The 72,089-nt window shown below is 40.0% G+C and overlaps 1 protein-coding gene across 4 annotated transcripts; it reads right to left on the bottom strand.

Moving 5' to 3' along the window:
* Positions 1-215: 215 nt before the first annotated feature.
* Positions 216-25,754, bottom strand: NEMP2 (nuclear envelope integral membrane protein 2). 4 transcript variants are annotated; one of them, XM_063111847.1, is made up of 9 exons: positions 25,656-25,754; positions 17,202-17,317; positions 12,610-12,841; positions 12,396-12,468; positions 9,205-9,298; positions 8,271-8,385; positions 6,611-6,833; positions 2,627-2,803; positions 216-1,885 (listed from the first exon to the last, which is right to left on the bottom strand). In XM_063111847.1, the coding sequence occupies exons 1-9, from the start codon at positions 25,735-25,737 to the stop codon at positions 1,762-1,764; spliced, it is 1,236 nt and encodes a 411-aa protein (XP_062967917.1). In that variant the 5' UTR covers positions 25,738-25,754; the 3' UTR covers positions 216-1,761. The 4 variants fall into 4 exon arrangements, with proteins under 4 accessions (XP_062967917.1, XP_062967908.1, XP_062967926.1 ...); XM_063111838.1 differs by having other exon boundaries at positions 6,608-6,833; XM_063111856.1 differs by lacking the exon at positions 25,656-25,754 and adding an exon at positions 21,940-22,088 and having other exon boundaries at positions 6,608-6,833.
* Between the last annotated feature and the right edge of the window lie 46,335 nt (positions 25,755-72,089).

Below are 72,089 nucleotides of genomic sequence, written 5' to 3' on the forward strand. Positions count from 1 at the left end.
ATACATTTATAATAACATATCACCAATAAATATAATTTAAAAAAAACAGATTAAACAATAACAGAAGTGATTTAGAACTTCTGTTTACACCTGTAAAATAGTCATCATCTTAAACCTCAATGGAAGATACATTCTTTGATTTTTTATATCAAAGTCTATGTAAAGACACATTAAATTTGGTGAATTTTACAAAAAAAAAAAAAAGCAAAGCTCCTAATATTAAAAGTTGTCTGGCAAAAACAGACTTGTAAACACTGACATACTGCTCCAAAGAGGAAACAGTACTTAAAAATCAATCTAGAAAGTTCCAAATGCATAGCCATGCTCTTATTTAATAGTTTAGAAAAACTCTACTAAACTTGGCTCAGGAGAGCATCAGTGCCCAAATTCCCTGTATGTCCCTCCCACATAACCTTTCTTGTAAAAGGGGATTCCTCATTCTTTATGATCCCATTACAGCAAAAATGCCTGAGTTTGATTCTCAAGGAGAATCAATTTAGCAATATCTTAATGCTTAGGTGGTTTTGCCATGTTCAAATCTTTTCTCAGATCTATGTTTTGGCCTCCTTTCTTCAGGGTCAAAGCTCACAGTCCCTTATTTTGCTCCAGAGTTTAACATCATGGATCAAGAAAAAAAGATTTGCTTTCTGTAAAAGGATCACAAACCTATTTTGTACAAAACTGTTACAAACATATATAGCTAAACAATTTTTTAAATGGATCAGTCAACTCAAAATGTCATGAGGTTAAATGCCTTCAATTTCAACATACAAAAAGTAATTCTAATTTCTAATCCTTACATATGTATATAAAAATCATATCAAAACTTTAAAATGTAATCTTAAAAAATGTTTCCTTTAACACAATTATTAAATAGTTACTTGGCCATTACTTTTTAAAAAGTCACCAACACTCTGAGACCCAAGGCTGTAGGGAGATGGCATTGTGTCTGTAGATTTCTTCTACCCAAGTCATAGGACACATGAGGCTGGAGTTCTACCAGTGCTGCCTCTAAACAGCTTTGTGCTCTTGGACAAGCTATTTAACCTCCCCAAAGTTCAATTCCACCATCATTAGTACTCTCCAAACATATGTTCCAAGGAATATTAATCTCATGAAAAAGGGTTCTATGGTCAAATTAAGTCAGAAACTGCTGCACACAATTTCTCCCCATTAGGAGATTCACAATGTGCATTAGCGTTATTAAAGGCTCTGAGAAGTCCTGCAATATATTTGTTTAACACTGTATCCATCTTAGTTGACCTCAGAATCCCTTTACTGACTGACACTTAATATCCTGTGAACTATACTTTGAAAAAAAATGGTCCAGCATATATCAGATCTCTTCTAGCACTGACATTGATGAACGGTAATGCAGCAATGTTGGAAAAGTAATGTAGAGTCTTCTGACACAGGCTCGGGGGAATAAGGGAAGATTTAGTGACCCTTGTGTTGACAAGGCACTTGTTCATGCTCACTGGCCCCGTGAAGAACAACATGAGTCCCTTGTTCCTTACGAAAGTCTACATTCAAAGAAAGTGGTAATAATTCTGTCACAGAATCTTGGTGCCCACCTACAATACAATAAGAAGCAAAACTCACCAAGAATAACGTTATCTTCAATACAGGTTAGTTTTCCTTTCCAGTATGACACATTTTTCTCCATACCAATGCTTTTGCCACTTTCCGCTCAACTTTAATAGAATCCCTGCCCTTTACCCACTTCCTTGTCCAGAATGAAGTCAACTCACAGGCAGACTGTCAGGCAGTCTTCAGGTTAAAGAGCTGCTCTTCCAAGAAGGCACCCCCAAGGCCATATTGTTCTTCATGCAGACTAATTTCCTCAGGTGACAAATGGCTTGCTCCAAGAATAAAGTCTGCAAATCTAATAAATTTTTTTTGTTTTAAATAAAGTTCATGTTATCACAGAAAGGTTTGTTTGGGAGATTACACATTTGCTTGCTACTTACCCCTTTAATTAAATTTGACTTTGTGTCAATTGAGGATGGCATTTACACAGTGGGTATAAAAATGGAAATGGCTTATGCAATGTGATCTCTAGAGACAGATATTCACAGAAAGGGTAGAGAAGTAGGCAAACTTATAAGCACCAAGTACAGCCAAATGTACCCACTCCTGTTTTCTCATTCCTTCTCTTCTCTATTTTTTAACTTAGATTTATATTCAATATTTTAGTGTCAAATAATTTCCCCTCTCAATCTTTAATTTAAGGGCATTGTTATTTGAATAACGCTATGAAGAAGAGAAAGCAATAAGGGAAGGTGTTGGGGCAGACATGTCTTTCTCCGTGAACTTTAAACTGATTTTCCACACCAGCAGAACAAGAAGCAGGCCACGTATTCCATTCCACCCTTCTCCTTCCCTTCTGGAAGCTATCTTTATGGCCTTCCCTACGAAACAGCAGATCAATGTTTATTCTGACAGTAGCAGTCCTAACTGTGCAAAGTCAGAGGACTGAAGAAAAAGAGCCTCTGACAACCTCCACATCATCTGTTATCCAGGGAAGGGGTCTGCTTCTAAGCTGAAGTGCCTGTACCAAACCATCATATTATTTTCAAAGTGATTCTAACCCAAGCTACGGTCCAAGCAGCTGAGGAGGGCTTACTTTTTCGGAGCCTGGAGTCTGGAGACGACCAGCCACGAGGGGAAGTCGGGTCTGCGGCAGGCCTGGCGCAGTTCTTCCAGCGCACTGCTCGTCTCGGCCTCGGCTTGTTCTCTGTATTCGTCTTCAGTGAGATGCTTCACCACCAGCTTTTCTGATGTAAGCCATTGCTTCACTTTCCTAAAACACATGAAATGTGGTTGCTAGATTTCTTCCTAATTCAATCCTTAAGATTTACAAAAATGCATTTCTTAGACAGTAAGAGCAATACTTAACTTCCTTTACATCATACATATACATGTTTATTGTTGTGATCATGACTGAAGTATAGAGAACAAATAGTTTGGGCCTAACTGTACATTTCCCTGCTTTCTGAACTATCAAAAATAATGTTCTAAGGCATTTGGGAATCATTTCTGATAGAGATGTTAATTGTATTTTTCTTCCTGGGTGATTTTTAATCACACAATTAGACAATTACAAGCCTGGCTTCCTCAAGCTTGGCCTGCTGCTTTTCTTGGGCACTAACAAAGCAAGCCTTTGAGATGTCCTTTTATGGAGACCCAGAAGAACACTCTCCACCTACTCTCTAGACCAAGAAGCTAGTAGGATTTGTGGGATATCACTTCCACCTAGTGGTAGTGATTCTGACTAATTCTAGAGAGAGAAAGTAAATATTGTACAAAGGTCTTTTATGTACAATAATTTATAATTCTTCCTTCACTACATGCTGAGGAGCCCATGATTGGTATTTTCTTTTTCCAACCAATAAAGTCCCAAATCTCATAAAATGTAGGAATCTAAACATTTAGGACTCTAAGAATCTCAAAAATAGTAATTGTGACAAGGTTTTAAAAAGATTTATATTTATCAATGAGTTTTTAAAAATGTTTTGGGATGGTTTTAAATTTAATTTAACCAGAGATCTCAAATTTGAATGAGCATTAGAATTACCAGGTTTTTAAAACATATAGTTATGTGTCACTTACAACAGAGATATGTTCTGAGAAATACATCCTTAGGTGATTTCGTCGTTGTGTAAACATCACAGAGTACACTTACACAAAACTAGATGGCATAGTCTACTACTCTCCTAAGCTACATGGTATAGCCTATGGTTCCTAGGCTACATACCTGTACAGCATGTCACTACTGAAAACTGTAGGCAACTATAACACAATGGCTAGTATTTGTGTATCCAAACATATCTAAACATAGAGAAGGTAATGCATTGATGCTATGATATCACTAGGTGATAAGAACTTTTCAGGTACATTATAATCCTATGGGACCACTGTTGTACATGCAGTCTGTCACTGACTGAAACATCATTAATATGGCACTTGACTATATATATTTTCTTGGGGGTTGGGGCCTCAAAAAATCTATCTTTTAAAGATCATTTAATGATTGATGAGCTGGATTAAGAAACCACTGACATTATTTCCTTCTCCTTTTCTGAATACCCAGCTGCGGTTTCCCTAGAGGAAAAATCCCGTACTGTGAGCCAGAAGACTGGGATACAGTCCTGGCTTTGAGATAAACTCATTTGTGAACTTGGGCAATTCCTTAGCAGTTCTGAGTCTCCACTTTGCTCATATGAAAAAATGAATGCAATAATATTTACCTATGAGGTCACTGTACAGATGAAATGAGATATTTTGTGTAAAGTGCTTGGCACAGTGAGTGGCCTATAAGTGTTCAATAAGGATAATCAAAAAGTAGCTACCACTATTATTAAAATATATGTAAACAGCTCTTTGCAAACTAGACAGTATGATACAAAATCAAGGTATTTTTTTCACTGGTTTATTATTTAATCTATAAGTTCCTATTTTATTCCCTCATCGTTCATATAATTATTCACTAGCAAAATTTAAAGTTGAGGAAGTTACAGTACATTTTGATTATTATGGAACACACAGCAAGGGCATAAAAGAACCATCGTGCAGCTGACAGGATACACTTTGTGGCAGGGCAGGTGGATGGTTAAAGGGAAGAAGAGGGAATGCAATCCTGGGTTCTTCAGGCCACAAGCCTGGCAAAGGGCAGGGGCCTGGAGGGTATGAAATGGCCGGCCTCCCCCTGAAAGAAACCTTTGGCAATCCTGGTCACTGTGTGCCTCAGGCAGATGGGGCAGAGAGAACCGGTCAGCGTGGCCCCCTCTGACCCTGTCCTCCTGCCTTTTAGCCTCGCCAGTGTCCTCTGTGTAGGCACCCTATCTTCCCACTGGTACATTTTTAACGCTGTGATAATGCCACATGCAGTCACCAGATCCAGAAACTACCAGTCACCACAAAGTCTCCTTCCTCACAGCCAATTTCACCTCTTAAACACTTATTAAACTCCTCTTCCAGCCTTGGTCTTGCTGCCCCATTCCAGGCTCTCATCACCTCTTGCCTAGACAACTGTGATGTCTAATAACTGGTCTCCTGCCACAGGGGCCGCCCCCTTGTGTCTGCCCTCTGTGCCAGAAGACAGATGGGTCCCATCCTACAGGCCAATGAGTGTTCATGGTCTCTGGTTGGATTTTCGTTTGTTGAATGTATTTTTTTTTTTTTTTTTTGTCTTTTTGTGAGCGGTAAGGGGATCACAACCCTTGGCTTGGTGTCGCCCGCACTGCGCTCAGCCAGTGAGCGCACCGGCCACTCCTATGTAGGATCCGAACCCGCAGCGGAAGCGCCGCTGCGCTCCCGAGTGCGCCACGGGGCCAGCCCGTGTTGAATGTATTTTTATTATTAGATTAGATGCCAACATCTAAAACTCGTAAGAATTCACATTCTAATCCTCCCTAATCCCCATTTCTAGCTGTTTCAGAAAACCAGAAGATCTGGCAACGCAGGACCCATATTCCCACATGGCAGTTGTCAATGCAAGCTGAGTAGTAACTGTCCCTTGTTCGATGAGGCTGCACTGAAGAACTTCCCCCAGTCTTCATGGTCACCCCACTGCCATACACCAGCTCAGCATCACTCACCATAATACCTGCCCAGGGCCCAGGCATTTGGATTTAAAACTCCTGTCTAGGCAGTAGTCAGAGAGAGCTTATTTGTTATGGTTAACTGTGTTCAGGATCAGACTAGATTCCTTGGCAAGGCCTGCGGTGCCTCGACCTGGCCCTGCCCACCTCTCTTGTTGCACCGACAGCACTGCCTGCCTTGTGATGGCACCAAAAGGGCAGCAAGTCTTCCACATTTACTCCCCTGGCTATTTTGATTATTCTTTAAGATTCAGCCTAGTAACTTCTCCTCCAAGAAAGGTTTCCTGAACTTTCTCTGTATCTCCCTAGTCTTTAGGTAAGCCTCCACTTTAACACTGAGAGGATGTAGAAATGTATGCCTATGTCTCAGCAAGCATCCCTCGAGGCAGGGACCATCTCCATCTGCACATCTGACATGAAAACAGGTGCTCAGGCTCAAGACAGGAGAGACATAACAAAGCTGTGACAGCAGAAGCTGCCTCATCTTTCTTTCTGTACTTTCAAAGGGCTTGAGCCTAAACTTAAAACCGAAGAGAAAAGAAAGCCCTAAATATAAATAACACTAAATAACCCTAAATATAAATAACAATCATTTATGATTCATTTCTGTTTCCTAACTCTTAATTTCATAAACACAATAAATACCACTAAAGAAGTCTTTGGCTCTAATGAAAGGAGAGGTCTAATAAAAGAAATTTTAGGTAGCCTAGAGCCCAAGTAATTTTGCCACTGATTTTAATAAATTCTGGGTGAGCTACAATTACCTACTGGTGTACCTCACAGAGGTACCTCGGTGGTGTACCTCTAAAAGATTCATAAAGACTAGAAACGGAGATGGGATCAGATGCTTGGAGCTTTCTTTCCTCCCCTCTCTGAGTGAAATCTCCAGATTAAATGTATCTAATTATGAGATTAAATATGATGTGTCCAAAAAATCCCCCAAAACAATAAGTAAAACTAAATGCCAAAATGTCAAACTTACTAGGAAAAAAAAAGATACACACCACCTCATGTAAGTTAATGCTTTCAGTGGGTAGTGCAGACTCCAGGAGCACACGAGGAGGATCATAGCTGCATAGGCGAACTGAGGCACTGCCACACCAGCGTAGACTAGAACCAGGGAGAGGAACCGCAGCGTCCACATCAGAAGACGTCTGCTCCAGATGTCAACAAGGGGCCCATGTTTGTAACAGACAGCAAAGCTCAAAGATCCAGCTATCAAGACATAGCCTAGAAAAACAGAAGATGGTAAAACAATGTAAATCCGCACTTGAAAAATTATGTGAAAAACCTGGCAGGGCCTTGACTCAAAGGTAAGAATGTATCAGAAAACCTTAATTTTTGTTTTCTTTTCCCAATGAAGTAAGATTGAAAAATGCATACAGGGTTAGCTATTCTTTCCACATCAGATACTATGCTGACTTTTGAAATAATTTGGGATATATAATAATTATTATGATATACAAACATGTCTGTCTTTTAGTCTAGTGTCCTAGATAGACAAATGTCATCATGATTGCTTTGGTCAGGAATAAGTCACAGTGTATGTCACAGTCTGCTACAAACCTTATTTTTTATTTTTACCTTCTAGTTACAAAAAGAAAATGTAATTTGACAGTGGAGGGATGAGGTGCCCTGTCACTATCCTAATCCAGTGTCAGTCTCATCATTACTTATGGTGGAACTATCAGACATTGTACGTCTCCTGTTGTGATCCAATGTGAAATACACATCACCTCTTATGTATTCAGGAAATGTTACAATTAAAAGAGATTTACAGGACTTAGCAGATAACAAAATGTGCTTCTGGACTATATCCTAGTTTATACAAACCAGCCATCAAAGACAACTGGGAAATTTTAACATGGCCTGGATAACATGATTTTATGTAATTATCGATTTTTTTAGATTTATTAGTTACTTGATTATACAGGAAAAGCCTCTTGTTTCTGAGATGAACAGTGAAGTATTCAGAAGAGCATACCATGACATCTGTAATTTACTTTTAAAATACTTTAGCGTAAAAAGAAAAATGAGCCAAAAACAAAATTTTCAAGTAAAACAAACATTAATTGTTTTTGTTTGAAGTGGGATGAACTTGAAGAAATCTGATGTTATGGGTTAGAAGAAAATCGATTCTCTCATTTCCATTATTTCTTAACTAAAACAAACAATAAAAAGTTCTTTTTTTGTTGGTAACACAAAACAGGGAAAGAGAACGGCTTCTTAGCCTGTTTCTGAAAAGTCAAGTTTTCATTAGTCATTTATATCTAGGATTTCTCACCTTTCATATTGGATACATTAAGAAAAGGAAATAAAGAGCCACATTTTACATTATAATTTTATATTAAAAGTTAGATGTGGTTAAGGCTTAACTACAATTCAGAAGCATGTGCAGTCAAAAGGGACACATACTTTTTTTGCTCTTTTGATCACCAGTATTGAAAACTAAGAAAGATATAATAGAGAAATAGTCTAAACTGAGATCTAAATAAACTGAAATCACCAAGTATGGGAATAAAATAAACAAAATATTATTTTTAATGGCCGCTCTCCTTAGTTCAAAACGAAAATTTAGATGCTGGAGAGAAACATACAGCCGGAGAAGGCCTCTAGTTGTACTTTTCAGTTTTATCAGTAATGGAATTTTTTTTTATGTTTACCTACCTAATATACATATTCTGTTTTCATACCACAGCCACTTGAGATCTTCCATCAATTGGCATACAACATAAACTGAAGCAAACCAACAACCAACCATTAGAGCCCAAAAGGTGCTATACTGTGTGTGGAAGAAAATAAATGACATTTTTTGGTTCATTCACTCTTATAAAAATAGAAGCAAACAAATGAACTCTTCGTTTTAGAAACTTCAATATCAAACTCTGAGGTCAATTTAAGATACTCTAGAAAGTCTCACTGTTCAAGGTATGGTCCACATGATCAGCATCATGTGGGAGCTTGTTGGAATGGCAGGTGCTCAGGCCCTGGCTGCAGACTGCTGAATCAGAATCTGCATTTTAGCAAGATCCCCAGGTGGTTTGCAGGTACATTAAAGTTGGAGAAGCATGGTTATAAAGAGTAAATTATCTTAAAATAATGCTGGTGTTGCGAGCCTTAATCAGAGTAACTGCCACATTACCATCATGAATTAATATTTATTTATCCTCAGCTGAATTCAGGGCATTACTTTATTGAAGGTGTATTGAGGAACTTATAATAGTGAAGAAATCAGCAGATGCACCAATACTGTTATTCAAGGTTGAGCATCATCAGATTCCTAAGTTCTGTCAAGAGAAATCTTCACTCAAAATAGAATCAGCTTCCTGTCATTCATTAAAAAACAACAAAAACACCACCACCTAGAAAATAAAAGGGTCTCAAAAACGTATCACCAAATCTTAATACTTAGTTAAGCCCTACATACAGTAATAAATAAAAATGGAATCTCCAGAATAAGATACATTTTAAAGCCAGTTTACATAATGAAGGAACATAGCTTGAATTAGGAACTACCATAACATGAATTAATTTCTATAAGTTTTTCATGTCTATGAGATCATGGTTTTCACTTTTTATTCATTTGCAGAAGTATGCCTACCTTTGGAATGTACCTTTTCACCAACAGCAGGACAAAGACTAATGTCATTAGAACACCTAGTGCGGTCCCAGAAGAGTAATAGAATATAGGGCTTCTGTCAAGACAAGTAGATAAAAGCCATTTAAATGCCAAGTAGCACTTTCAGCATGAAAAACATGTTTAACCTGGTGACAGTAGCCATAAAGAATACTAAGAAAGAAAAACTCAGATGTATACTCTGAAAAGATGAAATCAGTACTTGAAATTTATAGTAAATAGCTTGCTAACTCAAAAGAAAATGTCTCAGTTATCTTCTATAGTCAGAATCTGATCTGACAATAATTACTGAGCACCTAGAATGTACCAGGCATTTGCCTGAGAGCTTTACTTGCATTCACAATGGCCTGTGAAGCAGCTATCCATGTCTAAGTTGTATAGAAGAGGAAACTAAGGCACCAAGAAGTTAAAAGACCTTCCCCAAATCAGTATCAGAAGTTAAAAGACCTTCCCCAAATCAGTATCTGCTAACAGGAAGATTCAGGATTGCAGCCCAGCTCCTCTGAGTGCATGCTTTACTCTTCCTGCTATGTACACATCGTCCGGTTCACAAAGCTCATGCATGACATTAAACACATTTGATTATACTATAAGGAAAAGCTCAAAAATGAGCAATGTTAAGAACAGTTGACAAATGCTGGGTACTAACTAGCATGAGCAAGCTAATAAGTAAAATATTGGAAAGAGTTTCCTTTTTCACAAGAGAAATTACAAGAAACAAAATATCAGAATAATACGTTTATCCAAAAGTTGGATATTTGTTAAATTCAACCTTCTGTATCAGAGCCACAAGTCTAGGAGGCAGCTCTAATGTAATGGAGAGAGGATGGCATCAGAAAACCTGAGTATAAATATCAACATAAACATTTTATGTCAATGTAATCTTGCTGAAAGAAAGTCAATTTACTAAAATGTCACTCCGAAAAAACTGAATCCAGAAAGTCAAGAATTAGTTGTGTGATGATCTATGTTGGTTTTCGCATCATAAAATGTGTACAGTAATACAGAGCTCACAGTCATTATGAGGATCTAATAAATAAAATGTTAATACATAAAATAATGTATGTGAAAGCATTTTGTAACATACATATTATGATATAAAAATAACTGTTTTTAAAGATCTTTCAAGCACTGTCTTCAGACCTATTGTTTGCAAAACCTAAGGCAAGAACTACAAATGCCCAGTAGTAAAATATTGGAAACAGGTTCTTTTTTCACGAGAAAAATTACAAGAAACAAAATATCATATTAAAAGGGGCAAAAAATAAAAATTTTTGTTTTTATTTTCCATAAAGATGGAAATGTTTAGCAGGGTCAAAAACGACCTCTACAGTCAAGATGGCAGAACAGACGGTCCCCAGCATCACTCTCTCCCATAAATCAACCTATTTACAACTTCAAAAAAGCAACAACAGCCAAGCTGGGGCTGCTAGAGCTCAGAGAAAGAGGAGGAGAGACCTACAGAATGCATGAAGGCAGGAAATGCCTCGATGACAGAAAGAAAAAACTGCTCTGACTGTTTTGAATCCCAGCTGCTTCCAGGCTGGAGCTGCTGAGCACATGGAGGAGCTAGCAAAAGCCACAGCTGTGCCCTTTAGATGAAGTTGCTTGGAGGCAGCAGGGGAGAGGAGGGCTTTGGTGGCCCCCACAACAGCGAGACCACTACTAGGGTTCCTGTGGGCCTACGTAAGAGATAGGAGCCACAACAACTGAAAAGAAGGAGCCACTCAGAGGCCAGTGAGTCATCGCAAGGAACCAAAAAGCACGGCCCATCCCATGGAAAGTGTTTGGAACACAGGTGGTGGTGGAGATGGGCCCACTGGGGGAACACTGGGGCACAGCAAAGGCAGCTGATCTGCCCCCCAGTCTGCACAGGACCACTCAGAGGAGACTGGTCAGGAATATAGAATTGCATGGGATGCAGTTTGATGTAAAGACTCAGGCCCAGATCAGAGATTCTACACAACACAGATCCACCAGGTCTCTGGAGAGCTGGAAGTACCTATAAGGTCAACCATTAAAACCTGTGCTGCACAAAAAGCCTTCCCCGGGGAATCAGCAGCAAAGCAGTAACTTAGCTCAACCACAGGGCTCAAGTGCTGGTCCCCACAGGACGTTCCCCCATTTTAGAAGTAAGCAAAGGACAACAAATTAGTTCCAGCACAGAGTTTAAGTGGAGGGAACAGCAAATAATCCAACACAGAACTGAAAGAAAAAACAAAGTACCCACAACCAGAGACAAAGTTTGATATTAACTAGTAAAGGTCTCATTTCACCAAAGAACACCTATAACACCCAGAAGGACTGGAAGTCCCCTGGGCTATCAAGCCAGAAAGGGGAGAGGACCAGGGGCCTCAGCCATGCCTCCCAACACCTGCAACCAGTCCCAAGGGTGGGGAACGAGGGCCTCAGCCACACATCCCCAACACAAGCAACCAACCAGTGATGACCACTGAGCCACTGCAGGAAGCGCCCCGGGCTCTCCTGAGCTGGGGTGATGAAGGGCTGAGGGCCTTGGCCACACTCTCACGATACCTGCAACCAGTCCAACGACAACCACTAATCTATCACAGGAAGTACCTCATGCTCTCCCGAACCGGGGCATTGGAGGGCCGAGGGCCTCGGCCATGCCCCCTGACATGTGCAACCAGCCCACCACTGACCACCAAGCCACTGCAGGAAGCACCCTTGGCTCTCCCAAGCCAAGGCAGTGAGGGGCCGAGGGCCTCAGCCACACACACACCCCCACCATGTGCAACCAGCCCAGCAACCACCAAGTCATAGCAAGAAGGGCCCCATGTTCCCGAACTGGCATGGTGGGGGACGAGGGCTTTATCCACACCCCCCTGACTCTGCGCCCAGCCCAGCAATGACCAAGCCACTGCTGGAGCCCCCTGGTCTCCCTGTGGGAATGAGGAGAGTGCCACAGGCCTCAATCCCACCCCTCCTCCTTCCTCCTCCTTCCATCCCATTTCCTTCCCCTTTCCCCTCTCCCCCTCCCTCCCAACTGCTCTGCAACATCATAGAATGTAAAAAATAATAATATTAATAAAAAAAAAGGCAAACTAGTTTATGTAGAGCTAAAACAAAACAAAACAAAAATGACCTTTACCCCTTTGATTCATAAAGTTAAGAATGTAAAAATGAATACTTACTGACTCAAGGTCTTTGCATAAAAGAAAAGGAAAATGCCTGCCACAAACACCAGGAACAGTTTAAAATCCACAACTGGAGTAAAAAAGACACAGAAACACAACAAACATTTTGTGTCAATGTAGTGTTTAGGAAAGAAGAGAACAGTCAATTTATTGAAAAGTCACTTCAGAAAAACTGAATCCAGAAAGTCAAGTGTAATAAAAACAGACTTACCGTTTCGATTCACTCTTACTGTATACATAAATACCTTCCTCACAGGCTTCACAGAGAAGCACACAGTCTCCCCGTATGGATTGATGATTATGGATACTTCATTAGACTCCTTTGGTGTCCAAAAGTTATGAATCACACATTTGATTAAAGATAGAATGGTTTCTGGATACTGGCAATTATGTCTTTCTGTAATATATACAATACTGAGCAGGCCTGGACTGGTAATTTTCACCTACAAAACATGAATAAATAAATCCATAAACAAAGAAGCAGGAACTTCTTATAAGCTTTTTAAAAACATGAGCAGAGGAGTAAAGAGAACCCAAGACTGGCTGAGTAAAGAACACCCAGATGCTCACGGTCAGGTTCGGATCCCAGGGTGGACCCGACAGATCTGTGTTTAGTCCACACACACACTGCACCACAGACACTTTTGAAAGTGGATGTTTCTTCCCAAGTTATTGTGGCCAAAAGACACATAAGAAAGGATGAGATAGAAAGTAATAGGTGGCAAACTACATGGTTATAAACGTAACGAGAATAGGGTTTGTATCTCCACTGATTTCTACTGTGATTAAGAAAAGGCACTTCCTTCCTCTGGATCAGCTGAGCACATGCAATTCAGGCTTCCCTCACCATGCCTGGTTCTGAAGGACCAGAACCCAGTCTCACAAGTCACACAACCAAGCACTAGAAACAAGGCCAAGCAGATGGTAACAACTAAGTGGTCACTAAATGACAATTCCACTGCTGCCTTTGTCTGTCCCTCTCTCTACTCCTCTCCTTTATCCAAGAGTAGGGCGAGCCTGGAAAAGCGAGTGAGAGCACCAGCACCCACTGTCTATCCACCAACCCCCTCGTTTCTCTCTGACTTTGGCTCCTGGGGTTCACTGTTGCTCTCTCTCCAATACTACTGCCTTTCATTCTTCTTGGGGATTTCAATATACACAATACAGTCACCAAAATGCCTTCCAGGACCCTACGCTCAGCTTCTGGAACTCCTCCTATGTTCTCATCCTCCACCCCACCTCAGCCAATCACTCCCACGGCCACAGCCTGGACCTCATCAGTAAACTGCAGTCCCTCCATAACTGTCTTTCACCACCTCCTTTCTTTCCAGTGTGCTTCCTCTAACACCTGACCCCATCAAGGATCTGAACACCTTTCTCCCAAGCCTCACCCCCTTGATGTCCTCAGTCCCTTCTTACCCAGCTAAATTCCATGTTCAGTCATTACATACCATCCCCTTGCACATACCCTTGACTCCTTTGCAGCCCTATTGCTTTGTCAGCCTCACCTGCAAAATCCAACTCTCCATCTATTCCACTTTTATATTTGCACCACCAACTGTGCTAGAGAATTGCATGGTGGTCTCACTTCAAATTCATGACTGTGAACCTGAAGTGGGACCTAAAAGCGGTAGTCATTCATACCACATACTCCTATTCATTCATTCTTCCAGTCTCTCCAGCAAGTGATTTCACACTTCTTCCTCAACACTCCACACCTCCTCCCCATCCTCATTCTCAGCTGATGATCCTTCTTACTTTGCTGAAAATGGAAGAAATCAGAAGCAACTGTCAACAGGCTCCTATCCCCCCATCCACCCACCCATAAGCATCTGCAGGCACATGCTCTGCTTCCTGCCTGTGGGGAGGAAATGTACACACTCCATTGAAGGCAATACCCGATTTGTGCACTGGATCCTACCCAGCTTTGCCTACTCAAGGACATGCCACCAGCACTTCTTGCCTCTCTACTAGATCATTCCTATCAGCATACAACATGCTGATAATTTTTCCCATTTAAAAAAGAAAAAACAACTTTTTACAGACTCCCCTGTCCCCTTCAGCTATCCCCCATGTTTTTGCTTCTCACTGCAATAAAATTCCTTTTAGAAGTTGCCTATGCCTGTAGTCTCTAGTTGCTCTCCTGTCACTCTCTCTTTAACCCACTTCAATCACTTTCACCCCAAACAGGCTGCCCCAACACAGTCACCAGTGTTTCCATGATGCTAAATCAAATGGACAATTACTTCTCTGTCATCCTATTGGACCTACCAACAGCACTTGGCACTGCTGATCACTCCCTTCTCCTTGTTACACTTTCTTTCCAGGGCTTCCAGGACATCTCCTTCTTCACTTGCTGTTCCTTCCTTCTCCCACATCTCTTAATATAAGACTTCCCAGGCTCAGTCATTGGTTCTCTGTGGGGTACTGAATAAGCAAGCTGACAAAGTCCTTGCTATTCTAGGGAAGCCAGCAAGGCTTGCATCCCTTTTGCCTACTTCCCCCTTCTCCCTCCCCTTGAGGTCTGACCTTTGATTGAACCCAGGACACTGGAAGCTTTGTAAATAAGAAACTTATGTTCTTATTTTGTTGATAAGTAATTAGCTGTGAATCTTCAATCTCTTTTAGCTGCCATGGCAGCTGAAAATATTCTATAGATAACTTGGTACCAGACATAACAGATTTAATCAATACGATTTGTTATTTTCACTGGCTTATAAAAAGAAACCTAATATAAACTAGGATGCCTTACAGGTCAGCAGCCTGAAAGGTCCTCCTGATCCCATACGTGCCTCTCTACATTTCCCACCGTCTCCCCTCAGGATACTGGTTGGCGACAGTCCTCTTCTCCATTTAAACTCATTCCTTAGTCTACTGGCTTTAAGTGCCATCTACATAAATATGCATTGCTGATTATTTTTGATAAAAGGAACACAGGAAAGATATACCAGAAACTAGTAAGACTGATTGTCTACAAGGGTTGGAGTGGAATGAATAGAAAGAATGGAGGAGTGACACTTCTCTGAAAATACCTTTGTGGAAAGTTTTGACTTCTAAGCCACATTAATGTTGTATGTATTTAAAAATAATAATGATAAAATCAGCCAGGATGGGGAAAAACCCTGAAATGGAAACAAATAAAACAAACTATACCCCAAATGGACAATATAGCCATACTGAAGGTATGAATATACTGAAAGTATGGATAATATAGCCACACTGAAGGTATGAATATACTGAAGGTATGAATGATATAACCATACTGAAGGGAGGGGTGGGAAGGAATAACCCCAAGTAACTTTTGAGCACAGTATTAAGACTACATACCCTCGAACTAAGTATAAAAAACACTGTAAACAAATATCGAACTCTTGTTACTATGTTTGTTTCTTGCAATAGCATGACTTAGCAATTCTGAAACATTCAGTATATTCTAGGTTTAGGCAAATAAATTAATGTACTGAGGATAATGGGAACCAGGTTTCTTACTATCAGAGAAGAGAGTCATAAAAATGGAAAGAGTAGAAGACTAGAATGAACCCTGTGGTATTGGAGATACAAGAACTCATGCTTTTTAATAGAGAGGTATATAGAAACATACATGTGCAAGTGTATGGGTATGTATGTGTGTGTTTGTACACATAACAACAATATCCCAGTAGCAATGAACATATCTAAAGCTGAATGCTCCTTGGAAAAATGTATGATTCCAGAGCTAAATCTAGGAAATTACACGATGAGCCTGAAATATTTTGTTAGACAGAAGTGCTCAAAAATCTAGGACAATTCGAGTATCAAAATAAATGAGAGTAATGGATTATAGTCCATTGAATAAACTGGCAATTCATGAGACTACGTATATATAAATAGATAGGAGGAAGGAAATCTCTTCCTTATAGTAAAATGCCAATGAATATAAAAGGAATAAGGGAATTAGAAAATCACTACTTCATAAACATCATGTTGATAACTGATTCAGGCAAGCATCATCAATAGATGATAAAACTATGGAGCGAAAGTTTGATGAGGAATAGGATAGTCTCAAATTATCTCCTCAAAATACTCATTCATTAAAGAGTTTGGGAAAACAGTAACTTTACAGTGGAAGAACCTGACAGAAACCACCTTAACCAAGTGACCAAAGTGGCGTATCTTATCAATAAAGGCACCAATCAGTATCATGTGCCTCCTGATACAATGTTCCAACTATTCCCTCAGTTCTTTCCCCAGATACCCTCTTGGGTAAGTCATTCACTTCACTGAAATCTTTATCAAATGTTACTTCTCAACAAGAACTATCCTGACCACTCTTTTTAATGCTGCAACTTGCCCCCGACTCCCCTTATCCTGCTTATCTTACTCTATATTTTCTTTTTTCACAGTATTTACTAGCTTTATCGTTTTCTTCTCTGTTACACTTATCGCTTACTATCCCACACTCCTGATAATGTAAATATTCACAGTGGCAAGGATCTGTTTTTGTTCTTGATGAATCCTAAGAGCCTAGAAATAGCTCCTGGCACTTAATAGGTGCGCAATAAATATTTGTTATATGTTGAATGAAGGAGAGTACTAGGCTATTGAGAGCTACTGCTATCTTGGCCATACCTGGATGAGACATAACTCCAAAATTTCTATATGGAGGGGCTTGGGATAGTAACCCCTTGAACCACTGTGTGTGATCCCCAAGTCAGCTTTCATACTAATACACAGATCTATGTCACACAAAAGGTATCTTCTATTCTCAAAATGGTACATTTTAATTCCCTGTCCCTAAGACACTATTTAAAAGTAGACCCTTACCTGCAGGGTTGACCACATGTATTTCCACTCCATTTGGGGATTTTGATAGTAGCAGTAACAATCTGAATCAGAAGTTTTAATTAAATCCATTTCCTTCAAAGCTTTACACCCTGAAACTGAGAGATGGAAAAGGAAATACATTTCCTAAATATTTAATTGCCCAGAATCTTTTTTTTTTTTTTTAATTCACAGGGAGAAAATAGTCACAGTGTTAACATCCTGTGACCAATAAATTCTTCTACATGTTAACTACTGTACAGTCCTTCAGTCTTTCCAACCTAGCAGGAGACAGACAGAAAATATTACAGTCCAGTGTCAACTCTTAAGACATATGGAGGGCACCATAAGAGCACAGAGAACAAGCACTTCTTCAATCCTGAAGTAGAGGATGAGAGTTAAGGGAAGCTTCCTAGAAAATGTGAAATATGAGTGGAAGACTAAAGGATAAGTCGGAGGCAACAAGACAGAAGTCGGGGGGTGAGGAGGGTAGCAAGTGTGTACAAAATCATGGAGATGGGAGAAATCATGGAAGTCATTCAGTTTAGGGGTATCTGATTGTTATATTGGGGAGGAAACAAGGATGGAGCATAGGGATACACAAAGACATTTCAACACCTGCAGCTGGAGAGGTAAGCAGTGGTTACTACTGCACTAGGGAATGTGGACTTCATGCCGGAAGCAGAACGCTGAAGGATCTTGGGTAAGTATCAGAGTCTCGGCAGGAAACTGTTGACACTCGAAAGGGTTAAGTAAAGACATAGGCAGGGTTAAGGTATTAACAAGGTACTGTGAAGTTCCCAGGCACCAGCAATAACCGGACGCTTTTAACCCCCCTAGGCCTGACATGGCAAGGGAAGGATCCATGTTACTGGACCTATTGGAGTCAAAGGACAGTAGTCTAGTGGAATGACATTACTGCCAGAACTTCAGTGGAACGGTGGGTGAGGATACAGGTACCTCAACTTCTCTCCTGCTCTCCCATCAGTTGGGCCAAACCCAACAAGAAGACGGGGGGCAAAGAAGCCCAGATGATGCAGTCCACAGAGGCTGTCTTCCAGGTACTGAGAAGGGGAGAGAAGGGCTGAGGATGGATCTGCAGAAACAACCAGGGAATAAGCAGCTCAATAAGGAAGAAAAGGAACATACTTGTGTTTTAGAAAGCAGTGCGGAATACCAGAGGGGAAGAGGACTGAAAGCAGAACCACTGGGAGGCTACTGAAGCAATCTAAACAAGAAACGAACTAAGTGAGGAGGGAGAAAGGACAGGTTAAAGAGCACTTAGGAGGTGAAATCACCAGGCTTTGGAGATTCACTTGATGAAGGGGAACAAGAAGATGATGTCAAGGTTTCTGGTGAGTAGAGAAACAGTTAAGCCTTTCACTCAGATAAAAAAATACTGGAGAAGAAGGAATTTTGTGCATGAAGAGGGGGATAGTTCAATTTGGGACATACTGAATTTTCATCAGTGGGTCAAAGTGAAGATGGACAGGTGTGAAGCCCAGGAAAAACCTGGCTGGAGACAAATGTAGATACATAAATATATATGTGTGTGGTATATAATATATAAATAATCATATATATATAATAGTATAACACAATACAACAGAAAAAGAGATAGGTACTACATTACAGAGGGTTAATATGGTAAATGCCACAGGAAACTTAGAAAGTAAGGGGGTTCATTTTCTTCTGTGGCCACTGCTATATTTGGATTTGAAATGATGTGGGTGAGAGCCATAAGTTCATCTAAAAGCAAGAGAGGGTGTCACCACCAAATCTGTCAAATAAGAAACAGGAACAGGGAACACTTATGGGTACACACAGAAATGGGCCTTACGCCCAAACCCTGACTCCTCTAAGGAAAGTGTGGTCAGTTTCTCCAGAATAACCTGAAATAAAGCCAGGACAACCTGCTACACTAAAGTTAAGGAAGGATTGGGTAACCAGTTATAACTAGTCAACAATTATATCCATTTAGGAAATATTATTGAATAAGTTCAGACAGGTCCCTGTCCTGGCTTGAAATATCTTTAGCATTAAGTTAGAGAAAAATGAAGACGGACTTCAAGGAAGGATCCTGAGAATGCCCACCTCTTGCTGAAATACAACTGCATAAAAGTCAGGGTTCTTAGGGGGCTACACAAAGCAGGAAAGTTACATGAGAACTCAGTATATTCCACTGTGACAGTCAAATCATTTAATCTTTACTCCTAACATTGTGATAAAGTATATATATATATTTTAGATATATCAACAAATTTAGAGTTTGAGAGTCTGAGATGCAAACACAAGAATCCAGGTTAAGAGCCAGGTTTCAAAAAGGCATGAGAAAGAAGCTCTAGAGACTCTCTCTTAAATACAGGACACGAAAAATTGAAAATGTGTTCCTTCATGTACTGTCTACACACAAGAGCCAAAAGGACGATGCAGAACCAGCTCCAGCAACACACAAAGCAACCAATGCCAAGGCCATTTTTGGGTATATCTAAGATGCAAACTACTCCTGGCAGAGGGCACTACAAGGGAAACGACAGTCCGAGGACGTCAAAGGGCTGGCAACAGCTGGAGAAAGATGAATGTCAAGGAAGGCAGCGCAGAACCTGGAAAAGCCTGAGCAACTGCAGTGAGAACACAAAAGCCCTCAGCTAGTGAGCAACAGAGGCAGGAACGGGTCTCTGGACTCACCGGCCCTTACCACATGTTCTGCCTCTGCACAGCCTCCTGTGGGGTCTCTAAGCAGGAACCAGGGCTAAATCGGGTGGTAAGAGCTGAGGACTTTATACTGGGAGTCCTCAATGAGAGACAGACATTCTCACCTACTGTTGGAAAGGCAGTGCATTCCAGTGGGCAGGTGAAGAGCATGAGGCCTCAGGTCCACAGCCCCAGCAGCCCCAGACCATTATAAGAATGTTTACTTCCAGACAGTTCTTTCTTCACCACAAGTGCTAGGGGGCCTTTTCTTGTGGGTGCCTCCAGGGTCCCTCCCTGCAACTCCTCTCCTACTGAGTTCCCCTACTTCTAGGGCTGGTCAGCTCCCACAGAACAGTTAGTTTCCTTTTGTTCGTGGTCTGAGGAAATACCCTCTTTGCAGGGCCTGAGCTTTGCAAACAAATGCTACCTTTAAATGAGGTTTTTTTCCATTTGGTTCTAAGACTGTCTCCTGAATCATTTAATGCCTGCGGCTCTTAAGTGAAGAGCAAGGTGATGCAATTTAAATATAGTGCAGTAGTTTGAATTTAGGAGTAAATGCTTCTCTGTTACCCAAGCCACGTTCATCTTGCACTTGGATTACTGTAATAGCCTTCTAGCTGGTCTCCCTGCTTTAAGAATTGCCCCCACGATTCCCCCCACAACCTATTCTCCAATCAGCATACCAACCTTTTTAAAAGTATCAATCGGAGCACATCATTTACTGCTCAAAACCTTCCAGTGACTTCCTATAGCACCATAATAAAATCCACCCTCCCTTCCAAGGACATGAGAACCTCTCTGACCTTCTCTCCTCCACCTTGCCTCCCACACGGCTGCTCCGGCCACACTAACTCTCCTGTCCTCCTCAAGATGTCTCAAGTTTCCTCAGCATGCAACCTTCTTCCCCCAGATCTTGACAGAGCTTGTGTCTTGCGATAACTGATGTGTTTACTCAAATGTTGCCTTCTCAGGAAGGCCTCCTCTGACCCCACTGTCTAAACTAGCATATCCCAACCACTTCCACCTGCTTCCTTCTTATTCTGCTTTATTCTGTCTTTGTATTACATATATTTTTATGAGCTTAGGCTCTGTCTCCCCATGAAGTTAGGGACACTGCTTGTTCATTTCCATATCCCCAGCATTTAAATATTTTTTTGTGTATGTGCTGCAGTTTGAGAGGATTAGTGGGTGGTTTGGGCATGTGTAGCTTAGCCAGTGAAAGCCTCACCAATCTCTGTAAGAGCCTGGCTAGTGCCAGTCAGCACCATAAAAGGTGTACTCTGGCCCTCCCCTTGAAACCACCTGATGGAATAGGACTCTCCAGCCTGTGCCACTGCCATCCCACCTACAGAATCTACACAGCATGAGGGCTATTCTGGAAGCCACAGGCTGCACCTGCCTCTTACCCTACCCCATCATCATGTACCCTTAACTAGAGGGTTGAGTGCTGGAATCCTTAATATCCTCTGGGCTGGGGAACATCTTCTTGCTCCTCATTGGATAGAGGAAGTGAGGGGGAAGCAAGAGGTGACAACAAGGTTGTTTTTGTTTTACTCATATACGGTACTACACTGCATTCTGTGTAAGGGACCTCCTGGATAGAAGAAGAGAACTGGCTCTGAATTTCTCCACAGTCTCCAACCAAATTAAGGGAAGTACAGATGGAGACAGGTTTCCCTAACTATTGACACTATTGATAACTATTGATACCTACAGACACACTACTAAAAGCATGTTGCAAACAGCGTCTCCTCTGGAATTCTCCAGAGTGGCCTCTGGCTTTTGAGGTGAAGCTGATATGGAATTTATATAATATATGAAACATTCTAGACAAGGTGTCAGCACTTCATGGCATCCTCTGGCTGCCCTCCTCCGTTCTTATCGCTTCTCTCCTCAGGTGACTGCATTTCAATCAACCTGCACAAGAATTGCTAAATAGCTAAGGTACCAGAAACTCAGTAAGCCACAGAGGCCACAAGCCTAGCCCCAAGTGAGTTCACGTGAATCTTAAGCCATAGGCTAGTTGGACTAGGCCTAAGATACTGACTTGTGACAATCAAGATTGTTATCCCGGCTGGACTACTGCCTTCCCGGAGAGACCAAATCTTGTAATTTTAGATTGATTATAAGGGTTACGTCTTTCCTAGGCCTCTCCTCCCGTCAGCAATCTTCTTCGAGAGACATTTCTCTGTTCAGTTTCTACATCCTCAATGTGCACCTGAAGGTGGAAATAGAAAATGTAGCCAGTTTGACTGCTTATTTGAATTCTTATCACCGAGCAAGTCCTGACACTAGAGGCTATGAAGCTGCCTGCATCTCTGCAGGTTTCATTTATTCATGCGGCCCCAGTCTTTGCTGGTTTACTTCTGCTAGGATGGAACCTCCTGGTGGCAGATGTAGGCAAACCCAAATATATCACAATAACAACCCCCTTACAATGTGATCCAGAAAAAGAAACAGAATTTCTGGAAACTTATAAAAATGTAATAATAATCATTCATTTGGTCAGAAAGGCACAATACCTGCCTAGGGAGAGCTACTGATTCCACTTGAGACTGAACTATGTTCCAACCGTGAAGGGTGCTCCATAACCTAGGTATTTGCTTCCTTGAACCTGATTCACATCAGGAGAAACATCTGGAATTGTGAGCTATCCCAGCTGTGCCACATCTCCCAAGCACATAGGATTATCTGTGGGACCAACCCTGGATGCCATCCTTACTATGGCAAGGCTAGTCTCTGCTAGTCATGCCCTGGAATGAGCATGGCCTTTCTTAACTCCCCGCAGTCCTCAGCAGGCCTTCTTAATCCTTTCAATAAGCCTGACTTCTGGAGAACAGCATATTTCTGGACTGCTGTGCCCAAACCTCTGAGACAAGTACATAAGGCATTAATTACTTACATTTCCAAAAGATTCAAGTCAATACATTAACCAATGAGACAGATCCCTTAGTCCACTTTAAATACCACTCAATTTATAAATATTCAATTAATCTAACGTAAGGACAGCATATCATATCGAAAAGGGACAGTTGCATATCACCTACTTTAACTAATAAGTTCAATTTAAAATTTCTCTTTTTAGTACTTTTATCACTTCTCAATTTCCCTAAATGTATAAGTATATATTTAATTTAAACAGTTTAGTCGTACATATGGTAAAAATATTCAGTCAAAACTTCAGAAAACAGGAGGTAGTACTTAAACTTACTTATAGAATATGCTAAAAAGAAGCACAAACACTTCCCAAATCTTAGAAGATCTTAACCTCCAACATAAAAATATTCCACCAATGTTCCTCCTGAAAACATAAACTTACATGGCCCTCATATGGGAAAAACTATCTTCAGATGAAACTAGAACACATAAATAATATAAGCACTTACTAAATTATATTGCCATTTTCTCCACTTGACCTATAACTAATTTCCTTTTGGGACAAGAAAGGGAAGGAAGAAGAGTAAAAAAAACAAAAAGCAAAAAAACAACAAACTTTAACTTGGGAGAGTTCAAATGGAGTTAGAATTTTTCTTGCTTTTTTTAAAATAAACTCACATTTTCAAAGGAGTTAGCATATAGCACAAAGTTACAAAGGTAACTATTCTATTAACCCTAGTTTTTTAAACCCAAATATAAATCTTGAATTTTATTTCCCTAAGAACATGAAAATGAAACTGGAATTATGCTAATATACATTCAGGTCTGTTTTTAACTTCAAATGCAAATTTTTCTTCTCCACAGACAGATGTGAAAGCTGTGGTTTCAAATGGCCTATTGTTATAGTTTAAGCCTGGGAAGCCATTTCCGTGGCCTGAACCTCATCCCAGACAACACATGGTTTCTAGGGACCTCACCCACTGGTTGCAAATTATGGGTGACTCTTGGCTTGAAGTTTCTCTTCCTCTCAGCCAGACAACTACCTGCTCCTCCTGTGTCAACTGCCTCTGATTTTCCTCCAAATAGACTGACAGAAAGCTGGCCTCAGTCTGGATGTTCTCCATTCCATGGAAGGGTGTGTATTCAGGACAGAATTTTAGAACAGGAAGGGATCTTACATATCTAATCTAAGCCTCTCCTTAAAGAAGGACCCTATTTTATGAAAGGAAGTACCAGCTGTTCCACCTCTCAGTTCCTCACAAGACCTCAGGCTTTTAGAGCAGCAATGGTTCTTAGACCTAGTCCAATCCAGAGGTCCTGGCATGATGTCATCGGGATGCTACTGTATCCTGGATGCTTCACAGTCCACATTGTAAAAAGCCTATTTGGAATGGCAAGAGTCACTAAAAGGCTACAAACCTTGCCATTTTTCTTAGCTGTGGACTAAAATTTTATCAACTAAGTGGGCATCCTGCATGTCTCAGGCAGAGCAGAAGCTCTGATAAGCATTTGTGTCCTTGATTAACAAAACAGAGAAATGAGCTGTTACCACTAAACGTGGTAACACAAAAACTTGAAAAACATCGAGTTCACTGAGGCAAATAAAAGGTGGGAAAAAAATCGAAACTATTCAGCAATAAAACATCTTCATTTTACCGATGAGAAAACTATGGCCCATAAAACCATCCTCCTCAGATAGATCTGTATTTTATTTTTTCACCAGTATATACTTGTTATATTTCTTACTAATAAGCTTTTGTTTCCTCATCTGCAAAATGGGTATATAAATGGTACCTACCCCCATAGGGCTTCTATGAGTAATAAACACGATAAATACTGCAGTTAAAGCAGAGTAACACTGCCTAGCACATAGTAAACACTCAACAAATGTCTGTTCAATGAAAACTGGTATAGAACAGTTCCCCAAGATATCTGCAAGATTCCCGTGGGTTAGCAGCTGTGGCAGAATCTGATAACTGCCTACTCAACATCCATTCTCTCCTTCTTCCTTGAACACGAAACCCTAATTTTATTGGAGGGAGGCCCGTGCCCAGCTAAAAGACCACACTTGGAAGCCTCCCTTGCAACCAGGGGTGACCACTGTAATGAAGAGAAGTTGGTGAAGAGTGCATCCAGGAAATCTCTGAAAGGGTTTTACGGTGAAAAAGTGAAACAGAGATGTTATGCTCATAGCAAATCAGTAGCAATTCTGGAGTCATAACTCGCGTTTTCTGAGTTCCCCAGGTTTCATCTCCAGATCCTTCCCCATTGTGCCAGGCCGTGAGAGCACTCCATGGCCAGCCCGTAACAACTCTGTGGGCAGCTATCATTGCTTGTTTCCCAGGTACCACGAATTATGCACACGTTAAACATCACAATAATCCTGTAGGGCATCGTTATCCGCATCTTACATGTGACCAGTTATGTGACTCGCTCCCAAGAGCCAGTGGGGACAGGGAATTCTAAGGCTGAAGCTCTTGCTTTCCCTACTCGGGCCCAGAGGAATAGCTAGATAAATAACGAAGGTTTCAACATAAGTTGTGTACTGTACAAAAGGCCCAGTATTGAAAGTCTGGAGACTAGGGTTAGCTGTGCCAGTGACTAGCTCGCGACCTTGGACAAACCAAAACATCCCTGAGTTCGGTTGCTTCTGTAAAACGAGGGAACTGGGCCATTGCTTCTAGTCCTAAAGACACTAACTGTGCAAACAGCAGCAGAGACGAGGGATGTCCAGGACGGCGGGAAGGGCGGGCGTGGCCTGCCGTGCCCCGCGGGCGGCCCTGAAGCGTGGACGGGGAGCGCCCCACCCGGCTCCCGGGCCGACCGCGCCGCACGGGGCAGGGAGCGGAGGAGCGAGGGCACGCCCGCGCCGGGTGCCCGGGTTACCTGACAACGCCGCCGCCTCCTCCCCGCGCACCAGCGGCGGCAGCCAGACCAGCAGCCACCACGGCCCCGGAGGTGGCCGCATCCCGCCCGGGGCTCAGCTCCGCGCGGCCCGCGCCCTTGGGGGCCGGCTCGGCTGAAAGCGGCAGAAATGGCGCCCGGCCTCGGGGAGGCGGAGGGCGGCGAAATGCGCGCGCTGCTAAGGCGGAGGCCCCGCCTCCCGGGGCGGAGGAGGAGTCGGCCCTACGCGCGCCTCTGCCTGCGGCCTCGGGGCACGGCGGGCCGGGCCTGGCGGGGCTCCGGGGAGCGCTCCCCGGCCCCTTCCGGGCCTGCCGGGCCTCGTCTTCTCCTGGAGGCTGCCGGGCACTGTCCACCCGTTGTCGGCGCCAGGGGCCGGGGTTGGGGAGTGCAGGGGACCACTCTCCAGTGAGTTTTCCTCAAACTCGCCTGACCCGTGACCTGCGGGCTTTAGGGCTGAGTTCTCAGAGCTCCTGAGTGACAGCCCATGAACGGGAAGGCTCTCTGCAAACCCTTTTTTAATAAATAAAAGCCAGTTTCTTTATTTTACCTTTCTGTTTTCATTTTTCCTTTTTTTTTTTTTTTTGTAATAGGCAATAACAAATTGGAAATTTGGCTGCTTAAATAATATTGACTTGTTTATCTAAGCTCATAAACACACGACATTTTAGATTACAAAGGGGCTGAAAATGTTCCTTCACCAATATAACAACTAGATATCCCTTCAAATTAGCTCTGTTAAAAAAATATATATATATATATATTCTGAGTGGTCTTAATATTGATAATTAGGAAAGGTGTGTGACTGTGTGTGTTATTTATTTATTTATTTTTTAAATTTAAGAACAGACCCTCCTCAGGCCCTGGAAACCGTGTGATTCAATATTCCACACTTAACACTTAGCTAGGACCAAAAGTCATTTCCTCTTCAATTCTGTCTTCTGCTGAGATATCTTAGAGAACCCAATGTGGCAAAAATCATCCTCTTAAAAATAGTTAAGCCTCATTTTTCCTAAAGATTTGAGTAGGATGTACTGGGCTTTCCCTGGCCTCAAAGTGGGATTTAACCAACTGCCCTTAACCCCTTGGCACCATGTGTACACCATATATGGCTTTTTAAAAGCTCAGAAGTTTCCTTGTAAGGGACTCTTCAAGAGAATGATTTTTAAAAATAAACCATCATTACTCAAACTCCCACCATGTGTGACCCCTGCAGACTGTCTCCAGGGAAACAGCAGACTGTTATCCAATTCTTCCCAATGTGAGGTGTGCACTTGCCTCTTGGAAGACAGTTTCTTGACCTAACCATGTTCATTTTGATTTGATTTAATTTTGGATGGCCCTAAGGAAAGTGTCTAAAAGAAACATGTGGATTGTTCGATGACCAATGTTTTTTCTTGCAGATGCATCTGGCAAGGAAATAAAAGAGCAGGCAGCAAGGTACTAAATATTTAAAGTGCTATTCATGTACTGAATCCTTAGTAAGTATCTGTATAGAAGCTATATTGAAACACCACATTCCTCTCTACAGGATAGCACTACGTATCTTACCAGAGGTGACAAAAATTTTAGGAAATGATATTGGGGAGAATCATGAAACCCCACGTAACTTCCCCAAACCTTTTTTATATAAAAATCTTAGCCATTGGAGGAAGAGCAGGAAACACTACCACTCTATCCTGAACTGATGCAAAGTAGAGGTTGTCTGCTCTCTCACTCAAGACACACCACAGATATAAAGAAGGATTTGGCTGCAATGGAGAAGAGGCAAAAATACTGAGAAAGCCTCATGTCTAAGGTTGAGGTGCACAGGGCCCACCTAAGATCAAGGCTGGACCAGGAATATTGAGTATAGAGAACCCCTTACCCCACCATGAGGAAAGAAAGCATCAGTAACAAACAGCACCAGTTGCTTTAGGTTAAATGTGTTCCCCAAAAGTTCATGTATTGAAAACTGGACCCAATCTAATTATGGTATTTGAAAGATGGGTCCTGTAATAGGTGATTAGACTGTGGGGATTGTGCCCTTGTGAACAGATCGATCCATTCATGGAGTAATGGGTGTGGTTCTAATGGCTTTAAAAGGAGAAAAAGTGAGAAGGTTAGCGCTCTTGTTCAGACCATTCTTGCTATGTAACAGTCTGCATTGCTGTGGAGAGTCACCACCAAAAAAGAAGGCCGTCACCAGATGCACCCTGTGGACCACAGATTTTCCAGCCTCCAAAACTGTAAGAAATAAATTTTGTTTCTTTGTAAATTGGCCAGTTTCAGGTATTCTGTTATAAGCAACAGAAATGGACTAATATACCAGTCTACTAGTAAGGAGGAAAAAGAGTGTGGAGGAGGACCTCTGTGTAACACAGGCATTCAAGGACTACTTAAAGAGGAAGGACACTGAGAAAAACTCCCCAGCACTCCAGGCCCCACACTAAGACAAGGTAAGAGCAACCCCCTGCTAGAGGAATTTGAACAAATTGTGGTATATGGAAGATAGTGATAATAACAATAAAGTCCAGCTCAGCTCAATTCCTGACTAAATTGACTCAACTGCTCACACTGTTGACGTGACAGAAGAAGAGGCATGTCCATTTCTGGGCATAAATATTATTTACCTCAGTCTTTACTGCTTTCCTACATATGATAGCCATCATTCAATCATAAATCACAAGACACCCCAAAAAATCAGAAAAAACAAACGAACAATCCATTTTCAAGAGATAAAACAGAACCAAATTCAGATATGATCCATATGTTGGGCTATGATTAATATGTTAAAGGATCTAGTAGAAAAGGTAAACAATATGCATAAACACACAGGGAACTTCAGCAAAGAGATGAAACTTATTTAAAAAGTGAAGTGAAAATACTAGAAATTAAAAACACATTATCAGAGATGAAGAATTCCTTCAATGGTCTTATCAGTAGACTGGACATAGCTGAGGAAAGAACTATTAAACTTGAATATAGGAGAATAGAAATTATCCAAACTGGTTGGTTAGAGCATGGTGCTGATAACACCAAAGTCCAATGTTCAATCCCTGTACTGGCCAGCCACCAGAAAAAAAAGAAAAAGGAAGGAAGGAAGGAAGGAAGGGAGGGAGGAAGGAAGGAAGGAAGGAGTTACACACTGAAACATAAAAAAATAAAAATTAAAAAACACAGTGCATCTAAGAGCCTTAAGAAATATTAAGTAGTTTAACAAACATATCATAGGAATCCCAGAAGGAGGGGAGAAGAAGAATGAGGTAAGGGGAAATATTTGAAGATATAAAGTTGAGAACTTCACCAAATTAATGAAAACAAAAGATAAGGAGATAATCTTGAAGGAGGTCAGAGAAAGTAGTATGTTGCATATAGAAAGACAGAGATAAAAATTTACAACAGACTTCTTGTCAGAAGCCAAATAAGCCAAAGAGAATGTAGATATATTTTTGAAGTAGTGGAAGAAAAGAATTCTGTCAATCCACAATTCTATACCTGGCTACAATATCTTTCAAAAATGCTGACAAATGTGGCTTTGTTTTTTTTTCCAGTGGACTTTCACTACAAGAAATGTTAAACGAAGTTCTTCGCTCACAAGGAATATGATAACAGATGGAAATTTGGATCTACACACAGACATAAATAGCTCTAGACATGATACAAATGAAAATATATATAACCTTTTGATCATATTAAAAGATAATCATCTAAAGTACAAATAGTTGCAATGGATTATGAGGCTTACATTACCTTTAGAGTTATAATGCATGACAATACTACAAAGGATAAGAGGAAAGAAATGGAAGTATACTATCATATGGTTCTTATATCATACATGAAGTGATTTAATAGTACTTGAAGTTATACTGTGATAAGTTAAAGATATGTATTATAAACCTTAATGCAACCACTAAAATCTTTTTAAAACAGGTATAACAAACTAATAGTGGGGATAAAATGAAAAAATAATCTGAAAGAAGGCCAGATTATAGGGAAAAAAGGATAAAGAGCATATTTATGAATACAAAACTCAAAGATAGTAGATTTAAATCCACCCGTATCAATAATTACATTAAATACAAATGGCTTCAACACCCTAATTAAATGGCAGACATTTTCAGATGATTTGCATGTTGTCTACTAGAAACCCACTTTAAATATAAAGATATAGATAGGTTAAAAAGAAAAGGGTGTAAAAAGATATGCCATATAAATACCAATCAAAAGAAAGGTGAGTGGCTATGTTAACACCAAAGTAGACTCCGTAATAAGAAATATTACCAGTAATTACTGGATCAGGGTGGTGTCTGAGATTCTGTGTTTCTGACAAACTTCCTGATCCAAGGATCACACCTTGAGCAGGAAGTCCTTAGAACAGTAAGCACATACATAAATTGGCAGAAGAAAAGCAGATGGAAGGATTCCAAGATTACATAGTTTGGAAAGACAGCTTACTATATTATCCCCCTTAGATGTTCACAATGACAAATAGCATATTAAATACTTAACAATTCCTTCAGTAAAGAAACTTGTAATAGACAGCTTCTAAGATGACCCTCAGTAATCCCGTCTGTCTCCTAGTACTCATGCCCTTGTACAATCCCCTCCCCTTGAGTGGAAATATCGACTCATTTCTAATGAATAGTATATGGCAGAAATGATTAGATGTCACTTCCAAGATTAGGTTATAAAAAGCCTGTGGCTTCCAAGTTGGGCTCTCTCTTTCACTCTTTCTCGATCACTCGCCCTGGGGAAAGCCAACTACCATGTTGTGAGGCATCCCTGTGGAGAAACCCATGGCAGTGAGTGGAGGTTTCCCAATAGAGCCTTGACACGATTGTAGCCCTGGCTGACACTTTGAGTGCAGCATTGTGAGAGATCCTGAGCCTAGTTAAAAACTAACTAGTTAAGCTGCTTCTAGATTCTTAACCCTCAAAAACTGCGAAACAGTAAATGTTTTTATTTCCACCTGCTAAGATTTAGAATAATGTGTTATTCAGCAAAAGATAGGTAATACACAACTAGTTTAACCTTCCCTACCCAATGTTAGACCCAAGGATTGGCTAGTTTCACCCTACTGATGTGTGCTGTTTCCATACTAATTCTAGCATGGAGGAAGTATGGGTGAAATACTTGGTTTATGCTTGTACTACACCAAAAGTTAAGCCTGATCATTATTTTTTCCCAAATAAAATCTAACATCCCATGCACACAGTTTAGAAAACACTACACTTAATCTTTAGTAAAGTCTTATTTATTTCGAAGTCAAATTTCAGCTGTATCAAGAGCCTTATAATACTTAGGCCAGAGTGTTAAAGGGTTAACAGATGAACACCATATCTAAGCTTTGTGATGACAATGGCAATGAGCCAAAAAAAAAAAAAAAAAAAAAAAATGCACCAAGGAGAAGGAGAAATACAGAAAAACAGAATCAAGAGTGTAGTCAGATTTAAGGAGAGACTCTTAGGTCCATTGTCACCATCACGTAACATTGTTTCCTTCTCATAAGAACCAGACAGGATTAACAAGCTGTGACTTATTGCAGTCTATTGTCTTTAAGTTACAACAAAATTTATGCACCTCTTTCTAAGAAATTGACTGTAGTGATTAAACAAAACAGCAACAAACAATAGAAACAGGACACCTGCAAAATCTTCCATTCACATACTTCTAGGGTAGGTTTGCTTTCTATGTTTCCATTAGAAAATAAAGGAAAAAGTGTGCCCATTAGTTATTCAGAGAGGTGAGAAAGTTATAGCTGGGATCACCATTAAATTTGTCCAAATGATATAGGACAATTGAACCTGGATATTATCACCAGCTCATAAATTTCTGCTTCAAAAGAGACGGTTAAAAAAGGACAGAATTTACCCTCTCTATGAAACAGTTGCCCAATTGTACTTATAGATCTTAGCTGTGAACTGCTGGTAAACACCGCATGTCCATCTCTAAGACAAGATGAAGCATAGCAGCTTGGGGGATCTGGATCTCATAGACAGTGAAGAGGTCAACACCCTTGCCGTCATGGTAGCAGCAGGGTGGGTAATAAGTAAATGTTTAGCATAGTACATGGGGATTCCCAGGAAATACCCTCTAGAGATTCTGATTGAGTTTCCAAGTAATTCAAAAGCGTTAGGACCATGGACTAAACTCTGAGTTTACAAGTTTCATGCTTGACAGTAGGTAGCATTTTGGGTAAGTTTGTAATCACAGCTAAAATATTGTGTGTGCATTTTTATGAAATTCATATTGCTATAATATGACAAATATATTGATAAAAAAAACATTATATAATAAAGAGCTTCCTCAATATTATCTTAGTGACCTAAGTTCTTTAATTCCTTTAGACTATTTTCATGTGGTATAAAAAAGACGACAATTCAATTTTCAGCCTCTGCATTTTTATTTCTAGACATCTTGCTCTTTATAACTGATTAATTTTCCATAACTGTTGCAGTTATAATAAGTCACTATGAATCAGAAGTAAAATTCAGCTCATGTCAGAAATTATTTAGGAGCTTTCACTCAGTTTGTAGGTAGAACATTTAACTAAATGAATTAGGAGAAAATAGGCAAAGTTCTACTACTTTGTGTTCTTTCACAAAGAAAGATTTAGTCTGTTACTGCAATGATATCAGCCAACGCCATTAAGATTACAGAAGCTATATGTCATCATTTCTTCCTTTAAGAAAACCCCATTTTTAAGAATTTTACACATTAAGAGAAAAAACAAACTGTCCAAAACTTCTCCATAAAATGAAAGAGTAAAAATAGGAGACTTGTTAGATCATGTTTTCCTTAGCATTAATTTCATTGAGGAAGTATTTTTAAATTGACTTGCCATTTACTAGTTCAGTAATTTTAATAACAAAGTCATGTCAAAACTAAATGAAAGACAGTTTCAATATGAATAAATTATATTGGGAAGAGTTAGATAATTTATTAAGAAATAGATAATCTGTTCTCTATACTAAATTGCTAAAGCACTTGGTAAAAGGTAACTGGTCAAATTCCTATAAGTCGTGAGATGTGGAATTCTTTAAAGCAGTGGTTCTCAAATTTCAGCATGGATAAGAGTCACATCTCCAAAGATTCTTATTCAGTAAGTCTAATAATATATGATCAGGGAATCTACAGTTATGGTTCTGAGGCAAATAGTTTTTTGCCTATACTGTATTGGTGATGGGAAAAAAATTCAAGAGTGATTCATGATCAGTGAATAATGGCTGGGAAACAGTATCTATGGGAAAAGCATAGTGTACTTGGTTAATCTGAAAAAAAAAAGGTCGAATAGTTATAGCTTTCTAAGAATACATTTAGGAACTAGGATACAGAAAACTGTTCACCAGTTACTTGTTGTGTTTTTTTAAAAAAGAGGAAAAAAGAAATAGATTGAAATTTCAGTTAGTAAGTTTAGGAACGTATTATAAATACATTTTCCCAGCATTGGGACCTTTGTCTCCTGCCTGGACACCATCCAATCCCACCACTCCACTCCACTTCACTTGATTCCTGGGGAGCCGCTGCCAAAGTTTTCTTCACAATAAACACACCCTTAGGAAGCATTTTTCTTGATCAGCCGCTCTCTACAATGCAGCGCTCCCCCTGCTTTTTTTTTTTTTTTTTTTTTTACCACCAGGGGAATTTCTATTAAAATGATTTATAGTGAGAGAAGGTGAATTATATTTTAAAGGTGTTTTTTTTCTTTGAGGGAAAGCTATAATCAGCAGATATCCTTTTAGCTTAAGTTCTTTAACTGCCTTGGTTCAGCATTTATTGACAGTGAAAAAGATTTGTGTATGATTCAGGAGCCTTTATAGTCAGTTAAAACAGGGCTTTTCTCCTCTAGCTTTCAGTCTCCGGTTATGCACTTCAGAATATCCTCATCAGTCACAGTTTATCCAGAAAATTCTTTCAATCTATTTTCTTTCGTATGTTTTTGGAAGGAACTCAAATATTTTTAAAAAGAGCTGGGTGGAGGTTGGAAGACAGGTAAGTATAACAAAGTCTCAGATTTTGTTCTTCTATTTGTATGTTCTCCTTCTCTTTCTCCCTTTTCTTTTTAAAAGTCAGATCCCAATAGTCTCTACTGTCAATATTGATCTCTCTTTGTATTCTTCTATATCTGGCTAGATCCAAGTAGATGCAAGTGGATAGAGTTTTTATACAGATTTTTCACTCCCTCATTTTTTGGGATGTTATTGTTGTCATAGGAGGGGAATGTCAGTGAAAGTGAAAGTAACTGCTGGGAAGAAATTTACAATCGAGATACTATTAATATTTTATTTTATGAAGAAAATTGACATAGGAAAGCCTATCTGCTCTGAACTGTTTTCATAACAGAATCATAATTTCTAGATTAGTCATGTTTCAAAAGAGATCATGGAAAGTGGAGTGTATAAATAATTCAATTAATTTTCTTCTAATTTTTAAAAATGTTATTAATCATATTTTGCCTATGAAGTCTATCTACCTGAAATTAAATATATTTTTGTTTGCACGAAGAAAAGTGTAAAGTTAGTTGAAAAAGCATAATTAATATTATTTAGTACATTTTGGTTACTGGCCCTCCCTGCACTCTATTACATTTTTTGCTGTCATTTACAGGACCTGTCTTTGTCAACAGAGTCAAGAAGCCTACTTGTATTATTAGGGTATGTATTAGCTAGGATGTTTGCAACTACAAGTGCCTTAATGAGGAAACGCTTATTAAGTCACATGGAAGCAAGTCCCAAGGCAGCTGGTTCGGCAGCTCACAGGCGCTATCAGGGACTCAGCTGCTTGTGGCTTTCCTCTCCATCTCTTACGGCTTGTTGAACTTTGTCCTTAAGCTTTTTTCTTCATAATTGAAAAAGGCTGTCATTGCTGCTGAAACTGGGTCCTCACAGAACTGTGACCAAATGTAGGGGGACCCCTATCTCCCTTTTCATCACTTGAGTAGGGAAGGAAAGCCTTTCTTGGAAGCTCTCACCTTCACCCTCTCAGCAGACTCCCTTGCTGGTCCCCTTGGTTGACTGCTAGCCCAAACCCTTGCTAGAGGTGATGGAGTGCATGTCTGAAATGTTTAGCCTCTCTGGTGGGGGATGCTTTCATAGAAGACAAAAACTGAAACAGCAATAGACAAGAGAAAAAAATCACTATGGTGATATTTTTGACAGCTCCCCAAAGCCTTCAAAAATGTGTGAAAATGGTGATTTATGGTGATTTAATAAATAAGTTTTATTCATTATTCTCATCTTAGACAAATGTGTTGTCTATTTTGAAATTTATATATTAACTCAAAATGGGAGTTATTTCTCTATCAGTTATGTATTTTTCCTCTATTAATCTTCTTTAGGAGATTGATATAACACCTTTATTCTATATCATTCAATTTCCTAAATAGCAAATATTTTCTGTTCTTATAATGAAAGAGAAAGAATTAGACAAAGAAGGATGGGTTATAATGAGGAAAGTAAGGGAAAGAAAATAGAAATGGCAGAAAAAGAAAAAGGCAGGAAAAAAGGAAGGGTGGAGTAGACAGCAGTGACTAATCTGGATGGTCTAATTAGTTAGAGAGTAGTTAACTAGGTCACTCACCACGTGGAACGATGGGCAGGATAAGCTATCAAAACAATGGAACAAGTAGAAGGAAAGAAGGAGAAAGCAGGCTCCTTTTTCAGGCATGAATTCTGCAGGTTAGAATTTGTCTCTCCTAACCACATTGCAGGTGTGTCCCTGGAAATGCATGTGCATATAGCTTGGCATTAGGATTGTGACGGTACTCTTTTTTTTTTTTTTTTTTTTCCCACTTAAAGAGAATTTGCCTAACAATGATGTTCAAAACAATCCATCTAGATAGTTAAGGCTCTTAACTTCTTTCAGCAATAATTAAAGCAAGGTTAGAAGAGGCCAGTGAGATGTTCATACCCTGAGTTGCAAATGGCCAGACCTTCCAAGTAAAGGAGGCTTTATAAAGATTCATTCCTCTATGTAAAATCTAAGCTCACTTTAGAGCAAAACAGCTCACTTAAATCCATTAATATTTCTTGGATTTGTTTTAGGATTTAGAGGTTATTCTTCCTGCCTTCCATTTCACTATTTCACTTGGTTCTCCCCAGTTTTCCCTCTTTCTCCATTTTGCCAGATATAACAATCACTGGAAATATTATAGGTACTTTTCAATACTATTAATCTTCAGTAATACACATGAGAGAATATTGCTGAAATTCTCCTTTGTTATGATAGCTATCCTTTGTTAGATAGATTTTTTATTAATTTTAATATTTATCTAATGTTTTATTATGAAATAAAACATTTAGAACGCCATACAAAATAAATGTATACTCTAATAAGTTATTACATGCAAACATTCTTGTAACCAACACCCAAATCAAGAAACAGAATTTTCCAGCTCCTCCAGAAGCCCTCCATGTGCCTTGTCCCAATCTCAGACTTCTCTCTCCTCCAAAAGTACCCCGCACCATGATTTTCATAGTAATCACTTCCACGTGTTTCTTTGTAGTCATATGACTCCCGTGAACATCCATAGGCACTATACTTTTGCCTGTTAAAAAAGTTTTCCAGATGTCTTTTAAGTCTTTTACAATCTTCTTCACCCTTTCACTGTTTCTTTTCCTTATGATTTATTCTGTTGAAGAAGTAGAACTCTTTGATTTGTAGAGTTTCTCACAGTTTCTTACTTACGTTTTCATACTTAAACGTTGCAGTTTGCCATGTTCCTCTGTCCTTGTGTTTCCTGCAAATTGGCAACTGGATTCAGAGGCTTCATCAGATTTTATTCCTTTGGGTGGGACTATAGGTTTTGTATGATCTTTCATCAGGAGACATATAACGTCTGGCTGACTCTTTTTCAGACACTAGTAACTATTGATGTCTAAGTCCATTAATTCCTCGGTGGTTGCAAAATGGTGATATTCAAATTCCATTATTTCTTTTTCACTTACTAGTTGGACTTCTTTTTTAAGGAGATGCCATCTCCTTGTCTACCATTTTGCTATATAGTTCAAATAGAAAAGGCAGGATGCATGCTTGGTTCTGTTCCCCTATTTACCAGTTTTCAAGATAATGAATTGGTTCCCTATCTTCCTCTGAAGCTGAACAATTCTTTGGATTTTAAAAATATTGTCATGAACTCATGGATTTTGATGTATCTGATAAAGTTTCAATCAATAGCAATTACTTCTTTTGAAGTTCAAATTGTACTGTCTTTGGCCAGTAGGATTCTCTTCAAATTGGCTTCTGAGCCATTTTGACATATTCTAGTAATTTTTGCTAACTTCCTTGATATCTGATATCCAGTGTTCCAGGTTCATTCTATACTTCCTGTCCCGGACATGGAAACAGTTATGTTTCCAAAAGTCCTTATTTCTTTTAGTGAGAAATATGGTTTCAAGATCACAATCTGGGTGCTAATGCTTAGTGCTACTGGGTTGATTATTGTTTCTGGGACTTTTCAGTTGTAGAGCTAGAAAATCTATCTATTGATAAGTATATGTATGGATATAATTTTACAGATAAAATACCTAATGACAATATTGATATTTCCAATTAAAATTCAGTACTATGGGGTTTTTTTTTACTTGGTCCTTTTAATACTACATCTGAATATTTTCCCCTTCATGTCAAGATTCCTAGTTCCCAAGGATACAATAGACAACAGGTATTTTAGTCTATTGGGCTGCTATAACAAAATGCCATAAATTGTGTAGCTTATGAACAACAGAAATTTATTTCTGACAGTTCTAGAGGCTGGGAAGTCTAAGATCAAGGCACCAGTAGATCCAGTGTCTGACGAGGGCTTCTTTCCCTGTTCATAGATGGGTACTTCTCACTGTGTCCTCATATGGAGGAAAGGGTGAACAAGCTTCCTTGGGCATCTTTTATAAGGTGTCATCCCATTCATGAGGGTTCTGTGCTCATAACCCAATCACTTCCCAGAAGGCCCCATCTCCTAATACAATCACCTTGGGGGTTAAAGTTTCAACATATGAATTTTCGGGGGATACAACATTCAAACCGGAACACATGGAATTAGAATATCTTATAATTACTCATTTACTTTATTCCACATTACACACACAACAGGTTCAGAATAACAATACACATATTACTACCACCAACATAATTACAAAGAATGGCTGAAAATATTTTTTTCATATGCTCTCCCCTCTATGACCCCATTTTTTAGATCTGCACTATCTGCATTATATGAGAATATAGCTTTTACATATTATGCTCTCTTTTAATTCTCATTTAGTATTAGCTCTTCAGGTAAGTATGTCTTTAACGTATACCACCAGCTTTTATATTGATTTCTTTCTAATCATTTTAATTATCTGAAACTCATTCTCCAGTATATTCTTCAGGAAGGGCTAATGAGAACAATATTCTCTGAGTTCTCGTGTATTAATAACTTGTTCTGTGCCTTTTATAGTTGAACCTTTTAATGTCAGTTCACATTTATTTCTTCAGACTTTTAAGTATGTTATTCCATTTTCTTTTGAAATAAAGTACTGTTGTCAAAAAAAAAATGACAATTATCTAATTTTCTTACCCATATAAATTACTTGCTGGTTTGATATCCATTGGAACATTTTCTTTTTCTTTAAAGTCATTCATTTTACTAGATATATGTCTTGGTGTTGGTTGTTCTGGGTCAATATTCTCAGCTATGGAGTGTGCTTTTTCAACATGTAACATCACATTTTTTTATTTAAGGAAACTTTTCTTTAATTATTGGTTTAGTATTTTTGTTTTCTTGTTTTGATTTTCTTCCTCAGAGATTCTGATTATCTGTGGTTGAATCTTCCTTGTCTATCTTCAGTTTTTATCACTTTCTCTCAAATTTTTTTCTTTATTTTTGGTTTTAAATTTTTTTCCTTCTTTATCTTTTATTTCTCTTAAGTCATAGTGCTTTATTTTGTTTGCTCTTTTTTTCCTTCTAGCTTCATTTCATTTCTGAAATGATTTTTCTTGTATTTCTAATTGTCTCAAGTTCTGCCACCTCATTTCTAAGTTTTTAAAATTTGATTAATGTTTTCATATCTTGTATCATTTTCTTAATGTATTTTAGCTTCCTTTGGAATAAAAGTTGTAGTTTTGATTTGTTCTATGAGCATGTCTTTCTGGTGTAGGGATATTATTCTGCCTTTTTTTTTAAGAAATAACTTTTCAAGAAATTGTAAGAAAATAGCCTAAGTGGTTCCTTTTCAAAAATGACTTATCTGAGGGTGTTTTATAGAGATGGTAATTAGTTACTAGCCCCTTTTGTTTTCTTCATTCTCTGGTGTTTCTCCCTTCACAGGGAAATAAATAAATCTTAAGCATCGTTCAGGAAGATTGTGCATCCTGTAGTACTCAGCCAATGAGGAACTGCGGGGGAGGGACTCACACACTAGGGAATAAATTCCTGGATGTAACCATTTCCAGCATGCCTGTCCCATTCACAGACACCCAGGCTTGAAAAGCCATTATTAAAGTCTTGCTTTGCTGTACCTCATATCTCTGTGTCCATCCTTTGGCATTGGATGGGGGAGGGCATTTCTCACAGAGATTTAGCCTCAATACTTTTCTGTTTTCATTTTTATGTGAAAATCATTTTCCAGAACTTTTAGCAGAACATATGTTTGGGGTAGCTTTTCTAACTTCACAAATTCTCTCTTTTGTTTTTAAGTAGTGTTGTAAGATTCCTTGGCTCTGTTCCCTTCCCTCACTTTTATCTGGGCCTCCTTTATTCCTTGTTCTATTTTCTCTGTTCAGCTCAGTTTTTTTTTTTTTTTTTTTTTTTTTAAAGATGACCGGTAAGGGGATCTTAACCCTTGACTTGGTGTTGTGAGCACCGCGCTCAGCCAATGAGTGAACCGGCCATCCGTATATGGGATCCAAACCCGGGGCCTTGGTGTTATCAGCACCGTACTCTCCCGAGTGAGCCACGGGCCGGCCCGTTCAGCTCAGTTTTGATTCCACTCAGCATTTCTCTTCAGTGTGGTGCTGTATCCTGTAAGAGAGCTTTGGAATGTCAGTTTCCAGAGAAAGTGCATAGAATCTAGACTGTTTAGGAGCCCACAGTCTTCATAACAGAACCATTGCACTCACAATCTCGGATTGGGCAAAACCTGCCCACAGACTTTTCAGTAGATAGCTGTTGCTATTTTGGGCTTTTCCCATTCTCAAGTCTGTCAAAGTCTGTCAAGTTTTATTGCTTCTCTATGCTTTCTCCTGTTCAGATGCTGATACAACTCAGGTCTTGTAATCTAGTGTCATTGTGAGTATTGTCTCTGGGCTCTTGATTTTGTTAAGTACTTATTCTGTGTGTTTTTATGTTAAGATGTGGATTTTAAAATATGCTGCTGCCACTGTCATCTTCCCAGAATCCACTGAAATTAAAAAATTCTCTTCTCTAAGTAGAATCTCCATTTTCACAAGAATTGGAAATGGTAAATTCCTATTAACTTCCTAAGCTTTGATAACTTTATTATAACTTCAGCAGGGTTTAGGGAATGTATTCTCAATGTCATGAAAACCTCTAAGAACTGTATAGCTGTGTATTTTTCTTTCAGTCTACTTATGGTATGATTAAAGAGAGAAACTTTCTGTGTCCTGGAACATTTTAAAAAATTAGGTGTTCCAGGTATTAATGGAAACCAACTTTATATAAATCTATGATACAAAGCAGTTCATAAGCTGGATATTATAAAAATGGCAATTATTGTTGTATAAGAGGTCTATTTACACAATGTTTTCCCATACATTAACCCCTTTAATCCTCAAAACAACCTTTTTAGGGAGGTGTTGTTATTATGAGTCCCATTCTTCTTCAGAAGCAATTGAGCTTAGAGGACTTAAATATCTTGATTTAAGATTGTAGCAGGGAGGACTCTTACCACCTCTGTCTGTAAGAAGTTCACACTTCCACATTCCACCAAGGGCCTAGCTTTGGTGAAATCCTTGGGTAGCACGTGGGAGGAAGTGGAAGCCTGCCTAGCCAGTTCTATCAGTCACATATCCCCTGAGGACCCATAGAGTGACAGGCGCTATCCTTTCACTGTTGGGTTAAGAGCCTTGTCTAGCACCTTAAAGCCTGTGACAGAAGTGGCATTTGAACCTAGGTTTTCTGACTCTAGATCCTGGGGTTTGCTTTTTCTTGCTAGTTGACATACATTTCAGCAGTGAGCGTGGGTGAGCTGAGGCCCATCTATGGGGCCTGAGTGGCTCCAGTGGCACACTATACCTGCATGCTGCTGGACACGAGAACTTCCCTTCCTCAGTGTGAGAAGACCACGTGAGAGCATTCCTGGCAGTGTGTCTCAAATGGTTACTCCAAGTGCTTAGAGCAGCAGAAAGGAGGACCCTGTCCTCTACCTCCAGGGAGTCTTTCATTACATTCTAATATTTTACCTTAAAATTCAGTGGGGTTGAGCTAAAATCCACAGAATTGGTTCCCAATTGCCCATGAAGATGACTTTGGGTTTCTGGGTAGTTTAGCAAGAAACAAGCTCAACAAATCTGAATTAGCTCAAAGGGAAAACACAGACTGAGACCAGTAGAAAAAGGATATGAACTCCATGGCTAAGCTATGGTCCGATAAGGCCACCTTCCAGCCAGGAAGCTCACATAGTTACACAGTGAACTAGGTGTCCCCAATCTCCCTCCCAGCTGTCCATGGATATATATAGTCATACTGGAGTGGGGCTCCTTCTAGTCTGCATCTAGCCCGTGAGTTCCTCACTTCTCCGTGGAGTCATGAATGCTTCCCAGCTTCTACCTCCAAGTTCCCCACAACACATTGATCCCAGGAGGCTGCTGTGGGTGGGGGCCGGAGCCCTTGTTTCCCACCCATGTTTGCTGATTGATTGACTGATCAGACTTTATAGACTCCCTACCCCATGGCCAAATCTTTTTAAGTTCTCTGAGCCTCAGTTAATTCATTCTTCAAAATGTGGGAGTTCATCAAGATACTCTATGATTCTTTTTTACTTTAATGTTATATCAGTCTATGCTGCACTTTCAGACTTTAAGGTAGATTTTTTTTAAAAATCCCGTTTATACTTACAAAAGAAACAATATAAATAAATTCCTTTGGCTAACAGATAGGGAAAGAAAAGTACCCCTTCTTCCTAGGGTTGTAAGTCTCATTGTTACCGGACTCAGGTCCGGCTGCCTGCTCCTTTGAAAAGGAAAGAAAAAACACTCAGAAGTCAAATGGTTGGTGTTAGAAAAGCAGATGTATTCAGCTGAAGGAGATGGTAGGCTACCCCATTTCAAAGATTTACATTTACTGAGGGGTTTTTAAAGGAAGGGTTGAGGGAATGGAATGTGGTAGGTGAAAAGCAGGAGAGCAGGAGATGTGAGTTATGAGGGGTCCATGTCTGTGAGCCAGGTACAAGGTCTCACCAAGGCCTCATCTGGTTTCTGTTCTCATCTTCGCTGTTATCTCAGGACCCTGCAAGATTTTGATTTGTGCCAGTGTACTTGGCTAGTGCCCAAGGTCAGCTTCCAGTCATTTGGCCTTGATCATTTCTCAAAACTCTACAAATCTCAAAGAAAGAACTGTTAGCTTTGCAAAGTACTAATTAGCTTCTCGGCCTTGTTTTCCTACTTAGCGAGTGAGATAAGAAAGTCAAGGGATGGGAAGCAAGAGTGGAGAGAAAAAAACTGTCCTTTTAAAAATCCTCCCCGCCTCTGCAGCCCAGACAGCTTTAGGTCCCAACACGGCTTCAGTCCTGCTCACTCCAACATCATTTTAGATGAACAGTTTAAGCTCACCTCAACCATGAGCGTTCAACTCATTCCTCTGCTCTGCCTCTGGTCACTCTTGCTTACAGGGGCAACTCTGAGATCACTCTTAAACTTATGCATAAGCTGAAACATTCTTTGTCAATGACATTGGCAGGTTCACCACCAATTATCAGGCCAAAAAACACATAGATAATTCTGAAAAATATAATTTAAAAATTTCAGAAGGACTATCTGTAACAGGCCATTATCTGCAAAGCTTTGCTTTTCCTCTTTTGACTAGAATTGCTAATTGTTTTCTAATGCTCATTTGTACAGTCCTGTGAATATTTCCTTAAGACATTCGCATATGCGAAGTGGCTTTGTGCTGTTGTCTCCTCCCGCCCACATGCATCTGCCCTCCTCCTCCCTGCTGTCTGGCTGGCCTAGCCTCCTCCCACACTGGCCCGGTGACTCGCACCCACTCAGCCACACTCTCGTGTGTTCTCCCACAAACCCACCTGCTCATCTTCCCTCCTCTGCACAGGTAGACACATTCACACTCCCACTGCTCAGCAGACAAAGTGTGATAATGGTCAGGGGGAAAAAGAATGATTTTTTCCCTAATGACCATTATGGGTTTTTTTCTTAATTAACAAGCTTTATTCACAAATGAGTACTTGATAAATACTTTTTATTCTTAGGGTTTTTTTTTTTATACTTCCTTCATACACAAGAATTGAATTTTCTATTTTTGAAAACTCTACTAAAATGTATATATGTACACTTTGAGTGTTATAACTTTTTTCAGAGAAAACAGATTGCCTATCTTTTGTCCAAATTGAAATATTTTACTCACATTTTGAAGTGAATGGGTGAACCACTGAGAGACAGGCTCATTGGGATGATTATTTGTAATGATGGCATCTGAGCTGTAGCTGGAGTCAACAGGCTGCCTGACAAGATCAATTGGTTGTGAATTATGCTGAAGCAATTCCAGCCAGAGCCAACACCAGAAACAAGGGCAGGCCCACTCATCAAAGCCCTACTGAGGCCTCCCCACTCTGTGGGGCTGGCCCCAGAGGAGGCAGGGAGGCCAGCCTCTACTGCTTGTGTGCATTTTTAAGGCTACTAGAAAGGACTTTCCCAAATCACCCTAATGTTGTTATGCTTAACGTTCCAGAATTAGAGTCATTCCTGAACTCTCACATTATTTAAAGTATGAAGAATTAGAAAGATATTGCTGGAGTTTCTTCCCATTCATGTCAACAATTTTATCCTTTTGAGGAGCTCAGATTACACATTACATGGCTTGAATAGAATTTATTTTGCCAGAGTTCCGGTCAGCCTGGCAGAATAGACAGTGCCCAGCATCACTCTCTCCCATAAATCAACCAATTTACAACTATAAAAATGAAACAACAACCAAGCTGGGGCTGCTGGAGCTCAGGGGAAGAGGAGGAGAGACCTATGGAGTTCATGAAGGTGGGAGAAACCACGATGAGAGAAAGAAAAAACTGCTTGGAGTGTTTCAGGCCATGGCCACTTTAAGCCTGGAGCTGCTGAGCACACAGAGCAGCAGCTGGCAAAAGCCACAGCTGAGCCCTTCAGATGGAGTTGCTGGGAGGTGACAGGGGAGAAGAGGGCCTTGGTGGTCCCCAGGACAGCAAGACCACTAATAGGGTTCCCATGGACCCATGCAGGAGCAAGGAACCACAACAACTGAAAAAAGGGAGCCACTCAGAGGCTGATGAGTCATTGCAAGGGACCAGCTCAGGGCCCGTACTATGGGAAGTGTTTGGAGCATGGGTGGTGGGGGAGACAGGCCCACCAGGAGAACACTGGGGCACAGCGAGGACAGCCAATCTGCCCCCCAGTCAGTGCAGGACCACTCAGAGGAGACTGGTCGGGAATGCAGAGTTGTGTGGGGTGCAGCTTGATGAAAAAACTCAGGCCCAGATCAGAGTTTCTACACAACCCAAGTGCACCTGGTCTCTGGAGAGCTGGAAGTACCTGTAAGATCAACCATTAAACCTTAAACCCTGAGTTGCACAAAAAGCCTTCCCTAGGGAAACAACAGCAAAACAGCAATTTAGCTCAACCACACAGCTCAAGGTACTGGTCCCCACCGGAAGTCCCCCCATTTCAGAAGTAAGCAAAGGACAAAAAATTAGTTCTGGCCCAGGCACACCACCAGCGCCTTTGGGCCCACCAGGGGGCCTGAGGCTTGGAGCTGGGGATTGGACCCCCCACCCACAACCACGTACACCACCAGAGCCTTGGGGCCCCACCCAGAGGCCCAGGGCATCGAGCTGGGGACCAAACCCCCTCCCACAACCAGGCACACCACCAGCACCAAGGAGCATGCCAAAAACATCACATCCATGTGGGTGGCCCACCACAGCCACCACAGTAACCACAGCTGCCACAAAAGTGGCTAGACACCACAACCACCACGCAGATGGTCCACCAGTCACTGGAGTGCATTGACACAAGGAGAGTCACCAGCAGAGACCAAAGAAAACAAGAGGATGACTCTCTCCACAAAGACCATTCCAGAGTGACAGAAGAAGCATCTGCTCTATGATAATATTGGGGGACCTGAACACACCTCTCGGCATTGGACAGATCATCTAGGCAACAAGTCAACAGAGTAACCATTACTCTTTCAGAGGGAGAGAAGAAATCTAGGGTTATCAGTGATGGGAGCGGGGAGTGAGAAGGGATAGGGAGAGGTTGGACAAAGGGCATAAAGAATAAATACAATTTTTAACAGTATACATACTATTAATATTGATTTGATCAATAGATGTCAGCATTGAATCAGCAAAATATATATAATCAATTATGATTCAATTTAAAAAAACTAAAATTAAAATTAAAATAAAAAAAAATTTATTCTGCAATATAATGAATGTTCAAGAGGAAATATGAACAAAATAGTGGATTTTAAAAAGTGAACAAATGGGACTTCCGGTCAAGATGTCAGAATAGACAGCCCCTAGAGTCACCCTCTCCTACAATCAACCAATTTATAGCTGTTAAAAAGCAACGACTGCCAAGCTGGGGCCGCTAGAGCTCAAGGGAAGAGGAGGAGGGACCTACAAAGTTCATGAAGGCAGGAGAAGCCACAATGACAGAAAGAAAGGACTGCTCTGACTGTTTCAAGCCTCAACCACTTCAAGGCTGGCCTTAATGAGCACACGGAGCAAGAGCTGGCAAAAGCCACTGCTGAGCCCTTTGTATGAAGTTGCTTGGAGGCTGCAGGGGAGAAGAGGGCCTCGGTGGCCCCTGGGCCAGCAAGACCACTGACAGGGTTCCTGTGGACCCACATAGGAGCAAAGGACCACAAACAACTGAAAAAAGGAGCCACTCAAAGGCTGGTGAGTCATCACAAGGGACTAGCTGATGGCCTACCCCATGAGAAGTGTTTGGAGTGGAGGGGATGTGGGAGACAGGCCCACCAGGGGAACACTGGGGCACAGCATGGACAGCTGATCTCCCTCTAGTCAGCACAGGACCACTCAGTGGAGACTGGTCAGGAACACAAAACAGCAGAGGGTGCAGTTTGCTGAAAAGACTCAGGCCCAGACCAGTTTCCACACAAGCCAGGTATATCAGACCTCACAAGACCAAGAAGTGCTTACAAGGTCAACAGTTATATCCTGAGCTGCACAAAAAGCCTTCCCCAGAGAATCAGTAGCAAAGCAGCAATTTAGCTCAACCACAGGGTTCAAGTGCTGGTCCCCACAGAAGTTCTCCCATTTTAGAAGTAACCAAAGAATGACAGATTAGTTCCAGTGCAGAGTTTAAGGGCAGGAATAGCGAATAATCCAACACAGAACTGAGAGGAAACACAAATAACCCACAGATCAAAGTTCTGAAATTAACCAGTAAAGGTCCAACATCACCAAAGAACACCTATAAAACCTAGAAAGACCAGAAGCCCCCAGGCTCCCAAACCAAGGTTGGGGGTTGCCAAGGGCCTCATCCCTGTACCCCCAATGGTCACACCCAACCCAGTGACAACCACCAGGCCACGCCAGGAAGCGTCCTGGGCTCCTGAGGTGGGGCAGTAGGGGGCTGAGAGCCTCAGCCACACCCCCCAACATTCACATCCAGCCCAGCAACAACCACCTGGCCACTGCCAGAAGTGCCCTGGTCTCCCTAACCAGGGTGGTGAGAGGATGAGGGCCTCAGACACAACCCCCATTGCATCCAGCACAGTGACGACAATGAGGCCACCACTAGAAGTGCCCCAAGCTCCCAAGCCAGGGTGGTGGGGGGCCATGGGTCTCAGCCATGCCCTGCCAATGTTTGCATCCAGCCCGGCAATGACCACCAGGCTGCTGCTGGAAGCACCCTGGGCTCCCAAGTTGTGGGGGTGCTGAGGGCCTCAGATACGCCACCCTGACGTCTACATCCAGACAAGCCATGGCTGAGCCACTGCTGGAAGCCCCCTGGGCAACCCTGTCAGAATGAAGGTGATTCCTTGGGCCTCAACCATGCCCCCTCTTCCTCTTCCTCACGTCCCATCCCCTCTCCATTCCCCTCACCCCCTTCCCCCAACTGTGCCACAACAACATCTTAGAATCTAAAAAATAATAATATTAATTAATTAATTAAAAAATAAAATAAAAAGTGCACAACTGATTTTGTGTTTACTTGTTTTTTTGTTTTGTTGTTTTATCAATATCATAATTGATGTGATGGAAGGCAGGGACCATTTCTCCTCCTCTTCTGTCTCTCCAAGGTGTGGCACTGGGCCTGACATGTAGTAGCACTGGATCCGTGACTGGAAAATTGCTTCATATCCCTGGCAATTTATTTTGTCAGCACTAAGCTTTAGGGCCAATTTTATTCCATTTTATACGTACCAGTCTTTTACTCTTTCTTTTGAATATAGCTATTCTTTCCTTTAAATGTCCACACCTTTGATCTCTCTTACATATTTTATCACTTTCTCTATTGTATCATATTTAATCCTAAAGCTCTTAATGGCTCATAAGAACTTTTAAGGCAGGTCTCTTCTCTATATGATTTAACTTTATATCCTTACATAAAGCAAAGCTCCTCACATAAGAATCTCCTTCCGTAAAAAAGTAAAGGTGCAAAAGCAAGGAAAAAATACTTCCTGGCCTATTACATAGTCACGGTGGTGATATGACTGCTGCCAAGTTTCTAGTTGCTGGCTTCTAGCTAAAGATGGCAGAATAAACACAGGCATATCTCTCTTCTCAATAGAGACCAGGAGAAGGGTTATGAGTAGTATTTAAAAAATTTTTTTTGGTGGGGAGAGAGAATGGAAGAAGGTTAACTGGCACCATGGGAGAGAAAGGACCAGTCCAATGTGTGTGCAGTGGGGTGTACTGAAGACAAGCAAGAGTGTCTTGCCTGTGGCACCTTGCAGAGCCTACTAGAAGCTACTCAGGACTTGGAAGCACCGGTTTTGGCAGAGTGATGGTGAGGTGTGGGATGTAAAGTCTGAGATAAGTTGAAAGCTCATATATGGAACAGTCAACTACTCTTGTGCCCCAGGCACAGAAAATCCAGCAGTCAGGCTACTCCCTCCTGCCTCAGGAGGAGGTGAGAGGTTTATTCTCAGGAGATTTCTCAGTAAGAAGGTCCTGGACATCAGATAAACCAGGCCTGGTAGAAGAAGGGATAAGGCACAGGGGGTAATCAGTTAAATGACTGCAAATCTGCATCAGGAATGGTCAGATTACCTATGCTTTCTCCCCTGCCATACAATAAAGGCACAGTTCATCAGTCAATTAACCCCTGGGCCAGTGTTTTCCAAACTGTGGGTTATGAAATCAGTTACAGTTAGTGGATGATGAAATCAGTTTATGGGTCATAGCAAACATTTTCTTGGGTTGGGGTCCACAGGAAGCAGATTTTGAGACAGAGTTGAGAGTACAGAAAGTTTATTAGGATATGCCCTTGGGACCAACATGTGTGGAAGGATATTGACTCAGGCAAAGGGAAAAGGGGAGCTGTTGTTGCAAGGACCAATGGTCACTTCTGTCCACAGGGAGAAGTGATGCTAGAGTGGCTCTTCAGAGTTGTCCCAAGTCAGTCCAAGCTGGCCAGGGCTTTGTCTCCTGTTATGGGCTAAGTTGTACCCCTTCACATTCATATGTTGAAATCCCAACTCTTAGTACCTCAGATTATAACCTTATTTCGAGAGGTGATTAAGTTAAAATGAAGCCGTTAGGGTACAGGCCTAATCCAGTAGGACTAGTGTCCTCATAAGAAGAGAAAGAGACACTGAGGGTGCTTATGCACAAAGAAAAGGCCATGTGAGGACACTGTGAGAGGTGTCCATCGGCAAGCCAGGGAGAGAGCCTCTGGAGAAACCCAGTCTGCAGACATCTTGGACTTCCAGCCACCAGAACTGTGAGAAAATAAATTTCTGTTGTTTAAGCCACCCAGTCTGTGGCATTTTGTTATGGCAGCCTTAGCAAACTAACACATCCCTCTGCATTGCGTATGGCCACAGGAAGTGTGACCTTGGGCAAGGTAGCTCTGCACAGAAGCAATCCCTGAAGGGGCTGACACCTGAAGACTCCCCACCAGCAACATTCCCAGTGACTGGGGCAACTAGTCCCTTCACTGCAGAGGACTGAATTGGTGCATAATGAGGCCAGTCACAAACAGTAAAGAAAAGAAAATTCAATAGACTACATAGAATATATCAGAGTACCTTATATGTAGAAAAAGTAAATATTATTTCAGGAAAATTTTTGCCTTTTTATATATGTTTATGGGCTGACTGGGACTTGATGGACAATAATTTCTTACTGTAAAAAGTGTTCAAAAGTCACTTCTGTAGGCAAGAAATTAGAGGATTTCTTTTTTCCCGAAAAAGGTAAACAGACCCAGAGAAGAGACAAAATGTTTTCTTTACCATCCCAAAATGAAGTCCATCACTCTACAAATTCCATCCACCCACATAGAGCTCTTTATCAGCTATTTATTTATTTATTTTTGATGGCTGGCTGATGTGGGGGTCTGAACCCTTGATTCTTACCAGCTTTTCAGCACCCCATTCTTAAATATGAATGGACGAAAAAAGACCATGAAGTATGTCAAGCACACCTCTAACCTAAAGAGAGAATTCAACATGAGAAATGGAAAATAGAATACAAGAGGAAACTATAGAGAATAGAAAAATACCATTTAAATACTAATTTATAGCCTCCAAAATTATGAGATTTGTATCCATAAAATAAAAGTGGAATGCTATCTATGATAAAAGAACTATTAAGAAAAAAACAACAGAGAACTCTTGGAAACTAAAAATATAATTTAAGAAACTTCAGTAGAAAGGTTAGAAGATTAAAGTTTAAAAAAATCTGTTGAAAATAGAACCAAAAGATGCATAGATGAGCAATAATAAAGATATGAGATTTAGAGAATTGATCTAGTAAGTACAATATCTGACTAGAGGAAGCTCATGAAAGAGAAGAAAAAAAGAAAAATTATACAAGAAAAGTTCCCAGAACTGGAGACCATAATTCTCAAAATTAAAAGTACCTACCAAGTACTCAATAAAAGACCCAGACCAACGCACATCATGGAGAAGTGTCAGACCACTGGGAATAATGAAAGAATCTCAAAAGCTTCCAGAAAAAGAAAAAAAGAATGAGTCTTATGCTAAAACTAGGAAACAGAATGAATCAAACTTCTCAACTACAATGTTGGACTAGAGAAAATAATGAGCAATGCCTTAAGAATTATGAGAAATATATATTTTTTAAAAACCTAGAATTCAATACCCAGCCAAACTATCAAAAAAGTGTGGGGGCAGAAAAAACATATTTTCAAACATAGAAGAGTTAAGAAAATTTACTTTTCATGTATTCTTTTGTAGGAAGCAACTGCAGGATATCAGCTAGAAAAATAAGGGGGGAAACAGGAAAGAGGAAGACATCATATCTAAGAAATAGGGGATCAATTATATTAGAGATGAAAAGGGAATCCATATGATCATTGTAAAGGTAATTTGCACATAACAGCTCTGCGAGGAGCCTAAAGAGCAACAAGTTGAGATTAATATAGGAGGACACAAACACCAGTAAGGATGTTTCCAAGAAAATAAAGAAATTTGTAGAATACTTTATGAATCTGAATGTGAGAGGAGATTTACATTTCTAGCAGAGAATAGGGAATAAATTTGTGGTAGGTACATGAAAATTAAGCAAACAATCTGAATGTGAGAGGAGATTTACATTTCTAGCAGAGAATAGGGAATAAATTTGTGGTAGGTACATGAAAATTAAGCAAACAAATAAAACAAGATAATCATCAGTTCTAGGGAAAATAGAAATTTGTACCAGGAAAGTCAAAATAATCATAGTATATTATATGCCTCAGCATTGAGTAATATTTATGTCATCTTAATTAGGTAAAAACCAAATAATGATCTGAGAAAAATATCGTGATGTAACTATATTGGGAGAATTAGAGGAGGATATGAGTCTAAATCCACATCATACATAGAAAGAAGTCATAGACAATAATATCTGAAGCTGAAAAAATCAATAAATAACAGTTATTTAAATGTGGAGATAAATACCAGAAGAAACAGCTAAAAGGGTTGGTCATGTTCATTTCAGGGAAGGGAAATAGAAACAGAACTTGTAGTTTGTATAGAAAAAGGGGCTGCTCTTTTTGTCTTAGGCTTTGAAGAGCAATTTGGCTTTTTATACTCTACACAGTTAAAATTTTGGTGAAGATATAAACAATTTTTTGAATGAAAAATGACAATAAATGTATACTATTTTCAAGATATGGAGGCAAACATACTCAAAGCTAAAAAGAGAAACACTTGAAAGTGGTTACCTTTGGGCGCAGGACTGGAATTGATCTTCACTGTAACCATTATTAAGCCATTTGATTTTGTAGACTTGTGAGGACATCACATTAAAGAAAAAAATTAAATAAGAAATAAAAAGAAGTTGCAGGAAGAATTGAGGCATGTGATCATTTAAGAAGGGCTTTGAATTTTAGCTCTGATGCTTGCAGTTTCCTAATCTTTAAAAGGGAAAAGAAAATCTACAGAATGGGAGAAAATATTTGCAAACTATGCATCTGACAAAGGATTAAAATCCAGAATATACAAGGAACTCAAACAACTTAACAGTAAAAAAAATAAATAACCCAATTACAAAATGGGCAAAGGAGCTGAACAGGAATAGGAAGACATACAAATGGCCAGCAGACACATGAAAAAATACTCAACATCACTCAGCATCAGGGAAATGCAAATCAAAATCACACCGAAACATCATCTCACCCCAGTTAGACTGGCTATTATCAAAATGACAGAGAATAACAAATGTTGTTGAGGATGCAGAGAAAGGGGACCCTCCTACACTGATGGTGGGACTGTGAATTGGTGCAGCCATTATGGAAAATGGTATGGAATTTCCGTGAACAACTACAGATAGAACTGCAGTATGATCCAGCAATTCCACTGCTGGGAATATACCCAAAGGAATGGAAATCATCATGTTGAAGGGACACCTGCACTCCCATGTTTATCGCATCTCTATTTACAATAGCCAAGAGTTGGAACCAACCTAAATGTCCATTGTTGGATGACTGAATAAGGAAAATGTGGTCTATTTCCACAATGGAGCTAAAAAATAAAGAAATAAATAAAAAAAAGAAAGAAAGATACAACAATCACAATAATATGGTGAGCTTTTAAAAGGAAAGAACAGAACTGAGGTTACCAGAGATGGGAAAGGGGGAGGGAAAAGGGGATGAGGTAAGAAAGGAATTGGTAAAGGGCCACAAAAAAAAAATTATACCATATATTAAATATACTAATTATTTTGATTTGAGCATCACATATTGCACATAGGTATTGATATTCAACTCTGTACCCCACAGATATGTACAATCAACTATGTCACAATAAAAAATTTTTTTAAAAATAAATAAAATAAAAATAAAATCTTTAACATCTTTACAGGGGATAAGCTATTTAAATGAGACAACACCTATGGAAACTCTTGATAGATTGAAAATGATCAAGGAATTTTCTCTTCTTTCCTCTTACAGATATAACCAGAACCTCAGTTTTCAGCAGTATAAACTTATCCTTTTAAATCCCTCTTTTTTCCTAGACTCACAAGGACCATTCTATTATACTTTGGATATAAATACTTAGTGTATATGTGAATAATGAAGTCATTTTTAAATGCCCTATGTGAAATAAGAAATGCCCTTTGTGTAATTTGACTAGCCTGGCAATGAGACCCTTTTTCCAACAATGAAGTGCAATAAATAGTTTACTCACTTGACTTTGAGAAAAGCTTTAATGATTTCTGAATACATTCTAGATTCAAATTTTGTCTCATTGTAATTAGAACCAATCCCCCCATCGTGGAACGCCATGAAAGTTGCACTGTGCTGAATGGGTTAGGAGCAGAGGATTGAGAAATTGATCCCCACAGCTCCTGAGGTAGGCAGCTCCCCTAGATCAGTAGCATATGGCCAAGAGTACCCGAACTGTTTTATCCAATATTGTACAATTATTATGCTTTTCTCTGAGTGCCATGTCATGAAAAAAGTTGGGAAGCACTGCCCTAAATGGGTGACATAAAAATCCATTGTAAGGACTGGTAGTCATTTAGATATGACTTTAAATTTAAATTTATGAGAAGTAGTTAAATTTACATGTCTTTATATTATTTTTTGATGTTCCCAAATCTGCAAGGAAATCATGTAATGTTAAATTTATGGATTAAGTTCAGTTACAAGTAACTTAATGGAGACCCCAAGATAATAATTTAAACAATTAGATCACTATTCTCTCCAGTAAAAAGAATTATGGAGAAAGCCAACCCAAGGCTAGCATAGTGGTTTCATTCAGCTTTTGCTCTTACATCGCTAAGGTGTGAGTCTCCTCCTCTGGGAACGCAAGCCAGCACTTCCACACCCCAAAGAGCAGGATGGAAGAAAAGAAGAAGGGTGTTCACCTTCCCTTTTAAGGAGACATCCCCCAAATCACCATCCTTCTTCCATTTAGGTCCCATTGTGTGGAACCTAGTCCATGACCACACACACAGCTGCAAGCATGGGTGCAAATTGTGGTCTTTTAGCTGGGTGGCAACTTGTCCAGCTTAAGATAGTTCTATTCATTTGAGAGAGAAGGCAAGAGTGGATATTTGGTAGGCAACCAGTAGTCTTCACAAAATGTTTTAGTAACTACCATGTAATCCATTTCAAACAGAAACACTGTCAATAAATTATTTTATAAATACTGTTAGAAAGGCTAACATAGCACTAAGGAAGACCAATTAGCAGATTTATTATTTGGAGTTTACATATTTTTTGTTGGATTTAATAACTTATGATTAAGGCAGTGCAGGTAGGGTATAAAAACCTCAGATTCTAAAGCCTGGTTTCTATTTATTAGCTGTGTGATCTTAGGAAAATTGCTAAAATGCTCTGTGCCTTAGTTTTCTTTTTTGTAAGGTGGGGATAATAATAATGGCATCCATCTAATAGGATTTTGGAGGATTATATGAGTGAATACATGTGAAGTGCTTAGAACAATGTCTATAGTAAGTGCTGAACAAATGTTAGTTATTAATACATCTTCTTCTTGAATTAAAATCTTTTCCTTTCAGATCATATTGTGACGATCTGATTCACTGTTAAGAATTTCTAAGTACATAATATTTTCCTGGTTTTGCATTTGTAGATTCTTAAAAATGCTGATCCCTGGAGTCAAATCATAGGGCTTTATTTGAGTGAACAAATGTTATGTTTCATTGTAGCATTATGAAGGGAAAGGAGTTAAGCATTGGTAAAATTGAACAATAGCTGGTTTGTCTCTTTTCGCTCCTTTTCTCCCACTTCTTCCTTGTAATAGATTGTACTGGTGATACCACCTCCCCCCTTCCCATGCACAGTTTGACAGCCTCCTGCTGTCCCAGGACTGTACAGATTCTCAGTCTCTCTTCCCCCAGTGCTGCAGCATAATCCTTCTCGGACATGCTCACTAATGATTTCAGAATGATAAAATTGCCCAGATTGGGTCAAAAATGCCATTTCCATGTGCTTCTTTATTATTTTCAGTTTTCTTTTTCAACTTTTCCTCAGATATTTCTGCCAGTAGAAGAGGGGCTGTTTTCCTTTCAGAAGAGCACTATTTAAGATAAATTTTGATGACTTAATTGTGTTAAATTTGATGATTAAAGTGCCAAAGCACTTTCTCACCCTTTTAAAAATAATACAGATTTGGGCTGGCTGGTTAGCTCAGTTGGTCAGAGCACAGCCTTGTAACACAAAGGTCAAGGGTTTGGGTCCCTGTACTGGTCAGCCCCTTAAAAAGAAATAAATAAATAAACCCTCCTGAGACAGGGATTTAAAAATAAATTAATTAACTAATTAAATAAAATAATACAAATTGGATTAAGGGAGATTTAGAAAAAATAAGAAATTCACATTTCCATTATATTGTGGCTTTGAAACTAAGGCAACTGCTTCAGTTATTGATGTTTATCCTTTCTAGAAGGAGGGGGTAAAAAAGGCATATGGATCATGTGCCTCATGATTCTTCTGGGCAAAACTGGGAAGTTATACACACTCTCTGCTCATATTCTATTGGTAAGAAATTAGTCATATGGCAATACCTAGCTTCAAGGGAGGCTGGGAAATGTAGTCCATAAGCTGGGCATCCCTGTGACCAGCTAAAACTGGGGGTGGGGGTTCTATTACTAAAAGGAAGAGGAGGAGGAGAACAAATATGGAGTATGTTAGCAGGCTTTGCCACACGAATGGATCATACAGTTGTGTTATGGTAAAAACACTTTTATTTTGCTTTTTACTTAACTTTATATCAAGAGCTTTTTTCCCCATATTATTACATGTTTGTTGGGAAAATAGGATAGTTTGGTCAGGGCCCTCGTCACAGGTCCAGTTGGCTGTGGTTTTAGCACACCTTTGTAGGCAAATTGTGTGTGCGCACGCGTGTGTGTAGTTAGTGCACACGTGTGCCAATGTATCTTTTTAGTTTTGTTGCTATTCTTGTGTTCTTCAGAGAGAGAGAGAGAGAGGAGTTTTAGTGAAGCAGGTGGGCGGGGGTCTGCCTCAGGCATCCTCCCTGCGCAGCCACGCTTTCCAACCTATGGCTCCAAGGACCTTTTGGCCAGTTACCTAGCTTATAGACCTCCGTGTGAGGGGTCTGGCATGTGAAGGGTTTGTGACCCAGTCTGTGAATGGGCTTGAGGGGTCTGTGAGCTCCAGATCCAGCCCTAGCTCAGCAGTCGGCCCAGTTGCTGCAGGATTCCCGTCAGGTAAAAGAGCCCGACAACTAGTGTGGTCGAGTAGCTTTACTATGGTCTTCATAATGAAAAAATCATGGCTTTATAATAATGCACTGTATGTAATTAACAAAATATTTAACTCTTCCTGTTGTTAAAAGTATGAATTCTTTCCAGTTCTTCAGTGTTATAAACATTGTCACAATAGATCTTTTCATAAGTATAATTGTAAAAAATCTTTTGGAGATGATTCCTTAGGATAAATTCCCAGAACTAGGATTACTAGGTCAAAGGGTGTGTGAACATTTTATAATTCTTAATGTTTTTGTTCCAAATTGGTTTCTGAGAAGGCAGTTACCAACTTGTTCTCAAAGGAAATACGCACATTTTTCTATAAATGTGGAGTGGAAGACATATTCACATATCCTTGTAGGTAGAATATTTTCAGTTTTCAGGGTATGGCTGGAAATAATACAGAACAACACAAGACTTGGGTCTGAATCTCTTATTCTACCACTTCCTAGCAGCCTAGCTGTCAGCAAGTACTTATTCTCCCTGTGTCTCAAAGTCCTTATTTTAAAGTTGAGAATACAAATATTTCTCTCATAAGGTTGTGTCATAATCATTAAAGCTGTTGATAAATGTTCTGTTTTCCCATCTTCTATGCACATGTTAGAAATGCAATTCCCTACTCCCTTGAAGATAGGTATGACCTTGTGACTTGTTTTAGCCAATGAATGGAAGCATAAGTAAAGTGTCATTTCCATGCATATGTTTTAAAAGTTTGCATGATTTACCTCCTTTTTTTCCCCTTTGCCATATGATTGGAAATGTTCTAGATACTTTTTGAGCCTGAGTCCTAGTGTAAGGATGGCAGACAGCAGAGCCCCAAGCCAACCTGTGATGGATCTGCAGATTAAATGAGAAAGAAATCTTCGGGTTTTTTTGAAGCTGCTGAGACTTTGGGGTTGTCTGTTGTTGCAACATAACCTAGCCTACCCTGACTGCTGTAGGTTTTCTCAAGATTGATGAGATAATATGCATAAGATGTTGGAACAATGGTAAACTCTCAATATGTCTTTTAAGATAATAATAACTATCATTTATTCAGTGCCCTCTATGTGCCAGGCATTTGTATACATTAACTCTAGTCCTCAGAACAATTTTGCATATTATAAAAACCTCCATTTTATAAAGGAGAACAGCAAAAAAAGTTTTGCCTAATGTCATCCAGCTGGAAACTTGTGGAGCAGAGCTGGTGTGTTTCTCACTATCTCTTTTCCTTGTCTTTGAAAGTTTATGGCCTTATTTTATTTTATTGGTATTTACACCAGTGTGTGAATTTCTTTACAACATTGGTTTATGAACTTCACATTTATTCTTGCAACAAAATTTCTATTTTCTTAACCTTGCTGCAAGATAAACGGAAATAAATTGAGTCAAAGATACAGGAGCTTGCTATTCAAGCCCCTGCTTGTTCTCCAGAAAGCTCATGAATGCAAGTATCCTTTTCATTTTTCTTGGCTTGAATATGCCCTGAGAGCAGTTAAGATTTTCTTGCTTATGAAAGAAAAAAAAAAAAAAAAAAAAAGGTTTCAAAAATGGAGTGAAATAAGTCAGATGAGATTAAGTAAATTTTCAAACCCCAACATTTACTGACTCTTTCTCTTAAGGGCTTTATCGAGATATAATTTACGTACCATACAATTCACCCATTTACAGTGTGCAATTCAATGGCTTTTAGTATTTTCACAGTTGTGTATCCATCACCATAATCAATTTAGAACATTTTTATTACCTCAAAAATAACCTCCATATGCCCTAGCCATCACTCCAACCCCCGCCCCATACTACCCACTCCCCAGCCCTAGGCAACTACTAATCTACTTTCTAAACCCTGTCTCTTTTTACAGCCTCTAGGGTGTCAGTTTCCCACCATCCCTAACACAGGGATCTTCCTCCATTCCTGCCCCAGCCCCATCCTAACTGCAGTTTTGCTCAATTATTTCTAATTCAAAGCTCAAATTCTGAAGTATTGTGCATAAGAGACTAATTTCTTTTTTTCTAAAAACAATGTTTTGCTTTACCAAACTTAGAATTTCCTTGTAATATACTACTAAAGGTTAAAAAAAAAAGTATGAATTTTTTTTTTTTTTTAAGCTCCCAGTCTGTTCATTACCTGACTATCCAGTTTGTGGAGTTTTCAAAATCTTTTCTTCTCTTTCTTTGTTTTCTTATGAATCATTTCGCAGCTTGTTAGCCCCTCTAACTGGCCATAAAAAGTGATCAAATAGATGAAGTTAAATTGAAATTGTTCTCATATAACTCTGCTTTTAAAAAAATTGGTTGAAGGAAAGGCAGGAATTGAAACTAATGGTTAAAAAGAGTATTAAGCATCACCTGTGAAATTTAGTGACCTATATTCACAATTACTGTGAAGAGTTTTTGGTTTACTTTTTATAATGTTCATTATCACGGAAAATTATTGTCAACTTGTTGAATTGGGTTGTATTTGTTACTCTTACATTATCTAAACCATATGGTTGGAAACAACGATTTCTAGAACTAGCACCAACTTTCAAGTTTAGTTGATAGAAGGGAATCTTTAAGCTAATACATTTTACTCCTGTTAAATCTAACAGGAAACAACAAAGTGCAGCTTAGCATGAAGAGGATGGGAGAGCTGGGAGAGAGGAATTGGTCCTAGAAGAGAAGAAATTAAAGAAATGTGAATCTTTATACACTTTCGAAGATGGTATTTCTACAACACACTGAAGGGTGAATTAACTAGTTTATGGGGGGTCTGGTTCTAGTCTCTACTTGTATTGTGCTGACTTGTTTCCTGTGTGTTTTGGATACAAGTGGTGATAGCAACCTGTTAGTCTCTGGTAAAACCCAGTCCAAAGATATGAGAAGCCTGGACATGTGAGGTTGAATAAGCACATCCTAGAGCCATGAAATATATTAACATTGTTGGGCAGTTATGGCAACGGAAAAACACTGTTGATTAACAAGAATGCTCAAGGGGCAATGGCTTAATAGAGAGGAAAAGCAGGCACTTATATGCAAAGAGGACTTAACCTTTTCTTCATTCAATGAGCTTTGCAAATTCTAACTTCCCTCTAACTATAATGCCTCATTCTCATGAAGCTTACCTTCAGCAAATGTTTATTCAGCAACTACAATATTGTGCATAATGCACTGGGCTAGGAACTGTGAGGAATACAAGGTAGAAACAACAGGACCTCTGGCCTCAAGATCCTGTTGAAAAGCTCAGTCTGTTTGGGAATTAATGAGTCCAATGTGTAGACAACAAAGTAAGTGGGGAAAATGGAAAATGGAGTTGAAAAGGTGTATTGGGCCCAGATTGTGAGGTTCTCAAATGCCAAATTTATGTTAGGGCTTCATTCTTTGGAAAGTGGGAACCCACTGAATTTCTTTCTTTTAACATTAAAAGAAAGTGATTAAAGCTATTTCTGGCTCTTTATTCATATCGTTTTTGTCTCATTGATAGGATCTTTTTATAGATGGTAAATTTTCGGTGAACAAAAATAGTATCTATCTTGCTTGTTTAACGTCCAATATAATGTTGTAGAATATGCTTAATATTTAGTTTTTGTGAATAGCAGCTGTTATTAAAAGTTCGTGTGTTCTTAGTATGGAGGGAATAAAGGACCCCATTGTTCTTAATATTTACTTAGCTAAACTGTCATCCATCTCACCAAGGAATAACAAGAAACCCAGGCAAACCATTTGCCCAAGAAGATCACTTTTAAATCCCAGTGAATCAAATGCTATTGAGCATGGAAATGCTATAAACTAACATGTTCTGTATTTCATTGATTCAGCCTTTTTTTCAATGTTATTTTTATAGATAGACTCCAGGGGATTAGCATGGATTTAAATTATCAAAATTTCTGATTAAACAAAAACAATATTGTCCCCCTCTTTCATTGCCCTTTATATCCTCTGTGGGGTCTCCTGGTCTTGAGTGACCTGTCGTAATAAACAGGATGTGAGGAATGCCACGATAGACAGATACCATATTGCAAATCTGAAAGATGGACAGGGGGAAACTTGCAACAGAGTTAGAGGAAAAGAGGAATGATGGTGGCTATTGCAAAGGCTGGAATGGTTCCTGTAGGAATTTAAAGAGGGAAAACAAGAGTTTTAGTAGCTTCCAGAAATAGAACTGCCCGCCAGCTTCTTTCTGTCCTCCCTGTTAGCCTGGCTGCAGAAGAACAGGCAGGCACACGCAGGCTGACGACTTTCCTGGTTGTGACAGCTCCAGATTACAAATGTGCAGAACAAGATTACAGCGCCAGAATTCCCAGGCCCAAGGAGCAAAGGCGGGTGGGCTGGGATGAGTTGAAGGAAAATTAAAGCAAATAAGTAGAGGAGATAATGAGAAGAGGAAGGATGGGGTTATCAAGGTGCTGTGAGAAGGGTGAGGGCGTGAGACAGAAAGCCTTGTGCTGCCTGGGTGTGTGTCTGAGAGATACGTGGGTGTGTTTGCAGAGGAAGTTGTGGGGGCATGTATGTGTGTAGAATGTATGCTAGGGAGGGGTTTTATTGATGTAGGAGTGGGAGGGTGTGTGCAGTAGGGTGTGGAAAGCGGGGGTGGAGAGAAAAAAAAGAGTAAGGACTTTTATGGAGTGCCAGGAACACCCATTTCACAAAGGAAAATTGCCAGCTGCCAGAGAGTCAAATCTCCTTTGTGGGAACAGATTAACTCCCCACAGTGGATTTTGGCCTCCAGTCTGACCCCAGGATGTTTGCCAGATGTTTGACCCATGAAAGGAGGGACACAGTTGCTGGATTTTTACCACACCCTGATCCATGATCTTTCCCAGGGACGATGTTTTCGCTTACGTATTATCATAGTGTTGGCCACAAAACAGCATTTCTCGGCAGACAGTCTAGTGAATAGAACTGTACGTGAGAAATAAATACTTTCTAGTCCTGATTTATTCATGTGCTTTTTGATAGCCTTTGGATCCCTACTATGATATTTCTGTGTCTTGGGTCCCAATTTTTCTAGTAACAAGAAAATACATCAGCCAGCTAAGGGAACTATGGTGTAGAATTAATAATTGAAATGAATAAGTAATTATGAAGACCAATGGGTGACAAATTTTAACCCAGTATGAGAAAGAACTTCTACTAATTAGAATTGTTTAAAACTAGGAGAGATTGACATAGGAAGTGGTATGTGTCATGTGATTCCACATATTCAAATGGAGTGAAGATGACCAGTTATTGGGTGGTTACGGGGAATTCCAGCAGCAAATAAAGGTGTACTTAAGATACCCTGAATTATGCAAAAACTCTGAGATGTTATAGTGCTAGGACTATGCAGAGCTTTAAGCAATATGGATTTTGAATCTTACAGTATCTTAGATATAAAATAATTAATATATTAAGTGATTAACCAACAAAATGTCCACTGGTGATTAGCACTGTTATAAATACAGAGAGAACTTGAGGCCAAGTCTTCCACTGTAACCCCCAAACTAAACACAGAGAAAGAAAGCTATGCTATGTACCAGCAAGAAGTACTCAATAAAAACAGGCTGGAACTCTTATCAGTCATTTCTGAATAGCCTCTATCTATTTCTATGACTACCCAGTCCAACTTTGTGTAGTACTAAAAGAATGCTAGAAATTTTCTCTTCAGTGATTAAAAGCTCTCAGATATTTGTTGACCACCCAGTTTAGACACAGACCAGGTGCTTGTTTAAGGGATGATACAGAAGTCCTCAGAGCTTCCTTAGCTTTCTAGGTACTGTTGATAAGACTTCTCAAACTTTAATGTGCCTTTGGATCACCTGGAGATCTACTAAAATGCAGATTCTGATTCAGTAGGGCTGGGGTGAACTTAGGATTCTGTATTTCCAGCAGATACTGGTGATGCTTATCCACAGGCCACTCGAAGAAGCAAGGCTATAGGTGAAAGCACTTAGGAAATTCTAGGTACTCACCCATTTTCCTATTTTCCTGGGCCAGGGTGCACAATGCATCAGAGGAGTAACATTCAATACTATCCCATCCATGGAATAGTATTAAAGAAGAGAAGCCTTGTAATGCCATCTAAAAACCCTCATCTGGCTCTTTGCAGTGGCATATGTGAGGGAATAAGAGATCTGTGTGGCTGGATTGGGGTCCCCTTGGGTGATAATATGGTCTATTAGGGTCAGTGTCAGGGACTTCTTGTGAATTCCAGGCTATGCTGTCATGTAGATAAAGTTTGTTTTGGTTTCCTCTTACCTGCTTGTCTAACATTTCTTAAAACATGCCTTTTCCTAAGAGAGATTTGATCTGATCTCTCAAGACTTTGACCTCAACCAATTGTCTTAATCTCCTCTAAGGAATCAAATGACAAAGAATTTAAGGTGTGACCTTTCCCAGGGAACTCTATAAGACTCCAGATTTTCAAGACTGCAAACAAGCTCTATCAGCAAAATGTCAGACTCTGTGACAGGTAGAAAAGTATATTGTGGTAGGTGGGCTTGCTTGCATGGCCTTCTGATTCCTCCCCAGACTGACCTCACCCAGTATAAAAGGAGTAGGGAGAAGTGTCAGTGTTGGGAAGAGTCCTAAGAAGGGTCTCCATCTCATTCTAACGCATCAGGATTGAGAAGGACGCAGGATGAAAGTCTTGGTCCAAAGGAAAGATATTAAGGACGTGGAGTAGCTAGGGTTGTTAACCACTCTCCAAATGGCTACTTATTTATTTTGCTTCAATGAATCAGAAATAATTGGATTCCACTCTGTTTCTCACCTCAGAACAGATAGTAACTGATGTTGTACCATGCATTTTAAACTATACTAAGAATATGAGAATTACTCACTCAACCATCCAGCGCTTAGCTCTCCAGCATGTTGTCCATCTGGAACACAACTAAAAACCAAGAATGATGCAGTCAAGTTCCCTGAGTAGGCAAAATAGATGTCATTAAATTCATGCACTAAAGCTCAGAAGACCTCAAAGTCTTAGTATTTATGTGATCTACATTTCCCACTTACTGTTAATAATCCATTACTGAAAATCAGATGTTCTATATGAAAAAAGCTGACTAGAAGCCTATTTCCCATTATTTTATTTTGTTTTCTATTCATTGTACATGTTTATGGGGTACAGTTTGTTGTTTTGATGCATGCATATATTGTATAATAATCTAAGCAGAATAGTTAGCATATCTGTTACCTAAACAAATTTATCATTTCTTTGTGGTTATAACATTTAAGATCCTCTTAAATCTAAGACAATCCTCTAAAATTGTCACTCTAAGGCACCAGAACTTGTTCTTCCTATCTAACTGTAATTTTGTAACTTTGTACTGGTCTGCCAACCTTTCCCTGGCTCCGCCTGTTCCTCCCTTTTCCTGCCTCTGGTAACCACCATTCTACTCTCTGTTTCTTTCTTTTTTCTCTTTTTAATTTATTTTTAATTTATTTTTCTTAATCGACCCATGATAATTATATATACTTACAGAGCACAATATGACATTTGGATACATTCATTCTGTGTGCAATGATCATATCAGGGTGCTTAGTATATCCATCACCTTAGCCCATTATTTTAAATGGGAAAAATTATAATGTGTTACACATCAGCCTGAAACCACCCACAAATTTCTTAAAAGGTAACAAAAACACAGTAAAATGCATTTAGGTAAGTAACAAACTGCCATGTTATGATGTAAAATGACTAAACAATGTTAAATGTCTATAAACCAACAACAAATGCCTGTTTTGAAATCTACAGGATTGCATTTCTGTACACTGTGTTTTCCTCAGATAAATATTTATTTTCTTCAAAGTGTGAATTTAGTCTATATTGGGCCTTAAAATATCATTTATTCATTTGGAGATTTATGTGCATTCTTGTTTAGAAACAAAATTCGGAGATTTCATGAAGAATGAGCAGGCAAGATTTTCATCTCATGCTAGCAGACAGATCACACGAAAGAAGAGGACTGGACTTGGTAGAGCTCAACTGGGCCTGGAGAGTTAATGTCCGGGCTATATGAGGTTGAATCATCTAGAATGTGTTGATGTTGTGCTTTGATGCAAAGTCCTAATGAGCACCATTGGACAAGTTCATTATTCTGCTGGTCTGTCATCTTAGGAAAAGTAATAAGACACCGGCACCAATAAATGATGACTAGAGAAGTGGGTCTTGGATTGGAGGGAGGAAGCATCTCCCCATGTCTGGAGCCTGGCCATGAGTTTGTGCTTGGAGTTGTGGATACCTTTGGCTAGCTTCCAAGGTTGAATTCACCTGGACAGGGATGGGAACTAGACAGACATATTACTATGGAGTACTCAGAATGGGTGTGAGCCTCCCTGGGTTCAAGGGTGAGCTCATCCGTAGCCAATCCAGCAGTAGTACCAAAATGTGTTTCTCTCTGTTACTCCCCAGACTTCAAGTAAGCTTGTTAAAAGTGCACCCTGGTCCCTAGATTTTCCCTACAGTAAAGTCAGGGAAGTTCTGTTTCACACTGAGATGACATGGCAAAAAAGAGAATAGGGGGCTCTCCACTGAGGTCAAAGAGGTGGGAGCAGAAAATCAGGAGTGAAGGTTTTATTTTTCTGCAAGCCCATTCACAGTAGTGAAAACAGAAGCCTAAAGAACAGGGAAAAAGACCAAAAATTGTATCTGAAATAAGCACAAATACTGAAAGAAATGAAAGGAAAAAAACACCATAGTTCCTTGGGACCAGGTTTTATTTTTATTTATTTATTTAGTGCGGCTGGCTAGTATCTGAACCCTTGACCTAAGGGTTACAAGGCTGTGCTCTAACCAACTAAGCCCACTGGCCAGCCTTCAGGTTATAGTCTAATAGTGCCATACTTCTCAGTTGACGCCCTGGGTCCTAAAAAATCACTCTCTTAAAATCCAGTACAATAATGGGTGTTCATCATACTTCTCCAAGTCCTGAAAAAAAGGTTAAGTTTGGTAAACTTGGTTTAAGATCACATGAAAGTTCACACCACCATTAAGAAAGATTTTTCCACAATTTTTTTGTATAAAGAAAATGCTTATGATATAGTAGCTTAAGTCCCAGTTATTTGGAAAACTTGGTTATTATGGATGTTGATTTCCCAGGGAAACCTGGATAGCTAGAGATTTGTGGTGTTTAGTTCAAGGCACTGCAGGACATTTTGAAGACAAACATGGTATTTTCCCTGAAAGCACTTGGAGACGTTCCCTGTGTGTTTCTAACAATGCTCTAGCAGCTCATATGAATCTAACAAGCATGAATTTATCTAAGTCTTTCTTTATCCTATTTATATTTGTGGACTATGCAACATCTTGAGGATAATGAGTTCCATATGTTTACTACCCACTGTATAAAGTAATGCCATCTTTTATTTATCTTTAAACTACTTTCATAGAATTTCAGTGGGTGCCCCTGAGTTTTAGCATTCCAGGATTTGAGGATGTTCTCATTCCAGGGCTGCAACTAGCCCATATAGGCTATATGCAGATAAGAAATGGCACCCTCTCTGGGCACTCAATTTAGGAATGAGTGCTCCCTCCCACTTTCGGACAGATACAGCCCTGTACAGGTGCATGGCTGTACAGGTACGTGGCTCAGTGAGCAGAACATGGGCTAGATTTCAGCCTAGCCTGGCTCCCCACCCCACCTCATGCCCTTGGCTGGGTGACCTTGTGGGGTACAACTGGTATAATGGTGTATAGCAGCCTGGACCTCACCATGTAGGTCCTTCAAAGATTTTACAGATTTTGATATTCTGTCTCAGGTATCATCTTCCTAAGGGATCTTGGTCTTTCTGTTAATTCCTAATTAAGAGCCTATTGACCCTTCTCTGCCTTTCTTGAGATGTGGGGCTCAGGCTGAAGAGCAGCACTCTCCTTGGGACCCTCCAGCTCCCATGACAGTCAGCAGGCTGTTGGGCTCTGGAGCAGCTACAAAACAGCGGCAAGAGGAACAAGCCATCAATGGATTCTATTTCTAGGGTTGCAAACAGATAATCTAGAGATGATCATCTTATAATCATAGTTTAGGTTTATTTGCCCTAGACTTACTGTCTGCTTGTTGCCCATGCAGAGAATTACTGGAAACCTTTCTATTCATTTTCCAAGCTTCATGAGGTCTTTCTTCATTTTATCTTCATCAGCTTGGAACTGTACCAACTGTACCTGTCACTTTTCAGATTTCATTATGTATTCCCTTTTCAAAAATATATTCCACTCCTAACTGATACAAGAACTAGCAATAATATAAGGATAATATAACTTTTTAAAAATACTGAAGGTAATGATTTTAAAAACCCTGTTTTTTTTAGATATTCACCTAGCACAGTGTCTGACACTTAGTTGATACTCAATGAAAGAATGAATGACTAGATTCCCTTAAAGTCAGTTTTGTTTTGGTTTTGTTTGTTGTTATATGTAAGCAGTCTCTGTTGTAAGTATTTGCAAGACTTGCGTTCTCGTTATTCTCTCAGTGAACAGTGGAACTGTAGTGATGTATACATTATGTATTAGATCCTTCTAGCATGTTGAATGCAGCAATCAGTCATTCAGTGAAATTTAATGCTATTGCCCAACTTTCTTCCATCCTAGATCTTTGTCCCCATATTTAAAATATATAAAGTATTTCTAGAACTTAAATGTCAATGTCAATTCTATCTCTACATAAAATGCTTACATATTTTTCTTCTTTCTACTATAGCAGAGGTTTTGTGCGGAGAAACATTCTATACCAACCCCAGTAGAGGTTTTTATCCTAAGCACATTCTCTTCAATGGAGAATTTTGCTATTTCAAGTTGTTTAAAAAATGCTTTAAAATTTTATTAAAATTTTTTTGAAACACATGAAAATAGAGTGAATAGCAAAAGGAACCCCAGATACAAATCATTCTTCATCCTGATTCAATGACAATCAACAGCTCTTAAATTTAATCTAACTTTTTTTTTTTTAAATATATATGACTAGACTTCTATTACCCCTTCCAAAGCTGAAATTCTCAGGTTCTTCCTCCTCTTGTGGGGATTTTTATTTTAACTTCTGTGGAAAGTTGAAAAAATTTTAAATGTAATCCTAAGCTTCCAACACCTCCGTGTATATTATACACATAATGACATGAGATGCTGATTCAATTCCCAGTCTCCTGGTGATTGAGTGCCATTCCCATAGTACTGCTAGATATTTCTCTGTCCTAGTGGAGACACACTCCTCCACGGTACTCTCATATTTCTGCACACCTTGTGAGCAAAGCCCTGACTTGCCCTTTGTTCCTTTCAAAGGATGTTTGTATAGTGAAGAGCCTTGAAAGATAGAGATAGTGTCTCTCTCTCTGGAACAAAGGGCAGGCATACTTACTGACCACTATAAAAGATTTGGGTTCCCTAAGCTCAGGGAACACAACCTATAACACAACCTACTGAATGAGCAGATGCCACCTGATCCTCTTTGCGTCACTCAGTTGGAATTGGGACTTGAGAAACAGATGAGAAAACACTGATACTCTGGCTGTTGCTACTGATGTGATAATTAACTGTTCTTCATCTCTGACCTAGGAATCTTGGCTTTTTACCAGCATCTGTGAAACTATGGCAGGCTAGCTCAGCGGTGTGCAAATAGTGTAAATGTCAGACACTTTACAGGTCTTGACAGTCATGGCAATGATGACAAAGACATGGCTTTCTGGAAGAGGAAGGATGAGTGCCTTGCAAGCCAATTAGGATTTAGGGGAAGTTCATGGGAATCAGTAGTAAATTGACCAAATTGTATAGCCAACTTGGAAATAAATTGACCTCTACTTTTTGCCTGGTAATGAGAAGGAATTGGGAAAGTGATTGCAGGTTGAGTATCAGGAAGTAGGTTTGAAGATAGTTTCCTGCACAGTGCTCTACTTGTTGCTAACTCTCCTTTGGGTGGGGGAACTTCCTCACCAACCCAGGGGTCAACCTCCAATCTGCCCCCATTGTACAGCCAGTATTAATATTCATCCGGGGGGGCGGGGGGAGGAAGTTTCCACTCTTTCAGACAAATTACAGAGACACACATCTGCACTGAGCATGAAAGAAGAAAAATTTGCTACCACTGTGGACAAAAAACAGACAAATCATTAGAACTTTGGCTGGTTTGCTTAGGAAGTGAGTGGGTGGGTATGTAATGCTTATTAAGGAAGAATGGCAACAGCTGGGCTTTCCTACATCTCAACTCCTCCTGCAATCTATAATGCTAACCTTAGATGCATTTGGAGACAACAGTAACAGTTCTCAGAATTTTTTTTTCAGTGGGTCCTGGCTGCTGTAAGGGAGTTTTGGTCTTCTTTGGCAGATTTTCCTGAAAGAGAAAAAATCCCGTGGGTAACCACAAATGAAACACTGACTATGATCCTGGCTCTTAATTACCTGGTTTAGGTTTATAATGTTGGTAGATGAGAAGGAGAAAATGATCTCTCTCTTTCTCTCCTCTCCCCTGACCTCAGCCATGTTATGCAGAAATGATTAGAGATGGGGCCAAGGTCTTCCTGTCCCCAAGGGGCATTAAAGACCATACATATCCATTTCAGTATGTTGAGGAATCTTGGAGAGAAAAAGTAATCAAACTTTTATGACTCTATTGGATACAGAACCTACCTGGATCTGTGGAAGGAAAAGGCATGCTGATTCAGCTAACGGGATAGGCAGGGATCAGAGTAGTGCAAGGAAGCTAGGCTGACCTTGTGGGTGGGACCTTTTGAGCCAATCCAAGGTACTGTTGTAGCTGCTTCTACATCTCACCGTAAATAGGACTTGATGCTTGTACTTACCTGTCCCATAAGTGCCAGAAAAGATTGTCCTACTAGAGAAGACCTATCCAAAGCTTTTATTATATAGATGATGTCTTGTTCATTGGCAAGTCAGAAGCCTCAGCTTAATCACCCTGATGGCAGTAATATCATGCTTCCATTATCAGAAGTGGCTGATAAACTCTGACAAAATTCAGGGGCCTGTTGGCCAAGTAAAGTTTCTTAGAACTACATGGTTGGATACACAACACTCAATTTCTGTGGCATGCAAGGAAAAATTCTGTCTCTTTGACCCCTACCACCAAAAAGGAGGCCCATATTGGACTCTGTGAGTATTAGAGATGGATGTGTCTCTTTAGTTTGATATAATCCCATTTGTTTATTTTTCCTTTGGTTGCCCATGCTTTTGGGGTCGTGTTCATGAAGTCTGTGTCCAGTCCTATTTCCTGAAGTGTTTCTCCTATGTTTTCTGCACAGCAAAAGAAACAATTAACAGAGTTAAAAGACAACCAACAGAGTGGGAGAAAATATTTGCAAAATATACGTCTGACAAAGGATTAATATCCAGAATATACAAGGAACTCAAACAACTTTACAAGAAGAAAACAAGCAACCCAATTAAAAAATGGGCAAAAGAGCTAAGTAGGCATTTCTCTAAGGAAGATATACAAATGGCCAACAGACATATGAAAAAATGCTCAACATCACTCAGCATCCGGGAAATACAAATCAAAACCACACTGAGATACCACCTAACCCCAGTTACGTTGGCTAAAATCCAAAAGACTCTGAACGATAAATGCTGGCGAGGTTGCGGAGAAAAAGGAACTCTCATACATTGTTGGTGGGACTGCAAAATGGTGCAGCCTCTATGGAAAATGGTATGGAGATTCCTCAAACAACTGCAGATAGATCTAACAAACGACCCAGCTATCCCACTGTTGGGAATATACCCAGAGGAATGGAAATCATCAAGTCGAAGGTATACCTGTTCCCCAATGTTTATCGCAACACTCTTTACAATAGCCAAGAGTTGGAACCAGCCCAAATGTCCATCATCAGATGAGTGGATACGGAAAATGTGGTACATCTACACAATGGAATACTACTCAGCTATAAAAACGAATGAAATACTGCCATTTGCAACAACATGGATGGACCTCGAGAGAATTATATTAAGTGAAACAAGTCAGGCACAGAAAGAGAAATACCACATGTTCTCACTTATTGGTGGGAGCTAAAAATTAATATATAAATTCACACACACACACACACACACACACACACACACACACACACACACACACACACAAAACGGGGGGGGGAAGAAGATATAACAACCACGATTACTTGAAGTTGATACGACAATCAAACAGAAAGGACATTGTTGGGGGGGAGGGGGGGAGGGAGAAGGGAGGGAGGTTTTGGCGATGGGGAGCAATAATCAGCCACAATGTATATCGAGAAAATAAAATAAAAAAAAAAAAAAGAGAGAGAGATGGATGTGTCTCACTTGGAGATTCTATTTGGTTCTTTGTATGGGCTAACTTGCAAATCAGCATCCTTTAAGAGGTTGAGTAGGACTTAGGCACTATTTGTTTCCCGTGTATTATGATGCAGGGGAAAAAATTTTGCATTTTCTTTGACAGTTGCCCTCATACTTACAGGGTCCAGGGTGTAATTACCTCTAGGAGAGTGTGCCTCTTAATGACCTTTCATCAGTGGTGACACAATGTGTACAACAAAGAAACTAATTACAGTAAAGATTGTATGCAGCTCAAATCAGTTTTGGTCCTACGAGTTATACTTTCTACTTTGGGGCTCCATAACCCTGTTACCCCTCTGAGCTACAAGTCTTTGTGACTGATGATTTTGTTGACTGGAGCCTCTAGCAAAGGGAGGTAGCCTCCACCCAGAGACTCCCCATTGGGATTTTGGACTCATTCCTGGGAACACCTCATTTGAAAAAGTAGCTATTAGCTTGTTATGGTGCTCTTATCAAAACTGAATGACTGACTCATAGAAGCCTTTTGACTTTCTGATGGGATATTCTTATTTTGGGGTGAATCAACTTGGGTTCAATGACTAACAGGAGGGGAGGGGCCCAACAAACTTCACTAGTCAAATGAAAATGGTACATTCAAGAACACAACAAGCTTGGCCTCAGCAGCATCTAGGCTTTACATATAAGAGTTCCTATTCCTTTGGAAAACCCTATCCCCACTATGCCAAATGAAGTAAAGTCACTGGCTCTACAGGGCCTTCAATTCACAGTGGTTTCCCCAAATGCCTGGGTTTGGTCATTCAGTTAAGCTGAAATCTGGTGGTATTCACTGGGCTGCTATGTCTTGCCAACTTCAGCGCCAGCGATGCAAAACTAAAAGTGTTGTTCTGCTCAGTGGGCACAACTCAGGGTTGCTGTCATAGCTCTGGCCAATATTATCCTTCAAGAACCTTGCTATGTTTTTTGCTGACTCTTAGGCTGTTGGCAGTGGCCTAGCTTTTTGGTCTGCCACTAAGAAACTAAAGATTGAAAGATTAAAACACTCCTATTTAGGGCTGCAAACTGTGGAAATAAGTTGTGGCTGCTGATGGACCTGTTCAGATCAAGCCCATGCCAAGAGTACATTCTCTGATGAGATTGCCTGGACTCACACTGCTGATTAAGCCTGCACTGCCCAGATGGACACCATTGCAGCCTGGATCCATCACCATACTGGACATGGAAACACATCTACCATTACAGACTGGGCACTAAGTAAAGGCCTCGATGCTCCTCACGTGGAGGCTACTGCTACATGCCAGACTTGGAACTCCTGCCAAAAACTGACCCGTTGCAATGAGAGAGGACACTTCACATGGGGCATTGACCCCCTGCTGTGGTAGGTTTACTGCAATGGACTTTTGATTCCCTCTCAGGGTTGTCCATGGGGCCTCACTGCAGTTAATGCTTCTCCAGGTTATGGTGTTTCTGATCTAGTCTGATCAGCCAACTCCAGCCATACCATTGTGGCCCTATGACATGTTTTTGGCTGTCTGGATGACTTACAGTCTGACTATAGTGTGTCTTTCATCACAAAAGCTACTCATCAATGGGCTGATAGTCAAGGTATTTGATGAAACTTCCATGCACCCTGACATCCATGGTTATCTGTCATTGTGTAACACTGGAGTGGCCTTCTAAATAATATTTCTTATTCTGCTTCCCTCACCTCCTCCTGATCCACACACCTTTGTAAGACAATTTGATCACTGAATGCAACTCTGCCCAGAAAGCGATCATTTTCTCTCAGTCGCTTCCTGGGTAATGCTTAGGATGAAAGCGGTAGGGAGTTATATAGGCCTATTTTGAAAATGCAGGACTCTGCCCAAACCATTCCTGGGTGTGATGCTTTTATTTTTCTCCTAATGGCAACCCCAGGCCAGTCTGGTTGGTTTACCTGTTATAGCTGTGAGTAATAAACTGTTCTTTGCCTCTGACTTCTTCCTATTTTCTTATTTCTTCTTCCAGAATCCATAAATCCATGGCAGGCTAAGTTGTTAGCTTACAAGTAGGATAAAAGCTTCAGACTCTTCATAGTTCTTGACACTGTCCCCCCAGTGAAAAAGTCTGCATTGTAAAACAACCACAGTACAGAGTTCTATAGAATAATGCTTGGTT

The sequence above is a fragment of the Cynocephalus volans genome, chromosome 1 (genome assembly GCF_027409185.1).
Source record: "Cynocephalus volans isolate mCynVol1 chromosome 1, mCynVol1.pri, whole genome shotgun sequence".
Lineage (NCBI taxonomy): Eukaryota > Metazoa > Chordata > Mammalia > Dermoptera > Cynocephalidae > Cynocephalus > Cynocephalus volans.

Bases quoted from the DNA above. Each gene is read 5' to 3' on its own strand.
- NEMP2 (XM_063111838.1), bottom strand. From the start codon at position 25,737: ATGCGGCCACCTCCGGGGCCGTGGTGGCTGCTGGTCTGGCTGCCGCCG. The intron at 2,804-6,607 runs GTGTGTATCTTT...CATGTGTTTTAG, and splicing joins GCATTAACTTACATGAGGTG to GAAAGTGAAGCAATGGCTTA. The intron at 1,886-2,626 runs GTAAGCCCTCCT...AAAATTTATTAG, and splicing joins AGACTCCAGGCTCCGAAAAA to ATTTGCAGACTTTATTCTTG.